Here is a 72089-nt window from a genome sequence, read left to right as displayed (position 1 = left end):
CGGCTCCTGCATTGGCAGGCAAATTTTTTACTGCTGGTGCCACCTGTGAAGCATCGAGTAGCATCTTTCAAACAAAGGTAATTTGAAAAAGATCATAATTCTTCATTTCAGTCCACTTCAATAGCTCACAAAACTGTAACACTTACAAAAGTGGCAAAGGCTTCTACCTAGTCAAGTGTATTTAAATTCAAATAGTATATTGAAGAAGGGGCTTCCCAGGCGGCTCAGTGGCAAAGAATCCACCTGCCAATGTAGAAGAGAAGGGTTTGATCCCTAGACGAGCAAGGTCCCCTGGAGAAGGACATGGCAACCCACTTCAGTATTCTTGACTGGGAAACCACATGGACAGGGGAGCCTGGCAGGCTACAGTCCATGGGGTTGCAAAAGACTAAGACGTGACTTAGCAACTAAACAACAATACTGAAGAAATTGGGGAGTAATTATTCTAACCAAAGCTGTATAAAACTCTCATAGTGTTCAGGCTAAGAAATATAGCAAGTTAAAAACAAACAAGAAAGAAACATATGGATGTGCCTTATAGAAAATGATTAAAAGCCACGAGTTTGGTGCTAATTGCCTATCCATAGCACCTGCTACCTGACACTGTAAAGTCTGCACTAAGCGAGGTGGGTGGCCAGAAGAATCCGCAAGGCCATCAGGTTTGACCCCAATTATCTTTTATTGTAAATAGGCCATATGTCAAATTCCAAGATAAATTGGAAACATTTGATCTCTGTCTGTCCCTAGATTAATTTTAAAGATTCAGTTTGTATTCTTACAGATCCTTTATTTGGGCTGCTTTGCTCTTAAGTTTTAAAGAAAAGACATCTTATATTTGCCTTTATCTATGCAAGAAGATTCTCTCTTTAAGAATAATTTGGGAGGGAGAGAATTTAACAGCAGAACATATTTTGGAGAAAAATGGCACACAACAAGCATATCCAGAATTTAAAGTAATGACCAATAACATCCACTGAGTTTCTTTACAGGAATCCATGTTTACTCAAGTGAAAAGATAACAAAGAAAATATTTAGTACCGTGCTTAACAGAGATGGATGCTTTAACAAATTTCCTCATTTCCCCATGCAAATCACTGCAATATCCATGCAAACCAACACAAATAAACATATCACATATGAAAAAAAATAGTCTTAGGAGCATTTGAGGCCTATTTGGAACAAAGGTTCTTTAAGAATGACTATTAAACCTCTGAAAAGATCCTGATTTATTCAAAAACTAAAATAACATTAATGTAAACCAACATGGCCTACAACCAAATAGATTCTGCATGAGTGAGTCAGGGTAATGGGATTTTCATAAAACAATTTGGCACTAAAACTAAATAGCATAGCAGAATAGAAGCCATACAGCCCAATTCCCACCCGAACACTCATGATCCTGTACAACTTATATACTTCAGAATTTTTGCACACAAATAATCTTGGAGAAAGAAGTTCTGTAGAAATCAAGTTTTTCTTCTTAAATGAATAAGAATGGATAAAGACTTTTTAAAGATCTAATTTTGAAGGGGTTTGTCTATTTAGTAAAACACCCCTGAAGTTATAAAATGTGTTTGTTTGGGTCTTTTTTTCTTCTTCTGGAAAGACTATTCCATGAGTGTTAGCCTGCCAGATTAACTGCCCTTGAATCTATGGGTAGAGCCACTTTTGTGCTCATTCATATATGAGCAGGTCTCTAATTCTAACATCAGAGTTATTGTTTGCATTCCACAGATAAGACAAACTAGAGCTTCAAGCAGCGGAAAGATGAAGCAGAGCTGAAAAGGGCAAGAGTGAGAAAAGCAACAAAGGGCTGAATGAAGGAAAGAAGATCTTACTAGAATGGAAAGAATATAGCACCCCACTCTAGTCCTGTCTGACTTTGGTTGCTACTTAATTTTGAATTTTGTGTAATGATACTGAAGAAGCAAAGAGAGGTAAGTGGCGAGATAATGAGGTACTGACCTCAAAGGCCCTTCAGGTCACACTCAGGTCTCTCACACGTATCCACTGATCTCTTCTCCCTGTCCCCATGCCACTTTCCCTCACAGGACCTCAGGTTCCCTCCTTACCATTCATTCCCTCCAACAGCATCCTTTATTCTTTTCAATCCGGAAGAGCCTCATTTTATGCTGAGAAAACAACTAATTAAAATATATAGAAACATTTAGCTTAACCTAATATATATATATGCTATATATACACATATGCTATGCATATGGTCTAATGAACTTTCCACCTTTCCACAATAAAGGATTAATAAGAATGAAGCAAGATCTTCACAGTATCAGTGATCATTAATGATGTATTCATTACCAATAAGTGTTGGTGTCACATCGATGATGTATCTACATGTACACCTAATTATAATATTAAATAGCCGGCATGCATGATTAATTTATTTTCCTAAGCAAGCACACATTAAGAACTTGTTTCTAGAAAGTTTTTAATGAGTCTCTTGTTACAGTGATATATAGGCTCTGGTCACATGAAAAGTTCATCTACTCCTAAGACTGACCCTTAATTAAAAAAAATTAAAATATTTATTGTTTGTAAGATCACTGAGAAGAACTGACCACACCTAGGAGACAGAAAAAGACAATGGCTCTCTAGACTTTATTTATTCAAACAAGCTTCAGTTTTCAAATGTCATCTGAAATATATAACGCATGAAAGACGATTCCCTGAAACTTCAGGGAAAGAACAAGTTCTGACGGCAGTTGTTACCATCGCCTCCATCATTATCTCACTGTCCCAGAGAAGAAAGTAAAAATGTGGCAATCAGGGAAATCTGAAGTGGGCAGCATAGTTATATACATCATGGCCTTTGATGAGCTTTCTCCACATTCTGGACTCAGGACCTGATGGTCCAGGGAAATGGCCACCCCAACTCTGAGCTAGAAATCACTACTCACCCAAATGATACCCCAGTAATGTCACCAGGTAACTATGGAATATTAGACAAATCACCCTACTTTCTGGGTCGCTCTTTATTTTTTTGGGGGGAGGGCTGTACATGCAGCATGTGGAATCTTAGTTCCCTGACCAGGGATCAAACCTGTGCCCCCTGAAGTGAAAGTTTGGAGTCTTAACCAGTGGGCCACGAAGGAAGTCCATGGGTCACTCTTTCTGTAGCCATGAAATGAAGGTCCCTAACATTCCTGGATTCTAAACAAATGTTGCTTGATGTAAATTAGAAAAATTAGTCAAAACATTTTTTACATAGTCTAATATTTATAATCAACTCCATCAATAGCTGAATATCTAACTTGTAGAATACTGATGGACTTCATTGCTGGTATTGTTCGTTTTCTTTTATAATTATAAATTTCCCTGACATTAAGAGGGAAGGGGTTAAAATATGAACCATCTCATTGCACTATTTATAACAGAATTCCTAAAATGGTTAGTATGGAGGAAAGTAGAAGCTAAATATCCTACAGTGAGGTTTGAGGATTTAGCATTCCATGTATCTGTATTTTTACTTTGTATATCTGAGGACATTTTCCATTTTAATTGTACATACCACATTTCTGAAGTGAGCAAAGCACATACTGGACCTAATCTAATTCAGTGGTCTCCCACCTTTTTGGCACCAAGGACCAGTTTTGTGGAAACAATTTTTCCATGGACTGGATGGGAAGGGATGGTTTCAGGATGATTCAAGCCCATTCTATTTATTGTGCACTTTATTTTTATTATTATTACATCAGCTCCACCTCAGATCATCAGGTGTTAGATCCTAGAGGTTGGGGACCCCTGATCTAATTAATAATTTTAGCTTTCTCAGAAAAGAAGAGGAATAGATTCTTATATATTATAGTTAAGAAAAAGAAGATGAAGGAGGAGGAGGAGGAAGAGGAGGGAGGAGGGGGAGGGAAGGGGGCCGGAAAGGGGGAAGGAGGGAGAAAGGGGAGAGGGAGGAAAGAGAAGAAAAGAGAAAAGAAAATTAAGATTGCAAGGACATGGATTTCCCTGGCACTCTGGTGGTTAAGATGTTGCACTTCCAATGCAGAGGGTGTGGGTTTGATCCCTGACTAGGGAGCTAAGATCCTACGTGCCCTGCAGCCAAAAAACAGAACACAGGAGCAAAATACTATAACAAGTTAGATAAATACTTGGTTGACATCAAAAATAATCTTATGAAAAAATACACTAACAATAGGCTCCAGAATGATGCATTCCTTCAGCTGCCCATGTTGCCCTACAAACAATGTTCCCAAATCTACAAAACTGTTTATAAACCAAACATCTAGAACCCGAGGGTTCTACTCTATTTCAAAGCTTTCTTTCACTCTGATGAGGTACATGTGTCCTAATATTTTCTTTCAACCATACTTTTAAGTGTTAATGAATCTATGAAAGGGAATAAACTTTATACCTTTTTCATTGCTGTTCTGCTCCACCCCCTAAAAAACTGAAAGTATCTATCCACTCTGACACAGCTAATTTTACCTCAGTTCTAAATACAAAGGCACTTGTTGAGTACACCTCCTGGCCTCTGATCAGCATTCCAGCAACCACATAGGTTATAGAATTCAATGATTCAATACAGGAAGAAAACAGCAAGCAGATTATGTTGGATGGAGCCTCAGGTGCAAGACATTGCATTCTGGAAGAAACCAGGGGAACATAAGCTAGAAACAAGGCATGAAAGAACACACTTTCTTTGAAAATAAACTGGACATTTTATTGAGCAAAGGAGAATTATCAAAGCTGTGTGTGTGTGTCTATGTGTGTCTGCGTGGTTTTGTTGTCTTCTTTTGGTTGTTTAGTTGTGTTGTGATTGCTTGTCTAGAGGAAACATGATTAGATGACCTGAGCTTTGGGAGACTGGATTGGGCATCCATGTGTAGGATGGAAAGAAAGCAGGAAAGACTAACTATAGAGAGAACAGCTGAGTCACAATGAAGGCACAAACTAAGGCAAGAGTGGCATCAATAGGGAAGAAGGGAAACAAAGCTTAGCAACTGATAGAAATATAATCTTCTAAACTTGACAGTGGTTTGGGTGTCGGATGGGGATAGTATTGAAACAATGCTTTTGAGTCTTGAGAATTAGGTAGATATCCTAACAGATTTAGGGGTCTTTGATAGGGACATGGAACTCCAATTAAATATGTTGAACTTGAAGTCCCTCAGAACACTCTGGTGTAGATGTGTGGCAGGAATCTGGAATGCAAGCCAGAGCTCAGGAGAGAGCTTGAAACTAGAAATGTAAATCTGAAAGTCTTTCAACTGAAGTCCTATAATTGACTGAAATGAGTCACTGGTGCGCTATTAGGAGAAATGAGGGAGAGATGGGGGTTGAGAAATTAAAGATAGTCTAGATTTCCAGTCAGTCACAGACATTGAACCCAACCTATCTCAAAGCTCACTAGTTCTTTCTTCTTCCTCACATCCATTTATTTATCATTTTTCACCCCCAATGTATCCTTCCTTCTGACATCACCACTTCTTATACTGACTTCAATATTTCTATTCTCAGCCAAGAAAGAACTCTTGTAAGTCATGCTTGGCTTTCCTTGGTCCTCAAATCCTATACATCCTTCCCCTTGAAAAAAATCTCTGCAATCTAGCATTCTTTGTGCCAACTTAGTCCCTGAATTTTAGGTCCTTCTTATGTTTGACCTAATCTATCAAGATTACCTAATCTATTCCTAATTGAACACCCAGTCTCTGGTCCCTCCCTGCTCTAGCTATTCTCCTGATTACCACTAAGAGATATCTTTCTAACAGATCAAACGGATCACATCCCCACAAGATGCTAAATCTCTGATGACCAACTTTGCACAGAGTGACACCAACATCTGAGCTTACAAAGCCCATCTACCTGGGAAAATGCAGGTGATCAAATATTACCATTTCTGTGAGGCCTTCCTGTTCGGTCTCTTTCTTAGCATGCTCTACCCAGCCCTGAGATTAACAGTTTTTGTGCTCTGTGCTCTAAATTTTGTGCTCCCAGCTGTAAAGGAGTAGTGGGAGAGGCTGAGGAATCTCAAAGACCAGTGCTTAAGAACAATCAAGAGAAGGGAGTTTAAGATCCTAGATTCATGGTGGAATGGACTTCCCCAGCGGTCCAGTGATTAAGACTCCACCTTCCAATGCAGGAGGAGGGTGGGTTTGATCTCTGGTCAGGGAAAAAAGATCTCACATGCTGCGGGGTGCAGTCAAAAAAGTAACAATAATAATGGGAGATGGTAGAGAGTAGAAAATGATAGTCCAGAAGAACTAAATCCTTCATGTGGTTCTTAAGGCCTGATGACCCAAGCCCTGCCCAGCTCTTCAGACTCTTCTCAAACCACCCCCTGGCTCTTTGCAGTCGCATCTCACAGGCCTTCTTGCCATACCACCAGTGCCCCACTGAATATGTGGCTCCCTCGAGTGAAATCACTCTCACACACCTCTGACCTGCTAACCTAGATCCATCTCCACCACAGTCTTATTCCTGCAGGGGCCAGGGCTGACTCTCAGACCATGTCTGGTACTCCACACATATTCTTCTTGAGCCCTGAGATCTTCCTTCATAGCCCTTAATATTGGCAGGTTGATACTCTCTACATACTTTCAGCAACACACACACACACAACTCTGGCAGATCTTAGTAGTTAATAAGTGTTAACATATTTAGCTTATTTCTATATGTTATTCAAAACATGATTAACAATCTCATTCTGAAATGTTAGCCTTCAAAAGCCCATAGATGGACAGAGTAACTTATTATCTATGACCTAATACAGTTTGGGGGGCTTCCCCCATGGCTCAGTGGTAAAGAATCCACCTGCAATGCAGGAGATGCAGGTTCAATCGTTGGCTCAGGAAGATCCCCTGGAGAAGGAAATGGCAACCCACTCTAGTATTCTTGCTTGGGAAATCCCATGGACAGAGGAGCCTGGCAGGTTACAGTCCATGGGGTTGCAAAACAGTCAGAAATGACTTAATGACTAAACAACAATGATACAGCTTTCAGAAGGTAAAAGCAGATTCTCAAATGTGTGCCCCTGTTACAGACTCAAAAATCCATTCAATTGTTTTTAGGCTTGTTATTTTTTTTTCTTTTAGCTGTGTTGCTCAAGGCTTACAGGACCTTAATTCCTCAACCAGGGATCAAACCCACACCCCCTGCAGTGGAGGTATTGGAAGCGTGGAGTCTTAACCACTGGACCACCAAGGAAGGTCCATGCAATTCTTATTAACGGTCAAGATCTGTCAACATTTATAAATTAAATCCTTTTTTATGATCATGGAATACTTACATGTGCATAGGTTGGGTGAACATGTGAAAATTAGGACCAGCTGAATCCAAGAGAAACACAGAGATAGATGAGTAGACATTCCAGTCTGCCAATCTACACTCAGAGCAGGGAGCATAACAACCATCTCTACTCTGGTCTTATCATGGCAGACCCATAATAAATATTTATTAACTGGAGGATGATGCTGCTGAAATCTTGAGAAATGAGCACTGAATTTTGGGTAGCAGAACAGGATGGAAAAAGTGTGGGATAATTGTACAGTGCAGACTTCCCAGGATGATGATGAGCAATTGTGGTTAAACAATAGTTTGGAAACAGGAGTGGTGAGAAAGAGCATTTCCACAGTAGGGAGCAGCACTGTTGAGCCAGTTAAAAACAAACAAAAAAAGAGCTCTAATTATGTTTAAATGGGAAACCGAGGTAGAAATTGGAGTGTGGGGTTAAGATTCTTTTTTTTTTTTTTTTTTTTCTGAAAGCCCAGATGCAGACACAGGCTCCAGGCTTTCCAAGAGTGTGGTGAATATGCTATACACATGGCCCTGGCACTGGGGATGTTGGTGCAACCCTCAAGATCCTCTTTATGCAGGATTTAGCCCATTCCCCCACTCCTCCCACCCCACCCAGAGAATAGCTAATGAAAATAAGAATTGCCAAGATTTCTTGGCAGACCTATCACCACCAAAATCCTACTTCAGATTGAGATGATTAAGAGCATGGCTTGTTTTATGAAAGGTACCATTGAGTTGGTGTCTAGCAGGAGCTCAGTATCTATTAGGTCTTGGGAGATGCTTGAGTGAAAGGTGTTATATACTAAAATTATTGGGTTTCACCATATGCTCCCAGTTGGTCACAGAGGTGAGAAACAGCTGATTCATCTTTGGAAGGCAAATCCTCAAGTTCCTTGAACCAACAGGTTTTAGGAACCGTATTTGTCAGTTGTAAATTCACTTCTGATTTTTATTCATAGAAGCCATCTAGTCTAAGCTATTTATTTATCCACACATACCTATCTCATTCTCTAATTGCATTTAAAATCTTTTAGGGGAAAGCTGTTATAAAACACATCCTTGTTACATAAGGGAGCCATATCCGTACAGGTTGATGGCATACTAATTTATCAATATCTAGAATTATTATGAAGAAGCTGTTTGAAAGTACCAGAACAGGACCAAAGTTTCATTCATTCATGAAATGATTGATTGCATAGACTAGGCAGAAATGGGTTCATATTTCTGAATACATGTTACTTTATATCCCTCAAAGAGAAAAATACATTTGCACTCAATGTGCATTTACAGGATAATATGACACAGGTGTGGTGATGTTAGAAAAGAGAAAGCCAGCTATAAAGAAGAAAAATAAAAGCTTTTCTAGGGAAGAAACTCAGATTTCAGAATGGAGCTGTGGATTTGGAAACAGGAAAATAGCCAAGCCAGAGGATGTTTTTCATATTACAGAGAAGCTCTGTCTACCAAAAATCTCACAAGCAGAGGTCTTAGTAGGGCATGTTATAAGACAACATCAAGTTTATGACAATGAAGATCTTGATTTCAACAGCTGAGACCCTTAAGACACGCTGAATAGAAGGCAGCTACTCAGCTTGGAGCCAACATGAAAAAGACATGGGGAGGAGACAACAGAAAATATTGAAACACTCACCCCCTGCAGAGTTTCATGTTGCTGCTGTATTAAATGACACCCTCCTGTTTTGAAGAAGCATTCAGCACTGATATAAAAATTTAGATGTGTTGATCTTTCTGGTGGACACAAGTCTTTATATACTGTCACATTTACGCACATTCTTATTCTCAACACAGCTTCATGTTAATTTTTAAAACTGAATTTAGATTCTTAATCATTGCAATGGACATGAGTTTGAGCAAACTCTGGGAGATGGTGAAGGACAGGGAAGCCTGGTGTTCTGCAGTTCATGGGGTTGCAAAGAGTTGGACACAGCTTAGTGACTTAAAAACAACAATTATCTCTAGTTACTCCTAATACATTTTAGGACTTTGCAAGATGGAAAAATAAATTGTACTAGACATTTAATTTTTTTAAATTGACTACAATCGCTTTTTGCTGACACAATTTAGATACTAAACATATCAAAGTACCTGTTAATATTAAACACTAGGTTGGAAATGCCAGAAAGAAATTCTTGAATTAGAAACAACTGCATACTTTGCAATGGATGTTATGATGATAAAGTAAAAGACAGCTGGGAATCTATTTATTTTAAATGCATCTTGGCAGCCAAGTGAAAAGTCAAATAATGATAAAGGGCATGCTAATAATAATAATAATTCATCTTCTAGCATTTATTGAACATGAATGTGCCAAGTATTGTGGCTTTAAATAAGATCATCTAATTTGATGAGCCAATTTCATTTATATGGATTTTAAAAAATCATCATTACAAACCTAACAGGCAGATACCCCAGGGTATATGTTCTGAGAGTTTAGTATAGTGGTTAAACAGTTAGAAGCATGGATGCTACAGTGAGATAGGGTTGGAATTGGTTATACTCTAAGTGCATGACCTCAAGCAAGTTACTTAATCTCTATACATTTTTGTATTTTTCATCAACAAAATAGGAATATTAGTGAAAATTAATTGCTATAATATATGTAAAAGGTTTGAAACAGTGCTCAAAATATGATAGCTGTTATGATTATCCCTATTTTGTTGCTGTTATTCAGCCACTAAGTCATGTCTGACTCTTTGTGACCCTATGGACTGCAGCATGCTGTGAGTAAATTGAGGCTGAGACTTTCAGAGACTTGCAAAGCCCACACAGCCAATAAGCAGCAGATCTAGGATATGAATTTCAGCAGAATCACCCCAGTTCACTTCTGTTCAGTCATTCATTTGTGTCCAACTCTTTGCAACCCCATGGACTGCAGCATGCCCGGCTTCCCTGTCCATCACCAACTCCCAGAGCTGGCTCAAATTCATGTCTATCGAGTTGGTAATGCCACCCAACTATCTCATCCTCTGTCTCCGCTTCTCCTCATGCCTTCAATCTTTCCCAGAATTAGGGTCACCCCAGAGACCAAGATTTTAGTTATATGTCATCCTGGACACAAAGTCTTGAACATATTTTTATAAAGAATTTGACATTTAGAATTTATACAAGGTACATTTATGATTATTTTAAAATTCCTATTAAAATTTATATCTGGATAAGTAATTATGGTCCATATTTAGGGTGGAATCACTGACATGATTCAATTAGTCATAGGCCCTACTTTGAATTTTAACCCACTCTTAGTTCATCCTATGACCTTGCATCATCCTATATTCTAATTCTTTTAACTTGAAAAACCATTGCTTTTCTAAGACAAAATTGAGAAGGAAAAATATTGTATAATCTGACATGAATTTTGTAAATCATATAAAGAAATAGATTCTTGGAGTATTTTTAAGTTGAAACTTTAAAATCACAAATCTAATTAAAATTTGTATCTTTCTAAAATTTGAAACATCCACTGGATCATCAAAAAAGCAAGAGAGTTCCAGAAAAACATCGTTATTGACTATGCCAAAGCCTTTGACTGTGTGGATCACAACAAATTGTGGAAAATTCTTAAAGAGACAGGAATACAAGACTACCTGATCTGCCTCTTGAGAAATCTGTATGCAGGTCAGGAAACAACAGAACTGGACGTGGAACAACAGACTGGTTCCAAATAGGAAAAGGAGTACATCAAGGCTGTATATTGTCACCCTGCTTTTTTAACTTCTATGCAGAGTACATCATGAGAAATGCTGGACTGGAAGAAGCACAAGCTGGAATCAAGATTGCCAGGAGAAATATCAATAATTACCTCAGATATGCAGGTGACACCACACTTAATGGCAGAAAGTGAAGAGGAACTAAAAAGCCTCTTGATGAAAGTGAAAGAGGAGAGTGAAAAAGTTGGCTTAAAGCTCAACATTCAGAAAACTGAGATCATGGCATCCAGTCCCATCACTTCATGGCAAAAAGATGGGGAAACAGTGGAAACAGTGGCTGACTTTATTTTGGGGGGCTCTGAAATCACTGCAGATGGTGATTGCAGCCATGAAATTAAAAGATGCTTGCTCCTTGGAAGGAAAGTTATGATCAACCTAGACAGCATATTAAAAAGCAGAAATATTACTTTGCTAACAAAGGTCTCTCTAGTCAAGGCTATGGTTTTTCGAGTAGTCATGTATGGATGTGAGAGTTGGACTATAAAGAAAGCTGAGCACCAAAGAATTGATGCTTTTGAACTGTGGTGTTGGAGAAGACTCTTGAGAGCCCCTTGGACTGCAAGGAGATCCAACCAGTCCATCCTAAAGGAGATCAGTCCTGAGTGTTCATGGGAAGGACCGATGCTGAAGCTGAAACTCCAATACTTTGGCCACCTGATACGAAGAGCTGACTCATTTGAAAAGACCCTGATGCTGGGAAAGATTGAAGGCAGGAGGAGAAGGGGACGGCAGAGGATGAGATGATTGGATGGCATCACTGACTCAATGGACATGAGTTTGGATAAACTCCGGGAGTTGATGATTGACAGGGAAGCCTGGCGTGCTGCAGTCCATGGGGTCGCAAAGAGGCAGACACGACTGAGCGACTGAACTGAACTGAAAATTTCAAATCATACCAGACACTTAACATTTCATGAAAATGAGTACTGAGAATAGTGAAAGAATTTTGTGAGGATAAAATGAACTCCCAAGCATTTTCTTTGGGTGGGTTTTTTTTTTTTTTTTTTTGGTCTACTTTTTAATCACCAGCTGTTGGAGTCCCAAAATGAACTCAAAATTACTACAATCTTTTTGGTACCCTTCTAACATACCTTAAGACCACTAACCTATAGATACTTGGATGCCTTTCAATATACTAGAGGCTCTGGGTTTTGCTACTAACACTCTTGCCTCCTGTTATAGCACACTGGCCCACTGCCAGAACTACTTGGGAGGACAGCTTTCTCACTAGACTGAGTTCTCTGAGCAAAACACCATTTTTCATTCATTATTGTATCTGAAGCAGCTTGCACAGGGCCTGGTGGACAGTAGATACAGATAATGATGATGATGGTGGTGGTGGTGGTGATGTTGATATAATATAAATAAAAGAGCCAAAGCTTAAGTTTTGACATGAGACCCTACTTCAAAAGTCAGCTCTTCTTCCCTATTACAAGCAAATGACCTAATCTCTGAGCCTGGCTTTCTTTTCCTATAAAATGGCTCCATGGTTACTGTGAGAACTGTCACACAATGCTGCTGCTGCTAAGTCGCTTCAGTCGTGTCCAACTCTGTGCGACCCCATAGACAGCAGCCCACCAGGCTCCTCTGTCCCTGGGATTCTCTGGGAAAGAATACTGAAGTGGGATGCCATTTCCTTCTCCAATGCATGCTAAGTTGCTTCAGTCATGTCCGACTCTGTGCAACCCCATGGACAGCAGGCCACCAGGCTCCTCTGTCCACGGAATTCTCTAGGCAAGAGTACTGGAGTGAGCTACCATTTCCTTCACACAATGAAATCACTCTAACTCAATATTAAGCTCCATGAGGTCAATCAATGTGACTTTCATCCCCCTCTGCCTGCTTGTGGAATAAACACCTAAGCCACCATCCAGCCTGACTCCTGGACTCACCCCTACCCTCACCCCATCTAAAGAGTAACCTTGTCCCATACCCAGGTCAAAGAGTGAGAAAGAAAGCAAGGGAATCTGTTGCTTATTCTCACTCCCCTTGCTGCAGTCAAGAACCCTGGTGAACAACAGTCACAGGATCACATTTTTGCCCAGATCCATCCCCACAGATCAAGAATATGAGCAGCTGAGATTGCTTGCCGGGGGAGGTTCCTGACTGAGACAGCAACCACATATCTGCTTTGACTCCCTTCAAACTCAGCCTGATTTAAAATGAAAATCTTATGCAGTGTTTAATTGAAGGGCCAAAGTCAGATGGAAAAATTTTCTACTGTAAAATTCTAGCCCAGTCAGAAGAACTCAAAGCTCTAAGGAGAAATATAAAGGCTAGTCCAGGCCCACAATAAAACTTGGGTAGAACAGGATGTGGTTCCTATTTTAATTTGTACATCTGTCCGTGTTTCTGCAACCAATGATTTGAGGAAGAAAAAGTAGATCTTTTTTGAAAAAAAAAGAAAAATCAAGTTTTTTGAAAGCCAGTCAAGAACTTATCAATATGTCGTAAAACCAACTTGGCCTTATTTTAGGGTGGAAAGTGTTATGATCTAAATACAGGCTGGTGGATTTGTGAGTCACTGAGACTAATAAAATCTCTAGAAAAATGTCCATTTACCCTCTAGAGTGATCCACTAGTCTTCAGAAATCTGTGTACTTGGATATATTTGAAAAGTGAAAGTGAAAGTCACTCAGTCGTATCTGACTCTTTGTGACCCCATGGACTGTAGCCTGCCAGGCTCCTTTGTCCATGGAATTCTCCAGGACAGAGTAGTAGAGTGGGTACCCGTTTTCTTCTCCAGGGTATCTTCTCAACCCAGGGATTGAACCCAGGTCTCCCACTTTGCAGGCAGATTCTTTACCATCTGAGCCACTAGGGAAGCCCTGGTAGATATATTTAGGCTTATATATTTAGGGTTCAGTGAATAAGCTGTAACCTTTTGTATTAAAAATCCCATGTTGCCTTCTGAAAGAGTCTTTGTGATGTATCTTAGGGAGACACATCACCGTTTCCTTTTCTATTCTTACATGTTAAAATGATTGAGGGTCTTATTAGTCCAAAATTATTTTTGCAATCACAGAGCATGGCTTTATTTAACACCTACTTACCTCTTACCTGTTTGACTGCTACCCAATATGTGATCTTCTAACCACAAAGCCAGAGTCTTTCTCTCTGAATATGTCCCAGGTTCCCATCCCTGGATACCACATTGCCTTCCTTGGCATCTCCGTGGCACTTGGCTGGTATATCTCATCCAGTACCTTGTATAGCAGTTATTTGTACACTTGGGGTACGCCCCTCAGTGCCCTCCTGCAAGAGCTGGGTACAGACGTGGGGAGACTTTACTCACCTCTGTGTCCCCTGAAGCACTGGCCCCTTTAGTGAATCAATACTGAGGTGATACAATTAAAGAAACCAAGGTCAGAACAGTCAATGTGCAATGAGTTCACCATCAAGTATCGTTTTAAGGCAAATAGATGTGCCCTTTGTTCTGGAACCAAGGCCATCTTGTACATGGAGTGACGTCTCCGGGCTATACATGCAACATGCTGATAGGTGGGTACTCACTGCCAGTCAAACCTCAGGAACTTTTCTGCCTGCTTTTCCACAAACAAAATAGAAGGTCCTGAACAGCAACAACAACAACAGTCTAGAGCGCCAGTTCCTATAGCCAAAACGTGTTCAAAAATGAGATCCTCTAAAACTCTGCTTCATCTAGTGCCAAGGCATCTGAACAGCCTGCACCATTATTTAAAAGAGTCTTTTCATTTTCAAACCTCAGTCACAATTCGGAGACTTACATTTCACAAGTAGAACCACAGCCTTGGAGGGATTTTCTACTGCTAAGGCAACCAATTGCAGCCCTGCTTGGGAGGTTCCAAGGTGCCATAGGAGGTTTCTGTATGTTGAGCTTATTTTTTTTTAAATCAGGTGTTTACAATAATTTTTTTAGTTTTCTAATTGGAGCATAGTTGCTTTACACTGTTAATTTCTGCTGTACAGCAAAATGAATCAGCCATACATATACATATATCCCCTCTTTTTTGGATTTCCTTCCCATTTGTCACCACACGGCACCAAAGAGAGTTTCCTGTGCTATACATTAGGTTGTCATTAGTTATCCATTTTATGCATAGTATCAATCGTGGATATATGTCAATCCCAATTTCCCAGTTCATCCCACCCCTCCTTGGTATACACACATTTATTCTCTATGGCTGTGTCTCTATTTCTGCTATGCAAATTAGATCATCTTTACCATTTTTCTACATTCTACATATATACGATATTTGTTTTTACAATAATGTTTTTTTTTTTTAAAGGCACATGTCACAGAAATTAAAAAGGCTGCTTCTAGAACACATTTTGCCCAGGCTCACCCAGAGAATCATGGACACAAGGGAGAGGTGTCCTTTGCCACACCCATAGCTCAGTTTAGACAGCTGAACGCTAATCATAACTGCAGAGGATTATACCAAAGCCCTGATGGCAGATTCAAGGAAATGAATAACAATATAATAATTTATCCAGTGCCTGCTCTGGGCCGGATATTTCGTCAGGTCCCTTATGTACATTACCGCTAATCCTCACTAGATCCCTACAAGGTGAGCTTTTTCCTCACAGTCCAAGAGATGAGGAAACTTAACCTCAGAGGGTTTCTGTAACTTCCCCTTAAAGTCATGCCACTACCAAGTGCCCATGCTAGGATTTGAAGTCAAATCCTGTTTTGCAGTACACTTGACTCCAAAGCCACACACTTTCCATTTTATCAAATTCCCTTTATGAAATACAGATTCTAAAACAGGAAGAGTCCTCTTGAGAAAATATGACACTCATTCATTAAAACAAAGTCAGGAAGCTTTAAGCATTCACATTACCTGACATCAAGGGATCATCACTATTCATCAGCAGAGAAGCCCCCAAATACCAACCAGCTTTTCATGCAGGGAGTAGGAATTTGAATTCTCAGTCAGGCTCAGCTCAAATCACAGCACCATTTATTAAGGCTCTGTGAGCAACTGAAATCACCTGGAGCAACCTCCCATATTTCTCCATCCCCAAAATCCTAAACTCCATCCAACTCCCCAGTGGAGGAGCTCAGGTCTCCCCTCCTCCCTTCTTGCCAGAAGTGGCTCTCTTTATACTTCCACAGTAGTGCCATGGAGGCCCCCTGTTAAATCAGTCAAGGGCTATCAACTATCAATTTAGCCAGACAACTGTTTGGACTCTTGTATGAGGACTGATTTAGGTTGCTCTGCCTCATTCCCTGAAAAAATCACCATAAATTTCATTTCACCATGAGGCTTCAACACAGGCCAACTTGGCATTGGCCAAGTGGCAGAACTGCCACCAAACTGTCTAGAGTGGCAAAACTGCTGTCAGGACAGCCTACTGAAGACTGAGACTGGGGAATTTAAAGAGACACAATAACTAAATGCAATGCTAGATCCTGACTCTGTAAAAGTAGCAAAACCTGAAGCGATTCTGAGGAGACAGTAGCAATGTCAATACTAATTTCATCATTTTGATGACTGTATTGTGGTTATGTGGGGAAAAGTTGTTTATAGAAAGTGCTAGTGGTAAAGAACGTCCCTACAGTACAGGGAGATGTAAGAGATGCAGGTTCAATCACTGGCTCAAGAAAATCTCCTGGAGGAGGGCATGGCAACCCATTCCAGTATCCTTTCCTGGAGAATCCTATGGACAGAGGAGACTGGTGGGCTATGGTTCGTGGGGTCCTTCCTTCCTGAAGGACACAACTGAAGCAACTTAGCTCACACATGCTTGCACACTTTGAGGTATTTAAGTCTGATGGGTTATAAGTCATCAACCACCTTTAAGAAACTTTCAAATGGATTTTTATTAGTTTCCCAAATCTCAAAGATTTTAGTAAATTTCAATTAGAGGTAAATTTTTTATTAATATGGAGATTTTACCAGTTGAAAGGCTAATAATCTAATATTCCTAGTTTCAATGATGCTTAATCATTCATCTCCTTGAGTTTTACACTAAATGTAATAAAAATGTTGTCTGAAACTCTCCCCCCACCACCCCTAAAAAAAGGGAAAAGACTGAGGTGTCTGCAGCCCACTTACCCTTCCCCACCCACCTTTCCCTGGTGCAAAAAGTACATTTCTGTTTTAGGAAATTCATACAATAACGGATGGGATTCAAATGACGATGCAAAGAAGTGTTTTTAGTTGATTTATTTACTTTTAGTTGTTTTATAATAGTCAAAAGTTCTGATTCTCCAAAGGTAAAGTCCTTTCCTATGAGCGTTATCAGCTATAGGCAAAGAGACGATACAGTGTGAGAGAGATGAGGAAAAAGAGTAAGAGGTCAGGAAGGGTGGCCACACATGAGAGGCAACAATTGTCCTGAAAGTTAAGAAGTGAATGTGGACCAATGAAATAATTTTCAGAGAGATGTCATTCAGTTCTGAATTGTTTGATAATATTAGATACAAAAATTTTAGGAAAGATGTAAAATTAAGTCATGCTTTCTGGTCACTAATATTGAAGCTGACGTATTGTTCTACTCACCCCCTTGCAACTAGCCATGCATATTCCACCTTGTCCTAAGTCCAAAGGAGTATTACAGTAAACTACCTTGATATTGGTAACTAATCTACATTGAGACTTATATTCCACAAATTCCCCAAATTAATGAAATATTGAGGGTGGAAACTTTACTACTTGCTCTTTATCACCTCCCAGCATCCCACACAGGCTCCCTGGAACAGTTGTTGTGCTCAGTCACTCAGTCTTGTCCAACTCTTTGCAACCCCATGGACATAGCAAGTCCGGCTCCTCTGCCCATGGGATTCTCCAGGCAAGAGTACTGGCGTGAGCCGCCATTTCCTCCTCTGTGGAATCTTCCTGACCCAGGGATGGAACCCTTGCCTCCTGTGTCTTCTGCATTGGCAGGTGGGTTCTTTACCACAAGCACCACCTGGGAAGCCCGTGGGACAGATGAGGTTTTTAATAATATTTGTTGAGTTGACCTGGATAATCGCTGAGTAACTTCAGGAATTCAAAGGCAGCAGGAGACCACTCTCCAGAATATTGAATAAGTATCCCCAGATTTTGATGGGCATAAACCATGGCTTCTGAACACCTCAAATTATGATGCCAAAAGGTATCATAAACATTCTAATTTTTATATATTCTCAAATTGGAGTACTGCTGAGTTTTTGAAATCTATATGGAATTAGCTCAGAGAAGTTTCACTTGGCAGCTCTAAAACCACTTCTGACCCCTTGCTCTTAGAATGATTGGTACCAATAATAAGATATTGGAAGCTTCTTCCCTGAGGATAAGAGATCCTTCTCAATTATGTCACCGGGTCAACAGCACATACTTTTTATGGAGTAGTTTAATGGGTATTAATAACTACTTATTTGCATAGTAGGAGCAAAGACAAAAAAAAAAGAGAGAAAGAGAGCATCCAGGTTACATGTGCAGACTCATTAAATCACAAATTAATTTATTTCACAGGATCCCCAATAACAGATGTCCCTAAATACAGTCATGAGGTGATATCCAAAAAACCACCATGTAAGGATGTTCAAGCTGTTCACAAGCCATCCAGCCATGGATCATCTGCTTGTAAAGCATGCTGGTCAGAGAAACCAGATCATCATTCCAGACAGTAATTATCATGCTTCCCTGAGCACATTCAGGAGGTTGTCCTGAACACTGGCGGGAATCCAAGTCTGGGGCCTAAAATTAGCTCTCATATTGGAAAGATCCCAGGGAACTTAGCACATGTCTGGATATTGGACTAAAGCAGGCGAAGACATCTACCTGCATTTGAGAATGAACCATGTAGCTGTGGTAAGAAGCCTATACATTATACAGCTACTTTAGAAGACAAGGCCTCCCCTGATAGCTCAGTTGGTGAAGAATCTGCCTGCAATGCAGGAGACCCAGTTCAATTCCTGGGTCAGGAAGATCCTCTGGAGAAGGGATAGGTTACCCACTCCAGTATTCTTGGGCTTCCCTAGTGGCTCAGCTGGTAAAGAATCTGCCTGAAATGTGGGAGACCTAGGTTCGATCCTCGGGTTGGGAAGATCCCTTGGAGAAGGGAAAGGCTACTCACTCCAGTATTCTGGCCTGGAGAATTTCATGGACTGTATAGTCCATGGGGTTGCAAAGATTCAGACACGACTGAGCAACTTTCACTTTCTTTTCACTTAGAAGACAAACTCATCAGTCCTGGGAAGCTCTTCTTCAGAATAACTTAAAATACCCTGAAATAGATTATCATATTGACCAAAAAGATTTATTATTTTGTTTCTTTTTGGTTTTGAATGCTGTGAAAGAATGCTGCTCCAAGTCTAATCTTCCAGTTAGACTGCTTATTTCCACTAAAGCTTGTGTTGATACATTCTTCTTTGTAGGACTTGTGATAGAATTATAGTTGGCAGTGAACTTGATAATTAGAGTGTAAACCCTATCAGGCAAGGACCAGGTCCATCTTGTTCAGCATCATATCTTGTTCACTAAATAAGTAAGTGTTGGTTGTTCAGTCGTGTCTAGCTCTTTGAACCCCATGGACAGTAGCCCATCAGGCTCCTCTGTCCATAGAATTCTCCAGACAAGAATGCTGGAGTGGGTAGCCATTCACTTCTCCGGGGGATTTTCCCAACCCAGGGATTGAACATGGGTCTCTTATATTTCCTGCATTGGAGGAGGATTCTTTACTGTCTGAGACACGAGGGAAGCCCTATCTTTTTCACTATCATATCCCAAATGCCTGCCCAGAGTCACACTCTCAATAGAAGTTTGTTGAAGGCATGTATGCATGTATGAATGTTCAGTAAACATGTATTGACTATGTGCATGCACTCAGAACCATGCTAGGAGCAGATCAAGCTAAAGGAATCAGAAGTCAGCAGACCAGACTGGTTGAATCAATTAATAACACTGACAAACTCGATTAAAGAGACGTAAAACTCCAAGACAAACAAAAACTAAATCTGGATGCCTCCTCTCCCTCTTCCCTTTCCCAAGCCACGATTTCATATCATAATTACAGTGCTGTCTCTGAGAGTTTTGCCAATTCCTCTCAGGTCATGGGGCCAGGTGGTACGAAGGGCAGAGAGTGGTTGGTCAGACATGTGAGACTGCCATGCCAATGAGTTTCGGCAGAGTTGAAACTCAAGGCTACTAAGTGATCACCCAGCCAATAAAATACTTTCTAAACTGCCATTAGGCGTTGGCTTTTTAGCTGCACCTCCCCAAAACTCATCACAGCCTAAAGGCAGACGGGGACAGTAACAATAGAACTAATACACAGGGCCTGCTTGTCACTCATTAGTATAAAAGACATCTTCACAGAGGCTTAGCCTGGCTGGATGAAAGCTGGCTAATCAGTCAGTCCTAAGGAAATCAACCCTAAATATTCACTGGAAGGACTGATGCTGAAGCTCCAATACTTTGGCCACTTGATGTGAAGAGCTGACTCATTGGAAAAGACCCTGATGCTGGGAAAGATTGAAGGCAGAAGAAAAGAGGGTGGCAGAGGATGGGATGGTTGGATAGCATCACTGATTCAATGGACATGAACTTGGGCAAACTCCAGGAGATAATGAGGGACAGGGAAGCCTGGTGTGCTGCAGTCCACGGGGTCGCAAAGAGTCAGACATGCCTTCGTGACTGCAAAACAACAACAAATCTCCTATAACTGTCTGTTTTGGGGGCTGCCTGCATCACCTATTGTGTGACCTATAGCAAATGTTCAGGATCCATCCAGGTCTATAGAATGAGACTCTATTGAGAAGACCCCATGCATCTTTATTTTTCACAATGCTCTGATTTTTACACACGCTCTAGTTAGAGTATCATGATCTCTATTGATTTTGTATGGGACTAGCCTAGAGTAGTTTCTCTAGCAATGCGGCATGGTGATAACAAGCTTATCCCTTGTGTTACTTTGGGCTAAGGAATAAGATTCTATGAGAGCCTGGAAGGACATAAAATCTGGGGGATGGAAGTGAAGGCAGGGAGGAGGGTATTTTCACCCAGCAATTAAAACAGGGAAAAGGACAGGCCAACAGAAGGAAGACAGTCAATCATGCTATAAAAATACAGATAGCACTTCATGAATGAGGCTTCTGGAAATTGCCCAGCACTTTTAAGTTTAAAACCTGTAATAATGCTTTGCCAGTACAGGAAGTCCCTTACATACAAATGAGTTCCATTCCAAGAACACATTTGTAAGTCCAACAAAGTTAGTCTAGGTACCCAACTAACCATCTCATCCAGCCAGAAGATGAGATGGCTGGATGGCATCACTGATGCAATAGACAAAAACTTGGACAAACTTCAGGAGATGGTGAGGGACAGAGAGGCCTGGTGTGCTGCAGTCCACGGGGTCACAGAGTCCAACACAATTGGGCAACTGAACAACAGTGACGGAGCTAACCTGATAAGCTATATAGTATTGTACTGTAATAGGTGTATAATGCTTTTTACACAAATAAGACATAAAAACAAGCAAACACAAAAAATAAAGAAAGTGTTTTTAATTTTATAGTATGGTACCTTGAAAAGTACAGTAGTACCTGCTACATCACCACTGCTTTTATGCTTGCTTCTGGACAACCTGGGCTTGAAATAAGGATACTGTACTACTATACTCTCTAAGTACTGTAAAGTACACAAAAGTACAACCACTTGTAGAGGATGCTCACATGTGATGATGTTTTTGTACAACCACTTGTAGAGGATGCTCGCATGTGATGATGTATGCTAGACACATGCAGTAACTTACAGGATTGGACATGCGAAATCATCTTTGAAAGTTTGCAACTTGAAGGTTCATATGTAGGGCACTTACTTTATAATAGATACTCTTACCTTTCATAGTGGTCCCCAAATTAAAACACTTAAAATATCCAGCTCTGATCAGGTCTGGTAGAATTGGACCCTCCTATAAACCTTTTGCGGGGGTGGGGTGGGGGGAGGAGGACGGGGTGGGGGGGCGCGGCGGCAGGGAGAAACATTTTGCTCCAAATTGGAGCAGCCTTTTTGAAGAGACATTTGCTAATACCTGTCCCCTCCCCCCAAAAAATGTAGTTTCCTTTGGATTCAGTCTTTTCACCACTAAAAATCAACCCTGAAGACACACTATACCTGCCAATCTAGCCAGTATTTTATGTTCTGTTAAACTAATCTCTACTAAGAAATGGTTTGCTGCTTCCATCTATCATGCTTGCTTTTAGTTCTTTACAAATCTAGTGTGCTACACTAAATAATAAGATAATCTTGCTAACAAAATAACATCACTAACATGGAGAAGGCATTTAACACTTGCTGAGTCCCTAATGTGTGTCAAGCACTGAGCTAGAGGCTTTGGCATAACCTCTTCAACAAGCCCGCAATTTGATATGATTTTCTCCATCTTTTTCAGACAAAAAAACTGAAACTCAAAAAGGGAATGGTCCAGGTCATAGCTGACAAGTGTAGAATCAAATCCCAAGACTCAAAACCAATTCTCTTTTAAATTCTATCACCAAAGGAAGGAGTATCCAAGAATATGAATGCTTCTAGAAACACCAGCACTGTCAAGTTTCTGAGTAAACTTACCCTGCTTCAGTGTACCACTTTGTAAAAATCAAAGAAGAGAAACCATTGTGTTGACCATTAGGTTATGGTAGGAGGAACCATTTCAAAGAAAAATCACTCCCAATATTTTAAGCCAATTTTAATGACTTATAGGAGTGGAAAAATACTCATGGTGATTTTTCTAGCCCTTTACAGCTGCTTTCCTCTTGGCTCACAAAACTTCCATCACTGTCTTGCAGCTGTGGAAGAATTATTTTCATCCTACAAAAGACCCGAAGATTTCTTTCTAATAGCTCTGTTCAGTTCTTGAGTAAATAGAAATAATTTGACTCCCTCTTTAGAACTTAGCCCCTTCTATGTACTCTGAAGGATTCAGAGGGATGTGTGGAAATTATGGCCCAGCTCAGATTCACAGACTGAGGTTAAAAGGCTCCTCGCCAAGTTTTCACCTATATGGAATCACTCACCAGCCTCGACCATGCTGCCTCAACTTGAAGGAAAATACCAGCATGATTTAACTTCAGCTAAGAATTCCAGTAGGTACTTGCTAAATGTGGCATAATCTTTCCCATGCATAGAGAAAAGGAAATCGTTCTGCAAATCTATGCCTCACTTCAAACCATCATGTTTGATGGAGCTCCATTCTCCATCAAAGCTGAGGCAAGTTAATGAACTTTAAATATACTTGATATAAAAGAGATAATTATGGGAACTAAAACAAAGTCATGGATGCAAGAGTTTTAAAAAAGGTTTACATGACTCAAATGCACAAATACATGGAAAATGGTCAAGGGTTTTCTTTGGAAAATCATGTTCACACTTGGCTCATCATTTCTCTTTTACTTCATCACAGAAGATAATTACAGTAACGCGGGGAAAGGGATGGAGAGCTAGTGATGTAGGGAGAAGGAAGAAATGCAGAATGCAAATTAGTAAGGGAGCAGACTTGCTCGACAAGAGGGTGACAGGAAAGTGGAGAGGTCTGGAGGAGAGCGTGTTTCTGGCCAGACAATGGGTCTGCAGGCAGGGTGGTTATACCCCTGTTTAGAGTTTCTCTGTGATCTCTTGCCAAAGGTAGATAACTTAGCAAAAGATAAGAATAGAGGAATGATTTACCTTATAGCTAGTGTGGCAAGAAAACCACTTTAAGGTACTTTTCTTTTTTCCCCCAAGCAATTCGATCATAAAGACAACAGTCTAGGGTTTACAATGACAGAGTGGAACCATTTACATGGAAAACTAGTTCTGAGGATTTCTAAGAAGCTCAGCCTGCCAGGCTCCTCTGTCCATAGGATTCTCCAGGCAAGAATACTGGAGTGGGTTGCCATGACCTCTTCCAGGGGATCTTCCTGATTCATGGGTCAAACCCACGTCTCTTGCATCTCCAGCACTGGCAGGTGAGATCTTTACCTCTAGTACCACCTGAGAAGTCCTTAAAATGGAAGTTGTTTCCTGGGAGCACTGGGAAAGTGGTGGCCTTTTTAGGGTTCTCTGTCTCTAAGTTGTGTCCGACTCTTTTGAGACCCCATGGATTGCAGCCCACCAGACTCCTCTATCAATGGGCCTAAGGAGCTAAGAGTACATATTTGAAATGAAGAAAATCAAGGCCAAAAAAACAGGTCGATGTCAAAATGTATTAACTCAAAAATTCACAGGCAAATATTCCAGTTAAAAAGACAATTTTAGCAGTTACGGCCTCTATCATTACAGCTAAGCACGTTTGTGACTTCAGAATGAGTGCTGCGGTGGTTAAGAGGCTGATACTGTGCTTCTACCTAAAGGTCAAGGTGGGATTACAGATGAGGTAGGGGTAGATGGATTTGAGGGAACAGGTGGCTGTGATCAATTTGACTGCTTCTTTGGGAGGATACTGTAAACTGTGTTGTAAGCTGAAGAGTAAACCATATGAGTAATTTTAAAAAGGTGTTTAATGCTCAAGGTTGTTAGGTGGGATGTTTTACCAGTAGAAATAGGTTTAAATATAAATGTCCCTAGTAAGAATAATGCTCCAGAATTAGCTAGGGAAATACAAAACTGGAGTTTTCTGCAAGAGATCCCAACCCCATAAAACCATGTTCTACAATGAGGAGAGACAGAAGACAAATAGCAAAATCCTTATTGAGATTCAGGAGTTGATTCTGTTCTATAACTGTGTTCAGTCTCGTCCGACTCTTTGTGACCCCACGGACTATAGCCTGCCATGCTCCTCTGTTCATGGAATTCTCCAGGCGGGAACACTGGAATGGGTTCCCTTTTCCAGGGATCAAACCTGGGTCTCCTCCATCTCAGGCAGATTCTTTACCATCTGAGCCACCAGGGAAGCCTATATATTACTGTCACTGTTATAATTACATAATTGAAGGCGGCAGGAGAGTTTTGAGAGGCCTAACGGTTCATTTACGGGGGAGGAGAAAAGCCATTCCTGCTTTAGAAACACAAAAATGTATAACTCTGTGGTGCCAGGGTTCCCTGTCCCAAAACTAACAAAAGTAATCTCTGGAGCTGAGGTGAGGAGGGGCCTTGGAGACAAGCTGCTGAGGCTGAGACGAACCATCCCCTACCTCAGAAGAGCAGCCAAGGTGGGCTAAGCGAGAGGACACCCCCAGACCTCAGCAGGGAAAAGCTAGTCTTGAGAGACCAGTGATTCTGATGTAAGAATTCAGATCAAAATGTGGGGGTGGCTGGTATTGTCTCCTCCACCCCTCTTCATGTCCAGGCAGGCTGCTGTGAAAGTTAGGGAAGCAACTGGTGGTTATACAATGTATCTTTTGAATCATTTCCTGATTTCTTTACCAGAAAAGTTCATTTTTTCATGATTTTTTTTTTGTATTTACGTTCAAATTTTCCATCAGGTTCCATCCTAGTAACCACAGATGAGACCTACATTTTGGGGCTTGGAGTTGCTCATGTGGGCAAAACCAGACATTTTATAAGCAAAAGTATCTAGAACATGTTTTGGTCATGTTAAGTGTGGAAAACTCCAGCCCATACCACCAGCAATCACACGGCTGTGGACACGCTGGCACTGAGGAGCCATAGCATGTGGCCTCAGATCCCAGACCAAGAGCAGGTGCCACCTTCTTCAAGAGCCTGTGGTGGTCTCTGTAGACAGAACTGTGCATCTTACTAATGATCTCAGGCAACACAGGTATTTCCCAAATGACATGGCTCCAAACTGGGCTCCAGTCTCAGGGGACTGCCCTGCTCCCACCACACACTTGCCACTAATAATTCCCCAAATGAGAGCAAACTGTTAACAGAAAAAGAATTCTCTAACTCTCCCCCAACCTTCCCACGTGGTGCTAGTGGTAGAGAATCTGCCTGCCAATGCAGAAGACTTAAGAGACATGGGTTTGATCACTAAGTTGGGAAGATGCCCAGAGGAGGAAATAGCAACCCATTCCAATATTCTTGCCTGGAGAACCCCATGGACAGAGAAGCCTGGCAGGCTGCAGTCCATGGAGTCTCAAGGAGTCGGACACAACTGCAGTGACTTGGCAAACACACACACAACTCTCCTCCATTTTTTTTTCCTCAAAAGAGAAATATCCCTGTCCAAGAGACCCCAGTAGCTCTGATGGCCTGATGCCATCTTTCTGTATCTCTGTGCAAAGTTACTTTTTTGTCAATTAAACTCTGGAGTCCTTGTAACATCTGTAGACAATCTGTGAAACACTTGTGATTCATGAAACTCAAATATCAATTTTAAAAAGCTACTCCCTACAGTTTTCCTTGCTCCCTGGGACCACAGGATTTGTTTCCACAAAAATCCTTGATTTGTTTCCAGAGCTTATCTCATGATTCCTGTTGTCTCTGGAAAGAGGTATCTCATCATTCTGATGAAGTCTCTGTAGCTGTTAGATCAGAAAATTGGGTCCAATCCCAAGCCGGGAAACAGCCCTTAGCAACGTTCAGCCTGTTGGCATCTTTTGAAATGTATATCTTAAAGGTAAAGATAAATAAATATTTCTGGACTTAAAGAAGACTTTAGATATGTCAAGGAAACTCTTTTTCCCACATGTGAACATTTTTCTAGAAGTAGAAGAACCCAAGCTCACCACAAGCGTATCTTTAGAAAGATGCATTCACTGTAATTATACGTGGCTTGTAGAACACATTAGGCAACTGTGTGTGTGAGTAAACAGATGGATTCTCAGCTGGCTGACTCATAGAACTGCATGGGACAGATTACAAAGTTCCAAATAGGTAATAAGCACTTTGTAGAGAATAAAATAAAGAAATAAAATTCTGTTTTCCTATTAGTTGGGGGAATCTTAGATCTGTGTGAGAAATGAGGGCTCTTGGAAACCAATGGTGACCCTTCTGTTCCAGTTAAAGTCCTCTTATACTAACGTACCTCATATCCTTTCTGAAATGAGAGCTTTCTGAAAGGTTTTTCCTTTACTCATTCATCATTAGAAATGATGATGCTCTAAAACTTCAGAATTCCCAAGTAGGAAAAGCGGGTTTATGAAACTCTCTTTGTTAATAAAGCCTTTACACATATGCATGCTTCCCTGGTGGCTCAGTGGTAAAGAATCTTCCTGCCAATGCAGGAAACATAAAAGACACGAGTTCGATCCCTGGGTTGGAAAGATGCCCTGGAGAAGGAAATGGCAACCCACTCTAGTATTTTGCCTGGGAAATTCCATGGACAGAGGAGCCTGGAAGGCTAGTCCATGGGGTTGCAAAGAGTCGGACATGACTTAGTGACTAAAGAACAATGGATATATACATACATGCATGCGTATATACCCATATGCATATACCCAGGTGTGTATATGTAAGGACACACATATATGTGTATACATACTTATATACCTGTACATAATTTTCCACTCTGGGCAAAGATCTCCCTTTTGTAACACGATGATCCTCTTTGACACTAAAAGTTGTCAGAATGATAATCAAAGCTGTGTTCTTTTCTCATATACATCCACTTTTAAGTGAAAAGAGAGCATTTATTGTTGTTAAGAAAATGGTTCTACTTAAAAAATTCTGTTCTTTTTGATGTACTGTTGAATACTTTTCACAGGAACTTTTCCTTTCATCATGGAGCCTGTAATTTTGTCATCTTTGAAAGCAGTAGTTCTCACCTGGGGATCATTTTGTCCCCTAAGCTGAAAAACTCCGTTTACACCCAAAGCCCCAATCTTAACATTACCACTGCCTTTCCGTCTTTCAAAACTGAGCCAACTCTGATTACCAGGAATATTCCTCCCAATATTCAACCAAAAGTATATTGGTGTGGTGATAAATATTTACCCTTCAATGCCAGAACCATCTATAGCTTACTTCCAGAAATATTCCCATCTTCTGTAAAATATCAAATCATTTAAATCTATTTTTTGTATTTATCTATTGAAAAGTTGTATATAATGAAAGTACAGGGGGAAAAGAGTATGTGTATTCATTTCCTAGAGTTGCCATATCTAATTGCCATGAGCCAAGAGGCTTAAAGGAAAGCTATGACAAACCTAGACAGCATATTAAAAAGCAGAGATCACTTTGCCAACAAAGGTGCATTTAGTCAAAGCTGTGGTTTTTCCAGTAGTTATGTATAGATGTGAGAGTTGGACCATAAATGCTTTTGAATTGTGGTGCTGGAGAAGACTTGACAGTCCCTTGGACAGCAAGGAGATCACAACAGTCAATCCTAAAGGAAATCAACCTTGAATATTCATTGGAAGGACTGATGCTGAAGCTCTAATACTTTATAGATTCCACATCTAAGAGATGTCATACAATATTTCTCCTTCTCTGACTTCCTTCACTCAGCATGACACTCTCTAGGTCCATCCATGTTGCTGCAAATGGCATTATTTCATTCTTTTCAGTGGCTCAGTAATATTCTATTGTATATAAAATCAACATAAATAAATTATCTCATAGTTCTGGAAGTCCAGAATCTGAAATCCAAGTGTTAGGAGGGCCCTGCTCCCTCAGAAGGCATCAGGGGAGTTCCCTTCCTTGACTCTTCCAGCTTCCGCTGGCTCTAGGCACTCCGTGGCTTATGGCCCCATCAGTCCAATCTCTGCCTATGTCTTCATGTGGACTTCTGCTCTCATTACATCTGCAAATTGTTATCATTGTTCAGTTGCTCAGTCATGTCTGACACTTTGTGACCTCATAGACTGCAGCATGCCAAGCTTCCCTGTCCTATCTCCCAGAGCTTGTTCAAACTCATGTCCATGCCATCCAACCATCTCATCCTGTGTCATCCCCTTTTCCTCTGGCCTTCAATCCCCCCAGCATCAGGGTCTTTTCCAATGAGTCGGCTCTTCGCATCAGATGGCTGAAGTATTGGGGCTTCAGCTTTAGAACCAGTCCTTCCAATGACTATTCAGGGTTGATTTCCTTTAGGATTAACTGATTTGATCTCCTTGCTGTCCCGGGGAAAATCAAGAGTGTTCTGCAGCACCACAATTTGAAAGCATTGATTCTTTGGCGCTCAGCCCTCTTTATGGTCCAACTCTTACACCTGTATATGACAACTGGAAAAAATAGCTTTGACTATATGGGCCTCTGTTGCAAAGCGATGTCTTTGCTTTTTAATACACTGTCTAGGTTTGTCATAATTTTTCTTTCAAGGATCAAATGTCTTTTAATTTCATGCAAGTACCATGGTCCTAAGTAAGATCATATTCACAGGTTCCAGGTGATGTATCTTTAGAGGCCACAATTTAACCCACTTTGTGTATGGGCATGTGTGTATTTAAAATCACTATGACAAGGCCAGGCTCAAAATAAGCAAAACACTTTTTCAAGGTATAAAGTTTAACATACTTTTACTTGAATTAATAGTCTCACTATATAGCTCTCTATATATACACCAGAAAACCTGGTGGCTGGAGAGAACTCCAGACAGAAGCCAGCAGGCTCACTTCCAGGTAAATAGCATACATTACTCAAAACAGGTGAGGCTCAGCATCACGGTACATACCTTCATAATCCTTCTAGATAACTCTCAAATGTTTCACTGTTGCATCAGGTGAAGGGAAAAAAGATCCTGATGCTCAAATGAACCTCAAGGACAAAGTAAGACCTTGAAAAATATTTTGTTAAAATGTCTTTCTTTTAGAAATTAGGAAACTAAGATCCCAAAGACTTTCATCTTTTGTAACTTGCCCAAGATTACTCAGACAAGAGACAACTAAGGCAAGATTAGAAATTTAATACAATCCTTCTAGACCAAGCTTCCTCCTATATATGCTACAGTGTGGCTGTGCTCAGTCACTCAGTCATGTCTGACTCTTTGTGACCCATGGACTGTAGCCTGCCAGGCTCCTCTGTCTGTGGGATTTTACTGGCAAGAATACTGGAGTGGGTTGCCATTTCCTCCTCCAGGAGATATTCCCAACCCAGGGGTGGAACCCACATCTCCTGCATTGGCAGGAGGGTTCTTTACCACTGAGGCAACAGGGAAGCCCCCTTACAACCGTATTTAACCTTAATTACCCCCTAAAAACCTTATCTCGAAATAGTCATGTTGGGGGCTAAGGGATTCAACACATGAACTTGGCAGGACATAGTTCAGTCTGTAGCACAATCCCTATCAACTTGGGTGAATAGAGTAGTATGTTTTTCCAAAAAACTTTGTACCATTTAATCTGCATAACTCTGTGGTTTGTTCCATCTAACGAGTTAGGAAACTGAGGCTCAGAGAGGTCAACTGTCTGGCCTAAGGTCACACAGTGACTAAGATGTAAGCTGGAACTCAACACACGCTTTTTATTGGAATTCTAGAGCTCTTCCCCAGTGTCCAAGATGACCTTTTGTATCAGTCACATTTAAAGAGCTGTCCTTATAAAGCATTCACAGACACTGTGAAAACACATGATTCCTAACAAGGTCCTTAGAGAGAGCTTTGAAAATCTAATGTTGTAATTCTTATACTTGACCACCCAATACATTAGTGAGTTAAATCCCATAGAATGGAAACAGTTCAATGTATCTTCTGTTCTCATGTACACCAGGAGTATGACTTGAGAGATGATTCAGCTGTTCTCATTGTAAGCCATCAAGTCCCACAAAAAAAAAAAAAAAATAAAGGAATAAATGATTATTCATGGTGCCAAAAACACATGTATTGTGAACAATAAAACATTATGCTAAAGAATGTGAGAAAAAAAGATGCAGATTTATTCAATAAGCTTCTCAATAAAATCTCTAAGATGGAACACAAGGAATGTGTTCATTCCATAATGTGGTATCAAGGTTTTTTCCAAATGTAAAAAAAAAAAAAAAACTACTTTCTGTTGACAGTGATATAAATTTTGAGAAGATTCTGGGTACAAACTAAAAAACATAACATGCAAAATATTTTCATTGTTACATAAAGTTTAAAAAACTTTACACTTATGTTTACTGGGAAAAGTTATTCATTTTTATAGGCATGATGACACTAGTGTTATTATAGAAGAATTCTTTCAGAGATGAACGTGGAAATAAATATTTAGGAACAGAATGTTAAAAGTCTATGATTAACTTTTCTTCCTAAAATGAATCAAATATGTATTAAATTTCAGTGATAGGTATGTGGCAATTCATCACACTATTCTCTGTACTCTTATCTAGAAAGATTTTGTCTAAAACTATGTCTAAAAATTCATTTTAAAAAATAATGTGTTACTAAGTCACCAAATCTTTGAGGCAAAATATTAATATTCAACAGAATATGACTGGTCAATAGTATATGAATGGCTCATACAAGAACACAAGAGGAAAAAAAACACTCATATATGTGGGTTCAATCTCTGGGTCAGGAAGATCTCCTGGAGAAGGGCATGGCAACCCACTCCAGTATGCTCAGCTGGAGAATCCCATCGACAGAGGAGCCTGGTAGGCTACAGTCCGCTGAGTAAGAGGGCCAGTTTGATTTTTTTTTTTTTTACTACAAAAAGCTGTGAATAATAAATGTATGCAATCTGATGATTTGAAAAGTAAGTATATACCACATTGTATACATGCCATAAACCGATCTACCACCTCCAAAACTTTCCTCCCACTATTACTTATTTATAATTTTGTGATAAGAACTCAAACCAAGATTTGACCTCTAAGCAAACTTCTAAATAAACAGTATAATGTTAACACTAGGCACTATCCTGTACAGCAGAGTTTGGTGTTGGGGGCTAGCATTAATCATCCAATGATCCACGGTAAATGCAAAAACTTTCAGGAGAATTTACTCCTTGTGCAACTAACATTTAAAGCAGAGTTTTGTGGAAAGCACAGCAGAGCATGAATACATTTTCTTCAAGCTTCTATTTTAAAGAATTTGTGAAAGGTTAGAAACCTTTCCCCCAGAGGGTATTCAAAAGCCAGAAGTCGTTTTTTGTCACTTGCTCTGAATTTCTTTTCCCCCAAGATGAAATACAGGAAGCCAATTCAGAGTAGCTAGTAAATTTAGTCACTTTAGGGGCCCCGTGCTTCTCCTCTCATCCCCCCATAGTGCACAATTCCTAATTCCTACCCAGAAGTATAGCAGTCAGATAGAGGACAAAAATGACCCTAGATTTAAGTGGAGTCATTAGCCTACCTGAGGAGCTTTTATTCAATGAAAGCTTCCCAGTTTTACCTCTCATGTGAATGGTGTGTGTGTGTGTGTGTGCACACAGGAAATAAATATGCCAGAAAAAAAAGTCTGGCCTCACACTCAGATATTCCTCAGCCTCACCCCTGTCTCTGGAGAGGACCACTTTGCCTCCGGAAGCTATCAGTCACCATCATCTCCCAGTTTGCAGGTATCACAAGACAATCATGACTTTATTTGACAAATAACTCCACAGTTGACCTCCCAAGATTGGAGAATTTGGAAATAACTTGGGTTAGAAAAGATGCTAAACCCAATTACAGGAAAGAAGAAGTTACAGGACAGATGACTGAACCTCATCTTATAAAAGAAGACAAATGAGGTGTGCATACGTGCAAAAGCGCAGCTGTGAGCTCTCAGCATCATTATCCCCGTGGTTGAGAGGAGGAAATGCATTTTCTCCAGCACCAAGGGGCTTCTTTGGGGACAAAAGAAGTATTATGGTCAGTAGACTATCTCACAACTCTAGGAAAAGTCCAAACTGTATGTGTAATATTTTTCTATTAAGAGAAAAATAATTCTTTCTAAAAAAAAAATCACCCCTGATCCCATCCCTGGAAATGGCACACCATTAGCACAGAGACCCCTAGAAGCTCAGAAAGATTTGCCTGTCAAATCCAACTAAAAACATGACCCAAACCATAACCTCTCTGTGGAAACTCTGGGTTTTTTGGTTTTGATTTTTTTTTTTTTTTTTAGACAAATTCCCGTGAAGGCTGGTAGCACCCTAGCTGCAAATAGAGTACTACTGACTGCAGAATTGTGTGGTTTTCACATGTATGCATGCTAAGTCACTTCAGTTGTGTTAGACTCTTTGCAACCCACTGGACTGTAGCCCACCAGGCTCTTTTGTCCATGGGATTCTCTAGGGAACTATACTAAAGTGGGTTGCCATGCCCTCCTGCAAGGGATCTTCCTAATCTAGGCATCAAACACAAGACTCTTACATCTGCCTGCATTGGCTGACCGGTTCTTTACCACTAGCGCCATCTGGGAAGCTCTGCTGCTGCTAAGTCGCTTCAATAGTGTCCAACTCTGTGCGACCCCATAGACAGCAGCCCACTAGGCTCCTCTGTCTCTGGAATTCTCCAGGCAAGAATACTGGAGTGGGTTGTCATTTCCTTCTCCAATTCATGAAAGTGAAAAGTGAAAGTGAAAAGCAAAAGTGAAGTCGCTCAGTCATGCCCGACGCTTAGCAACCCCATGGACTACAGCCTACCAGGCTCCTCTGTCCATGCGATTTTCCAGGCAAGAGTACTGGAGTGGAATGCCATTGCCTGTTCCACTGGGAAGTTCTACAGTGTACTTAATTGCACAGAAATTTTCTTGAGCTTGATGGGTGATCTGGCATTAATCTAACACATTCTATGACCAACTTATTAACAGGAGTCTTTGAGTTAAAGAGCAAATGATCAAACAGCTTTTAAGTACTAGATTTGTTTTGTTTCTTAATTTTTATTGGAATATAGCTACTTTACCCTGTTTCGTTAGTTTCTTCTGTGCAGCAAAATGAATCAGCTATACATATACATACATCCCACTTTTTTGGATTTCCTTTGGATTTAGGTCACCACAGAGCACTGAGTAGAGTTCCCTGTGCTATACACTAGGTTCTCATTAGTTATCTGTTTATACATAGCAGTGTATATATATGTCAGTCCCAATCTTTCAATTTCTCCCACCCCCTCTTCCCCTCTTTGGATGACAAAGGTCAGAAACCCCAAATCAGACTGGTTTATGCAGAAAGGGATCTGAATGCAGAGGCTCTCCATCTCTCAGATCTGCAGCTCTTCATACTTTTTTTTTTAGGTGTCCCATAACGAAAAGAGTGCCACCAACAGCAACAGGCTATAGCCTTCCAGATTTAAATCCCTGAGGAAATAAACTCTCTTTCCCACCAATTGCATTTGCAAAAGAACACAAGGACCTCAGGAAGGCTAAAGGCCTGGGAGATGGAGAATGAGGAAGGACAACTTTTTCACCTGTAAGAGCAAGTTATTAAGCAGTGTTGTTTATGCTACAGAGCTGGAAGTAGAGGAGTTCTTTATATCCATACTCACAAGCCCCTTGGGCTTCCCAGGTAGCACTAGTGGTTAAAAAAAAAACAAAAACCTACCTGCCAATGCAGGAGAGTTAAGAGATGGGGGTTTGATCCCTGGGTTGAGAAGATCCCCTGGAGGAGGGCATAGCAACCCAGTCTAGTATTTTTGCCTGGAGAATCCCATGGGCAGAGGAGCCTGGCAGGCTACAGTTGATGGGGTCACAAAGAGTCAGACACAACTGAGTGAGCACTCACAGCCCCTTAAATACACTCTCATCCTCAGAATTGTCATCCCATCTTCCAAACTAATGGCCAAGCTGTGTGTGTGCATGTGTAAGTTGCTTCAGTCATGTCCACCTCTTCGTGACACTATGGACTATAGACCTCCAGGCTCCTCTGTGCATGGGTTTCTCCAGACAAGGATACTGGACTGGGTTGCCATGCCCTCCTCTGGGGGATCTTCTCAACCCAGGGATTGAACCCACATCTCTTACATCTCTTGCATTGCAGGTAAGTTCTTTACCACTAGCACCACCTGGCAAGCTGAAGCTTTGTTACTAAGGGGCATCTGGCCTGGTTCCTTCCACTCTTGGGCCAGTGGTTCTCCTGGATAGTTTGGGATATAGTCACCTGGCATCTTTATCCCAGCTGACTTGCATGTTAGAAGTTTCCACATTTCTCTGTCTCTTTCTCTCTGCCCCCCTCTCTCTCTTCTACATTTAAAACAAACTCTTTCTCCTTAGCATCACCCTTGTGGTGTCAATTTGGGAGACCTTTTGAAAGATAGCATATGGTTAGCTTTCCAATCATTGTTTTAGATATGCAGTGGGGACAAGAAACTAAAGGGAGATCAATTTGGCCCCACTTAAAATAGATATGATGACATTAAAGAGCACAGAGATGATGAGCCAAATGGTCCTGGGTCCACTCTGTCATCTTGCTGCCTCCTATGGGTGCCAGCCTCTGTCCTTGGCAGGCACAATAAATTATGAGTGGACCAGTTTGTAGAGCAACATCTGAAGGTGTGCATGTCATCATGGCCACTGGGGTAGCAGGGCCATCTCTGTCTCTATGTAGATAATGAGTCATCAAGGAAGGCAGGGATATGAGGAGAGCACAGATGCTAGAGTCGGTGAGCTTGGTTTTGAACCCACAACTCTGCAACTTACTAGCTATGTAACCATGACTATGCCCTGGAATGATATAACCTTTGCCTCTTTGTGCCTCATTCTCTTTGTATATAAAAAGGGAATATTTTAAGTCTACCTATCTCATGGGACGATCCTGAGGATTAAGTTGGATAACACACATGAAGGGCTTATTACACGCCTGGCGCATTGCTGTGGTTTGTTGTTTAGTCACTCAGTCATGTCCGACTCTCTGTGATCCCAGGGACTATAGCCCGTCAGATTCCTCTATCCATGGGATTTTTCCAGGCAAGAATACTCGAGTGGCTTACCATTTCCTTCTCCAGGGGATCTTCCTGATCCTGGGATCAAAACCTCTCCTGCAACTCTCCTGCATTGCAGAGAGATTCTTTACCTCTGAGCCACTGGGGAAGCCCTCCTGGTACATAAACCATCACTGCCATGGCAAGAATCACTCGCACCACCACCACTAAAATTACAGGTGATTTACAAACATAGAGTTTAGGGTCAGAGTACAAAAGTTCAATTTCAATTGTATCTCTTACTGAGGAATCTTGCCAAGTTACTTAAGCTCCCCAAGACTTAGTTTGCTTAGTCATAAAATAGGAATAGTAATGGTACATGCCTCACAGAGGCAGGAATGAAGTTCAAAAATCATATTGCTGAGCTCTCAAATGTGCCTAACACTTTCTTTTCGTGGCATGACTTCTGAAGGGTTGTGATAAGCCCCCATCTCTCCAGGATCTCCACAAAATTTTTTTAAAAAGTTTCCACAGTTGCCACTTCTGTCCCAAACACCTGGAATTTGGGGGTTAGAAGAGTGCTCCTTCAGATTAAAGGCACTGAAGACTGTTAAAGGTAATGCCCTGAAGTGGTCAGGAGGAGTGCTACTCCAGCATCAGTTCTACAGTTTGGTTGCTTTAGCAAATACTTTCCAAGGTGACAATTTTATTTTTTTTAAGATTTTTTTTTAACATGGACTATTTTTAATGTCTTTATTGAATTTGGGCTTCCCTGGTGGTTCACAGGTAAAGAATCTTCCTCCCAATGCAGGAGATACAGGTTCGATCCCTGGGTCAGGAAGAACCCCTGGAGAAGAAAATGGAAACTCACTCCAGTATTCTTGCCAGGAGAATTCCATGGACAGAGAGGAGCCTGGCAGATTACTGTCCATGGGGTCGCAAAAAGTTGAATATGACTTGGAAACTAAACAACAACATATTGAATTTGTTATAATAGTGGTTCTGGAGTTTTTTGTTTGCTTTTTTAATGTTCTTTTGGCCTCAAGGCATGTGTGGTCTTAGTTCTCCAACTAGGGGTCAAACCCCGATCTGCTGGACTGGAAAGTGAAGTCTTAACTGCTGGACTGGCCAGGGAAGTCTCCAGGGTGACAATTTTAGGGAAGATGAGTGAAGGTAAGAGCACTAGACAGAATGGCTGTGGAGAGATGTGAAGGACACCTGGAGAGCCTGGAAGGGGGAGGAAGGCCTTGGATGTGCTGGTCAGCACTTCCTACAACCATAGTGACCTTTTCAATTCACTAAAGGACTCAGGTCAGGCGGCCCACCAGACCCAGGACCCAGGATAGACCTTAGGATGCAGGTCATCCTCTCGGACTTGAGCTCAACATCTCTACCACACAGCAAGGCCAACCTCAAGATTCACCAGCACTTTCTTCTGATTTGGGAAATACTCAGGTTTTCTGCGGAGAAGGCAATGGCAGCCCACTCCAGTACTCTTGCCTGGAAAATCCCATGGATGGAGGAGCCCGGTAGGCTGCAGTCCATGGGGTCGCTAAGAGTTGGACATGACTGAGCGACTTCTCTTTCACTTTTCACTTTCATGCATTGGAGAAGGAAATGGCAACCCACTCCAGTGTTCTTGCCTGGAGAATCCCAGGGACAGGGGAGCCTGGTGGGCTGCCGTCTCTGGGTTCGCACAGAGTCAGACACAACTGAAGTGACTTAGCAGCAGCAGCAGGTTTTCTGAAGCAATGTTGAGGCCACATGAAGCTCATCATGGAGTAGATGGTTTCAACACTCACCATGGCCCCGCCCTCTCATCTTTTCCAAATACTATTTTAATGATGAGACAATTCCCCTTCTTCAGATGTGGAGAAACTGGAGAACTCAAGAATTCCCTGAGACCACAAAGCACAGAAAGAGGCAACAATTGTCTTGAAATAATGGGATGAGCTTAAACCAAAAGAAATCTTCAACTTATTAGCCGAACTAGTATTCGTTTAAGGAGAGAACACCCCAAGGAAATTTGGGCCACTCTCTTTCTGAAGTATGTTTTAAAATTCAACCAGACTAAACAATGGAGACCACAGGGAACAACTCTCCCCTTGCCAGGTAGAAGGGGCTGAGGGCTGGAATGGTATTTTCCAGCTCTCATTTCTGTGATAAGTGATCCTACTTACCTGGGCTTGCTGGGCTAGGAGCAGGGCAGACAGGGCTGGTTGTTCACACCAACTTTCGATTTTAATATGAGCCAATTTAATCAGTTCCTCAGTACAGCCCTCGTTTCAAGTCTCTGGAAACATCTCAAGGAAGAAAATGACGCTAAGAAACACAGAAATATTTTCTCTTCTCAGCACGCGTTTGTCATAGTGCCAGTTCCTAAGTGCACAAACGTTTGGCTGACCAAGTCATTTTGATATACTTTTCTCAGGGTTCAAAAAGAAAAGATTAACAAAGAACTTGTGACTTCGGGGGGAGCAAAGGTAGCCAGGAGTTTACGAGGTTGCCCATCTTCTTTGCATTTCTGGCAAAGAGGAAGGGAATGTCAGTGCAGAGAAATCACCTTGTTAGTGGCTGGCAGGTTTGGGACCTGGGGGAGTTTCTGGGCGGGTTCATGGGGGGTTTGCTGCCACTTTCTACAGGTAAATCAGAGCAGCTTCTGTCAGCCACAGCTGTGTTGGGTTGGCTCACCCACCTTTTGTTTAATTATTTTATTTAATTTTTACTGGATATAGTTGTTTTACAATGTTGTGTTCATTTCTACTGTACAGCAGAGTGAATCAGCTATGTGTGTACATACATCCCCTCCCTTTTGGATCTCCTTTCCATTTGGGTCACAGAGCATCCAGGAGAGTTCCCTGTGCTATACAGCAGGTCCTCATTACTATCTATTTTATACCTAGTGTCAATAGTGTATATATGTCAGTCCCAATCTACCAATTCCTCTCACCCTCCTTTTCCCCCCTTGAAAGTGAAAGTGTTAGTCTCTCAGTTAAGCGCAACTGTTTGCGGCCCCATGGACTGTAGCCCACCAGGCTCCTCTGTCCATGAAATTCTTCAGGCTAGAGTACTGGGGTGGATAGCCATTCCCTTCTCCAGGGGATTTCCAGGGATCAAACCCAGGTCTCCTGCATTTCAGGAAGGTCCTTTACCATCTGAGCCACCAGGGAAGCTCTTGGTACCCATACATTTGTTCTCTATGTCTGTGTTTCTATTTCTTCTTTGCAAATAGGATCATCTATACCATTTTTCTAGATTCCACATATGTGCTTGAATATACAATGTTTGTTTTTCTCTTTCTTATTTACTTCACTGTTTTTCGTGACCATGCCACGTGGCTTATAGGATCTTGTTTCCCCAACCAGAGATGGAACCCCAGCCCCCTGGAAGCAGGAAGTCTTTACCACTAGATTGCCAGGCAATTCCCTGGTTGGCCCTTTTTATAAAAGCAAGGACAAGTACTCCTCATTTCAAGCTGATTCTTAAAAGGTATATGGATTTTCTCTAATAATATTCCTTCAGGGGAATTAAACAGGCAAGATTAAAATAGTCAATATTTTCTTTAGACTTTATGGGAACAAATAGGATACATGTAATTAAAACTTTTTATTATCTAGGCCCTAACAACTTTGAGAGTGATTTATTTCTTCTAGGATAAGAATGCTTAGAATCACATTAAGATCCAAAATGTTAAGGAAACAATGGCATGTTGACGAGGAAATGTTTCAATATTAGCCATATTTTTGTGATATGCTTTCATCCTTCTGTAGCTCTCAGACACATTTCCTGAGCCATCAGTCTTATATCACTCTGCTAAATAAGACAGACTTTAAACAAACACAGTGCCTACCTTCTGATACTGTTTTTCTCTGGATAATTGCCAAGAATTTGAGATGTAAGAAATAAAAACTCATCTTCAGTTTTTCATAGAATTGGATTGGGGCCAAGAAAACCTACCACAAATCAAAAGTCTTCTCTGATGATGTGCCGATGATGTCATAATTGGAGGTGAGATTAAGAAACCTCATAGGATCTCAGCAGCTATACTCACTAATTCCTTAGTCAATCGAATTACTTCCTTCCCACTCTCTGCAAGTTTATGAAAAATCAGAACACTGCCAGCCTGGCCTCGGGGGAGTGTGGTAATGTATGTCATTATTGATGGAGGGTGGAAGAAAGGGAGGCTGGATTGCCCTAAGATTCCAGTCTCTCACTGCAAGTGAGCAAGGTCAATGAGCATACTGACTGCCCCTGACACACTGCATGATAGTGTCTTGGAAAAGTGCCCTGTAGCCCTTGTTTTTTCCTACTCCACAATGTACAGTGCTTGGGTTTTTCTGTTTCTACTGACTGAGGGTGACTGGCTCTCAGATATTGACATGAGCCAAATACCTATGAGACTGATTCAAAACATCAATAAATTAATTCACAGTGACAAGTATAACTCCCAAAGTCTCCAAGAGGCTCTTGAGTGTGACCAGACCATTCTTTCCTCTAGAGGAAAAGTCACATGGGAATCTACATTTAAAAGGAAGTTGGGTGATGGTCACAAGAAGTACCACCAAGGGATGATAAACTGTGCTTCCCAACTCCACTTCCAGGAATAGTTCTCAAAGAGAACAGAAGGATGGTCCTCAAGCCAGTGCTGACACTGCTAAATGAGCCTCCCTATCTTTTCTCGTATATAGGTCCATCCCGTATATAGATATATAGGTCCATCTCATATATAGGTATATACCTATATACCGATAGGTATATAGGTCCATCCTGTATATAGGTCCATCTCGTATATAGGTCCACCACCATCCCAAATGATACGGTGATTATCTATTTAAATATGTGATCTACATGTATTAAATAGATTTCAACATTTTTTCCTGGGAAAAAATATAACAAAACACCCTGATAACTTTGAAAGTACCAGGCAAAATGTCCAGAGCCCTTGATTGAATTTGGGAAACATCCTACATCTCCAGTATGACAATTTGGAAACTAAATAGGTTTGTGGGCAACACACAAATTAGACTCCAGCCAAAGGGCTTGCTTCTGCAAGTTGATCAGATGACCAACCAATCCATAAAGTTTTCTCTTCTTGCATTCACCTCCAGGAATGACATTTTCTGACCTCGGTTCTGTATTTCGGACAGCATTCTGCTGCGCCTGCCTGCTGTGTGCCATGGGCTACAGAGTGTCTCGTCCCTGTTGCTTGGCTAGTAATATGGGAGCATAATTTTGGTTCAGTAATAAAATGAAGGGAATGCTGGAGATTTTCCATATCCAGCAAGGTAAGAGAAGTGTTATAGCCCAGCATCTACTTAAGGAATTGTATTACAGGGGTGGTTCATTACGGTGGTTCAGTGGTGAAGAATCCACCTGCCAATGTAGGAGACACAGTTTCAGTCTCTGGGTGGGGAAGATCCTCTGGAGAAGGAAATGGCAACCCACTCTAGTATTCTTGCCTGGGAAATCCCATGGACAGAGAAGCTTGGCGGGCTACAGTCCATGGGGTCGCAAAAGAGTCAGAAACAATTTAGCAATTAAACAATGACAACAACAACATTAAAGAAGTTAAAACCATTAGCCAACATATTAAGCATTATAAGATTCTCATTTAAGGAATAATTCCTGAAAGTCATGTGAATGATTGTGGAAATTCTCTCAACTCCCCACTCTCTTTTCCAGTATCTGAAAGATACTAGAAAATTCTAACAAATAAATTCTTTTTCTTGAGTGAATAAATGTATTTCATGGGCAATTTTTCTCTTTTCAATAATGATTGCAACAACTAATATTTATTAAGCATTTTGTGTCTTACCCTAGATATCATACCAAGAACTAAAATAAATCTTCACAACTATTTCATAAGTCTGATTAATAACTCTAGCAGGCATTAAGGTGAGAAAATTGGGCAAGTTGCTTAATGTCTGTATGCCTCAAGTTCAAATAGTTTGTAAGTGTCAGAGCTATTGCTTAAGCCCAGGGAAACTGACCATAAAACCTGTCTTCTTAACTACTAAGCAATATGCCTCCTCAAAATTTCAAACTATAAATACTTGTGTAGTTTGGCCTAACCCATTATATCCATTAGTATTGAGACTATAAACTTGATTACTATGCTGAAGCTGCTTCTTGTTCCCTTTTCCTTCATGAAAAATAGGCAAATATAAAATTAGAACAACCTCCTGTTCTATTTCTCAGTGAATGACTTTATTATCATCTCAGCCAATTTGAAATTCCCATTTCAAAAAATATCTCCACCACCCACATTACCTTCATTGTTAATATTTATAACATGTGGTGAAAGGGTTTAGAACTCAACTTCATTGTTCCAACAAAAATTTAAAATCTTCCAAATTGGCTGAGGGGTCTGACTTCTAAAAGGTTTACTCCTCAAGTGTAGGCCTCTTGCCAACGCATCTGACAAAATGAGTCTCAAAATTCGAAAGTTATCAGAGCATCTTTTGGCAGGTTAAAGAGAGTTCCAAGTGTCCCATGGACTGCTAGAACTGTGTCTCCAAAAAATATAATTTCTTCACATTTGTATATAAGAATTTAACCAGATGTTCGTTAGGAGGAAAAACAGCCAACTAAGCAGGAACCTATTCATATTCTACTATGAAAACTACCAAGTCTAACATAATTAAAAGGAACTCAGTTTACTTTTCAAAATATTTAACAACAATTCCCCAACATTAGTATCTAACTTTCTGAAGATGGAGCCCCCCAAACCTTATTTTTTGGTTAAAATGTTATGAAAAGAGTCCATCTTCCCAGTTCTTTCTGATGTTTCCATTTTTCTAAGATGCTTCATGACACCGGAAATGCATCAGTGTCAAAGGGGATTAATCATTGTCCAATCACCATATCACTGTTAGAGTAAGTAGCCTAAGCAGTTAGTGGAATCCTTTTCTGATCTTATTTCTCCTAAAATCTCAAAGGAGAACATCAAAGAGGGTTCTGTTTCAGGCATAAAGGTCCCCCCTTCATTTTCTCATTAATCTCTTGATGCCTAGATACCCAGGAAGCATGGACTTTCTCCTTCCCTCCAATTTTCCAAACCCACATATATGAGAACTGAGCTGTTCATAACATATTCTCAGAAGGCCATTCCCTCTTACATCGTCTTGCTCTATATTTATTTATTTCCTCTTGTTTTCCCATTTCCTCATCTCATGTTTGTATATGGCCTCATATTCTCATCAATGATCCTATACTTCAGATACCTTCCATCTGTTTTTACTTTAGTCCTTTAGAACAGATAAAAAGATAATATAAATATTTCCCAGAAATAATCCCAAAATATTAGTGTAGAAAATGTGATACTGAACATGTATTGAATTAGCACATTAGAGATTAAAATCTATTTTCAGCTGGATTTTCAATCTTTGTTTCTTAAATATCTATTTGTTAGACTGGGATGTTGTTAAAGTTGTCACTGACATCTAAAGAGAAAAAGCTTTCATCATCTACTCATTTAGAGGATTGAAAAGCTAGTCAAATCCTTTAGTTCAAGGGTCCTCAACCTCTGGGATCTAATGTTTGATGATCTGAGGTAGAACTGGGGTAATAATACAAATAAAGTACACAATAAATATAATGCATTGAATCATCTCAAAACCACGGTCTGTGGAAAAATTGTCTTCTGCAAAACCAGTCCCTGGTGCCAAAAAGGTTAGGGACTGCTACATTAGCTCACATAAATAAAGCATGAGTTTCTGTTGAGAAAAACCTGATTAGATGGCTCAGTCGGTAAAGAATTCCCCTGCAATGCAGGAGATGTGGGTTCGCTCCCTGGGTAGGGTAGATCCCCTGGAGAAGGAAATGGCTACCCACTCCAGTATTCCTGCCTGGAGAATCCCATGGACAGAGGAGCCTGGTGGGCTACAGTCCATGGGGTCTCAAGAGTTGGACATGAGTTAGTGACTAAACAACCCCCAACAACAACTGGACCCCATGTAATCAATTTGTCAGTCTCTTTGTAGTCTAAATGTTTCAACTTTATCAACATTGATTCAGGGCTAAGTTAGAATATCTCAGCCCTCCCCATTAAAAAATAATAAAGAATCTAAGCAGCATGACTTATCTCTTTAGTTCAATTGAACAAACACTTTTAAAGTATAAAGACATAGGGACTTACATCATTAGTTAAATAACGAAGTATTTCCTCAAGTTTCAGAGGCACCAGTAGTGCAATAGTAACAGAGATGGCAGCTTGATTCAGATCCCCAGGCCTTCACCTTTGGGTCCAGGGTCACCTTCACAACCATCATGGTTTTTAGAGACTCCGGAGAAGGCCAGGCTGCTACTTTTTATGTCAGGAGGGAAAAGAAACATTATCTCAGAGCAGAGATGTCATCAGAGTGAGAATTTAAACTGCAGCCAATTTTGGTCACAGAAACCAGTCCTTTTGGTCACATGGTGGCCAAAAGGACTGGTTCAAAGGTTAGATGTTTTAGATATCCCTTAGACAAATCACGGAAGAGCATGACACGAATGGAGTTACCACGAAGCAGATAAAGGTACAGCCAAAAATACTACATTGAAGTTTGTAATTTTGATCCAATTTTTTACCTTCACACTAATACTGTCTCAGTTATCTGTTGCTATGTAACAAACCATCCCAATACTTAATGGCATGAAACCCCCACTGGTTTGTTCATTCTTGTGATTCTGTGAGTTGACTGGGCTTGGATGGGCTGTACTTCTGCTCCATGGGAGGTTGACTGAGGCTCGATGGGGCTGGAACACCCAAGACAGTTCACTCTCCAAGCTGACAGTTGATGTTGGTTCTTGGCCACAAGCTTAGCTAAGAATGCTGAACAAAATGCTCGAGTGCAGACTCACGTGATTTGGGCCACCTGTCAGTATGGCAGGTGGGTCTCTAAAGGAAGTGATCTCAGAGCTAATGTGGTAAGAAAGAAGCAAAGACAGAGGAGAGAGAGAATGACAGGACATCACTCCTGACTACCTTGTTGATTACAGCAGTCATAGGCTCAGCCCAAGTTCAAGGGGATGGAGAAATAGGCACCCTTTCTGAATTTGTGGCCATCTTCCCTGTGTATAATCTCTGCCTTTTGATTTCAAGAAAGGGGAAAGCAGCCAGCTGAGAACTGAGGTGGGACCAGGATGGTGGTGGAACAAGGGACTCCTCAGACACATCCTAGCTTTGGTTGCTCCCCAGGTTTCCTTTACAAGTTTTAAAGTCCATTCCATTCGAACTGCTGTACTTCTCATATCGTCTCCATTTCTTTATATTACACTGTGGAGAAGGCAATGGCACCCCACTCCAGTACTCTTGCCTGGAAAATCCCATGGACGGAGGAGCCTGGTGGGCTGTAGTCTGCAGAGTCGCCAAGAGTTGGACACGACTGAGTGACTTCACTTTCACGCATTGGAGAAGAAAATGGCAACCAACTCCAGCGTTCTTGCCTGGAGAATCCCAGGGACGGGGGAGCCTGGTGGGCTGCCGTCTCTGGGGTTGCACAAAGTTGGACACGACTGAAGCGACTTAACAGCAGCAGCTGAAGGGGAAACACCTTTGTCTGGCCAGGAAACCACAAATCTCTTTTATCTGTTTCACTTTGCACTTGATGTTTTGTACTCCCTAGCAGCAGGGTTAGAGGCACCAGGGTGTGTGCAGCCCTCTAAGGCATCATGTATTTCACATCATATTCACCATGGAAAGGGGTATTAAAATCTCAGGCTGTACTCCAGATCTAGTATACCAGACTCTGAGAACACACTCACACATATACACATACACACACAGGGAATCCCTCCAAGTGACTCAGATATGTACCCTTTTGTTGAGTGCTTTGTTTAAAAGTTTTTAACTTTAAATTCTTTAGGGGAATGTCTTCAGTAGAAAACTAACACATATGTAATTTTCCTTATATCAGCTTGAGTCACACAATTGCTTTGGTCCTACCTATGCCCTTGTGAATAAAATTAAGCATAACTCATTATAAAGGCTTTATCTTTGCCTGAATCTCCTTTAGGTACCATTGGACTCATTGTGATGAAAAAGCAAGGGACAGAAGAAGGTAGTGGTGTGCAGCTGAGATGGAGCTGCTGACTCCAGTGTGCAGTAGACTGGATGCTTTGCAGAGTCCCAGGCTGTTCAGAATATTGTCCTGAACAATTGTTGTTTGTTCAGCCACCAAATTGTGTCTGATTCTCTGTAACCCCATGGACTGCAGCACACCAGGCTTCCCTGTTCCTTACTATCTCCCTGGGTTTGTTTAAACCCATATCCATGGAGTCAGTGATACCATCCAACCATGTCACCCTCTGTTGTCCCCTTCTCCTCTTGCCTTCAATCTTTCCTAGCATCAGGGTCTTTTCCAATGAGTCAGCTCTTCAGATCAGGTGGCCCAAGTATTGGAGTTTCAGCATCAGTCCTTCCAGTGAATATTCAGAGTTGATTTCCTTTAGGATTAACTGCTTTGATCTCCTTGATGTCCAAGGGACTCTCAAGAGTCTTCTCCAGCACCACAGTTTGAAAGCATCAATTCTTCAGTGCTCAGCCTTCTTTATGATCCAGTTCTCACATCCATACATGACTACTGGAAAAACCATAGCTTTGACTAGATGGACCTTTAGAGCCATTACCCAGGACGCAATCACCATGCAATGGGGTTCAAGCATGAAGAGTATGGTAACAGCATCCCAGTGTGTAACTGTGGAATCACCACTCTCACGGCTGTGAGACGAGCATGCAGTGCCTTTGGAGTGGAGAAGTAGCCTGGATGTGGGCACCCGGCCAACACACCATCCTCCTTCTGTGCACACCATCAGAAGGAGGCAAAGGCCCAAGAGAGAAAGACAAATCCTCCTTCCTTTAAATCATGTCTTGCATGCCCGGTTGAACACTGACTCTCTGGAGTAAAGAAGGTTGTGTTGTATCCAGAACCATGCCTCCTAAGGGTTAATGTGGCCAATAAGCTTTCTGAGCCTCAGTTTTCTCTAGAGCAAATATGAGTTCTTGATTCTTCCTGGAGATGTTGTAAGGATTGGTGAGACAATCACTATAAGATGCTGTGAAGTGAGTTGCTCAGAGAGCCAGATGAATACAAGGTATATTGTTAAGATCCACACAGAGCAGTTTAGCTGATGAACTGGAAAGCCTTACTCCCACTCATTTCTGAAGGGACACACCCAAGACAGCCTCTAACTCCTCAGGTCCCAATCTCAATAGCAGGCTCACTCTAGATGCTGGCAAATTGGTTAGAAGAAAAAAAAAAAAGTCATTTCTGATCATCAGAACTGCATTTACTAGACAGCCTCTGTTTTTTTTTTTTTTTTTCTTTGATAGAAAGGCGGTCAGCAGCAAGGTTTCCTCCCCCGGCTGACAGCCGTTTCCATAAAGCCATGTGTTTTTTTAGAGCAGCCTATGGTGACATAGCCGCCCAGACATATGGTGTCATTATTCAGCCGACACAAATTTGACACTTAAGTGAATTTATTATATTTTGCTTTGCTCCTGGTGCCTGAAAGGCTTTGCCACTGTCTCTTCATAGAGCTTGTCACAGATGTTGATGTATTTTCCTCCTCCATGGCCAGGTTTTACTGTGGAAACTGATACAACTTCACGATAGAATTTCTAGATGAATTATTCACGCATTGCATGCTTTCTGCACACAGGGGCTTGGAAGAAATCCATACTATTCAATAAATAGTCTTTCTAATCCTCTGTAACAGAGCATTCTCTCCTGGTTTAAACTATGTCTCTTATCATCTTTGTAATCATACTGTTTTGGATAAAGTATTTCATAGTTGATAGCTTAGTTAAAATATTCACAATAGTTTACATTAATGTGCAACAAAATCACCCAGGCCCTGAAACAGATCCATTGCAGCAGCAATAAAGCATACAGGCCAAATTCTCATCAGTTCAAAATTTTATTCACTCAGAACAAAACACACAAGTCAGTTCTACTTGAGTCAATTCTACTTCCAATGATTTATAGAGCAATTCCTGAAATATCTCAATATTTGTTATTATAGACAGAATAGACCCCTCTTGATGCTAATACCATCTGTAGAGATGAGTTTTTAATTGAAAAGAATTTTCAACTTGATGGAAAAGAGTCAGATGAACTCATCACTGGCCTCTGAGAAAAGATTAATGAAACAAAAACATATCAAGCTTCTTTAATACCTGGAGAAGCCATAAGGATACCTCAGTGACATTATGGGCTATGGTAATGGGAGTGAATAACCTTAACATGACACAGTAAGCCCGTGGAAGAATAAAGAGCTATAATTACAGTTTTTGAAGGATACTGACCTATTGACCTATAAGATTTAAGACTTTGCCTCAGGGTCATTTCTTAACGTAGTTTTTGTTTTATTGTGGTTCATTGTCTGTGGGGGTTTTTTCCATCCCCAACTGAAATAAGTTTTCAACTGTATTCAGTAAAATTCTAAGGGATTAAAAAGGCTTTGCCTTCTCTTATTTTTAATTGAATTAAATGCTCAAAGCACATGTTTTTAAATCAGAAATCTCTTCTTTTAGAATTTGCTTCCCATTCAAAGAGCACCGACATTTACAATTGTTCTCAGAACAGATGGCCAAAGAATTGCACAAAAGCACAAAGATGAAATTCTAGCTAATGATTATTACTATTTGAACACATTCAGGCAAAGTGCTGTAGATTTCGTGGCTGAAGCTTTGAGGTCCATCCATGCATAACTTCCCTCATTTGTTGTCCATGGCACCACTCTCTTCCCAGCCTCTCACACCCTCGACACCAGTCCTCCCTGGCTACAACTTCTCACAACCTCCCCACCAAGTACTAACAATTCTTTCTTTCTTTGAAATATGATTTCTATTCCAGCAGTACCCAAACTTTGCGGCACCAGTGACTGCATGTCTTCATAATTTTTCCACAGACCATGGCGGAGTGGTTTCGGGATAATTCAAGCACATTATATTTACTGTGCAGTTTATTTCTATTACTATTAATTATATCAGCTCCACCTCAGATCATCAGGCATTAGATCCCAGAGGTTGGGGACTCCTCTTTTATTCAAATTTCTTTGTTTCTTCCAGCCTACTCCAAGCCCCCGCTGTCTTCATCCAGACATCCATGTTATCTGTATTCTCTTGTCTTGTCTTCCAGTCTCCAGTATGCCCCTCACTCCAGTCTGCCCTGTCTATCACCACCAGGATAAATGTCCTCATGCACTATTTTATCACCTCCCGCTTAAGAACCCATAATATGTTTCTATTACCTAGTGTCTATCATTTTATTGATGTATATAAATGTGCTGGGCTTGTTCTAAGTCCTTAAAAATATCAGCTCATTTAATCCTCACAACAATCCTGCGAGGTAAGAACTGTGACTTTCCCCTTCTTATAGGTGTGGATGCTAAGGCACAGAGATGATGAATAACTTGCCCAAGATCACACAGCCATCAAGTGATGGAGCCATGATTCAAATTCAGTCTGTGTTTAACCAATATATTGTGCTGTCTCCTCTTGGAGCCACTTGCACCTATATCATGTTTTATATTTTGTTTGGTTATTTATCTATTTGGCTACACCAGGTCTTAGTTGTGACATGCAGGATCTTGGTTGCAACATGTGAACTCTTAGTTGCAGCATGTGAGATCTAGTTCCCTGACCAGGGATCAAACCCAGGGCCCCTGCATTGGGAGCACAGAGTCTCAGCCACTGGACCACCCGGGAAGTCCCCCATATTTTGTATCTTGTAAACACCTCTCATTTCTCATTTGACCCAAGCCTTTAGCCTATTCACCCATAAATCCGTTTGAGTTCTTTTTAGTAAAAGGTCCTCAATTTCAATGAACCACCCTCCCTATGTACCAATTTCTACCTCCTGCACCTTTGCCTGTGGGGATGTTCTTGCCTGGCCTCTCTTTCCATTCATCTCTCTTTGTCATACATAGATCATATAAATTATGAACCAATACAATACTGTAAAGTAATTAGCCTCCAACTAAAATAAATAAATTTAAATTTTAAAAAAATTATGAATATTTGTCATTGTAATATATGAACTTCTTGCAAGATGTAACTCAGTTCTCAAAGGAGGCTCTGAGCTCACAGAAGCTTCTTTTCTTCTTTGCCCTCTCTCAGTGTGTGCACACAAAGCCCATTGTGGTTACACTTTCTTCCAAGAACATCCTCTCACTCACCTTCTGCTCTGATACCTCCTTCATAGGCAGAACTTAGAGCTATGACAACCACTTTCTCACAACAAGAAGGGAGTTGGCTCAACCCTTGATGATCACCCCACCCGCTGGTTCAACTCACCCCACCAGATTATGAGCTCCTCAAAGGCAGGTACTTCAAAATCTCATAGCATTGTGGAGAGTCAGTGTGAATTTGTGATACATTAGCATGCAGTTCCACTTTGCTTTCTACTTGTTATATATATACAGACACACACAGATGCATACACAGATTTACAAATATATTCGGGCTTCCCTGATGGTTCACTGGTAAAGAATCTACTTGCCAATGCAGGAGACACAGGTTTAATCCCTGGGTCAGGAAGGTTCCCTGAAGAAGGAAACAGCAACCCACTCCAGTATTCTTGCCTAGGAAATCCCATGGACAGAGGAGCCTGGTGGGCTACAGTCCATGGGGTTGCAAAGAGTCGGACATAACTTAGCCACTATACAACAATACATATATACACATCTACATACAGGCTTCCACGTTGGTGCTAGTGGCAAAGAACCCTCCTGCCAATGCAGGAGACATAAGAGACACGAGTTTGATCCCCAGGTCAGGAAGATTCCCTGAGGAGGGAATGGCAACCCACTCCAGTATTCTTGCCTGGAGAATCCCATAGACTGGCGAGCTATGGTCCATAGGGTCACAAAGAGCTGGACACAACCGAAGTAACTTAGCACACATGTAGTACACACATATATACACACCTATACACATATAGGCGTGTACATACACACACATGCTTGTATCAGCCGTAATTTCTAACAATATTGTGAATCCAATGAAGACAGATCCGGCCTCCACTTTCCTTGCATTTCTCATCAAATCAAGTACACAGCTACCCCATCAATCCTCACTAAATACTTGCCATATGAATGGGTGAGTTATTAAAATTACCCCAGGAAATGAAGATCTTTGACTTGCCTTGCCAAGTGTTAAAAATGGCACCACTCAAAAATATATAGTCAACCACACATTAAAAAGTACTAAGAATAACTAAATATTTCTTGCATGGAACAGTTGCATTTTCTTCTGAGAATCCATATGTTAAAGTCTCTCTCTGTATTTCCCACAAGAGCACTTAAATCCAGAACTCACAGTGTATCTGGCTTCAAACCAAGTACATTAGTTATTTTGGAATTGCAGAATTAATAGTCATTCTCCCACTTGCAGATCTACCTCAAATAAAATTGTATTTCATTTGGATTAGGAGTTGTAACTCATAAATTCAGCTACAGCAAGCTGCACCAACACAACTCTTTAGCACTTACCACATGGCCCAACTTCAGAAAAATACTACCAATTATTAGTTATTATAAATGGAGAAGAAAAACCTCTTGCCTCAATGCATAGAATATGGATATAGATATCTACATTTTACTTATACCAAAAGCCAGAATAGAATAGCAATATTGTAATTTATAGGCCGAATTCACAAACAAATTCAGGAAACCTTTTTGGGAATTCAAAGTAGCCTCCAGATGCTTGAGACTAAAGCCATGATAATGTAATTTTATCAAATGTCTCATAACTGTTCAAAACAGAAGCAAACAATGGACCCAATTGAAACTACTTTTAAAAATAAGTAAATGACCATATAGAAAATATTATCTATCTTAATATTTGTTATTAATAAATATATTTCTATTATTATAAAAACAAAAAAGAAGAGAAAAATTCACATTTCAAAGACTCAGGGAGGCTCAGCCTTAAGCAATGTTGCATCACAACCAATGGAAAATCACTGATACTGACAGCCCAGCCCATTGAACACAAGGGAGGAAGAGAGGAATTGCATTGTTCAAGTCATCTTATCACTCAAGTTAGGTTAAAAAGAAAAGCCAAACAGCCACAGTCCTTCTACATAGCAGCTGTAGATGAGAATCAAGCAAGTAATGTCATACTTACACACCATGGAGAGAACTGTTGATTTCTCAGTTTTGGCTTTTTTTTTTTTTTTGGTCATTCCATACACACAGAATGTGAGGTCTCCATCACCTCCCAGAATGGAATAAGCCTGCAGGGATAAGACCGTGCAATATTTCAGTAACATGCTGCTAAGTCGCTTCAGTCATGTCCAACTCTGTGTGACCCCAGAGATGGAAGCCCACCAGGCTCCCCCATCCCTGGAATTCTCCAGGCAAGAACTCTGGAGTGGGTTGCCATTTCCTTCTCCAATGCATGAAAATGAAAAGTGAAAGTGAAGTTGCTCAGTTGTGTCCAACTCTCAGCGACCCCGCAGACTGCAGCCTACCAGGCTCCTCCATCCATGGGATTTTCCAGGCAAGAGTACTGGAGTGGGATGCCATTGCCTTCTGGTCATACTGAAAACATGGATTTAATTTCTGTGGTTCCCACTACAAGAGTTGTCTCACATTTTATTTAAATCAAAACTAATGACTTTTACCTACTCCAGTATTCCTGCCTAGAGAATCCCATGGGCAGAGGAGCCTAAGCAATTCCAAATTAGGACAGAGCTAGTTTGGCCATTTCAAAAGAAATGTTGCCATATGCAAATGAGCATATCTTCACATACAAAGGAATTATCATTTTGCAAAGCACTGTGAGGACCAGTCATTCACACGCATGTGTCCTGAGCAACTATCACACTGTGGTAGGACTTGTGAGTGAAGAAATAAATATGACCCTTGCCCTGGAGGAGCTCTCAGGCCCCTGAGAAAGACAAAAAATAAAAATCAAATCAATTTTTTAAAGATGAGATTAATGCCTCAAATTCGGTATGTATAGAACGCAAAGGGAACGCATCCAACCCAAAGAAAGGAGCCTGGCAAGGCTTCCTGGAAGGCTGACAATTGGTCCATGCCTGGCAGGTTGAGAGAATAGCTTCACTTCCTACACATGGTCACTTTGAAGGTCAAATGAAATGCATGCAGAGGTGGTTTTAGAACTTATGCCTTAGCGGGAATTAAGATCCAAGTTAGTTGTAAGTTTGCATTTCAATACAAAAGCAATTTTATGTACTGAGTTAGGGTTCTTGCCTGGAGAATCCCAGGGATGGAGGAGCCTGGTGGGCTGCCTTCTATGGGGTTGCACAGAGTCGGACACAACTGAAGCAACTTAGCAGCAGCAGCAGCAGGGTACTGTATATGTGTTAGTTGCTTAGTTGTGTCCGACTGCAACCCCATGGACTGTAACCCACCAAGGTCCTCTGTTCACGGGCGTCTCCAGGCAAGAATACTGGAGTGGGTTGCCATTTCCTTCTCCAAGGATACTGTAGTATACTGTAGAGTATACAAACAAACAATAAGAGATGGCATTTATCATCAGGAGTCTATAATTAGATAGTAAATATCATATGCATGAGAGCTAAATAACCAGATAGGGCAGTATTTGGTTCTGTGCTAGACCTCGAGGTTTGCCAAGCCAACTCTGAGTCACTTTCTATTCTTACCCAATCTTCTTTCCCACAACTTCTGAAAATGACGTGTTTGCACAAGAGACAATACTCATGTATAATTCTTATAAAGTTTTTCCATTTGTTTGTATATAGATAAATACAACAACATCAAGAACAAAGCAATTATCCTAATAGACATACCAAAAAACCAAACTTGGGTTCATATTTCTCCATATTTGTGGCAAATCCCATGTAGACTTGCTTCATAAACAGACCTCAGTTAGAGGCTGTGTTCTTTCACAGGACCAAAAAGTCATCATTATAGTTTTTACGCAAAGTTAGATATAGAAGGAGTCAAGAGAATCAACGACGCAACTTGAAGAAATGCCAAAATGGGGAATTTGATTTATAATTTAGTTATGCGGTTGTTCCTCCATTGAATCATGTTTGCTACATCTGAGAAAACACCATTAGTCTGTTCTAACATTTCCTGAGGCAATTGCACTAAAAGGGAATCTCTAACGCCTAAGGTCCTTTACCCCTATTCCCAATGGGATCCAGCAATTTGCTTTAGAGAACACCTTATGGATCATCGGTTGTAGGAAGACACAGATCTGGGCTTGAATTAAGACTTTACCTCTACTGGCTGCCCTCTTTAGCAATTTGTTCGACTTCTGTGAGCCTCAATTTTGCTGTCTATCAGACGGACGTAATGATAGTTATTGAATTGTTTTGGAGGGTTACAGATTAGAGGGAAGGAATGACACACCCATTCACTCTGAGAGTTAGTTCAGTCTCTGATTTGAAAAGCCATTAAGTAGAAATGAGGTGGCCACATAGAGAGAGCAGACATGTATGCACAGAACAGACACAGCTGCCTGAAATACTATCCATACAAAGGAGGACCTCCCTGACTGCCTTGAGAATCTCAGGCTGTTCTACCACCTTTACAGACTTGGGCTCATAGCGGCCTTCGTGAAGAAACTACACAGTAGTCAATGCACTACCATTTAAGTGAATATTGATATTTTCTAACACTTCATGGCCATTCAATAAATAGTGACATATTCTTTATTACCAAATGATGAGTTTTTGGCTTGTACTTTCAGCAATATAAAATGAATATCAAAAATACAGAACATCTACTTTCCCAGGGCTCCATGAACTTGGAGGGGCCTGTGCTAGAGTACAAGTCACAGAATTTGCTGTTGCTCCTTTGGTTTTGCTCTCTCCCCCAGTTTGACCTCCCTTCTTCCCATCTGGGAGCCCCTGCTGGATCCCTGCAGTGGGTTTATAACACAGACACCACCCTCCCAGCTCCCACAGGCTACCTTTCCTACTTCCTATCCTACTACTGCTACTGGGAGAAGGAAGTGACACCTCCTACTGGGCTTGAGGCTGTTAACTCTCCCAAGCCAGCCCTGTCCCAAGGCGTGAACCACATCAAAGCCACCTCTTGCCAAAGTCAGAGCAGGCTCAAGTGGTCATGACATCACCCTTACCACGCAAGTCTTTCTACTAAAGAGAACAGCTCTCCCCAGGCCCTTGCTTGTGATTCTGCAGGTGATTAACCCACGTCCCCCTGAGTCGTGCTCTGCACAAAACCCACTCAGTTCCATACAAGGGCCCCACTTCCTCCATACTCTGCAACCTGGTCACAAGAGTGTCACTACCTCATGTTCACTAATAGCTTAAACATTTTCATCAGTTCAGTTCAGGCGTGTGTAACTTTTTGCCACCCCATGGACTGCAGCACGACATTTTCATAGAAAAGTGAAAAGCCTCTTTTACTGGTTTCCCCGTGACTCTTTCCACTGGTATCTGGCATACTCCCCAAGAAGAACAAGGGCATGTGAAAGACAAAGATGAGCAACACGCAGGCAGAACCGCCTCCCCCACACCATAGCTCATAGATTTTGTTTCCCAACCTTGTCTTAGACTTAATGATTCACTCATTCTCAGGAGGCTTCTTGGACTTTTTACAAACAGTCCCCAGAGAAGCACATGATAAGACGTCAGATATGCTGGAATCACGGAGTGTGTGTAGCTTGGGTTCAAGCTGAAGCCCTTGCTGTGGTCATAAGCTAAAGATTTATAACTTAGAGGTTCTTGATAAATTACTTTAATATGAAACACAGTGTTTGGAAATGGAAGAGTATTTTATATTCTTGAACTCTATTTGCTTCTCCTCCCCGCATCTAGAAAGTATACACACACAATTTTATACACCTATATTTAACCCTTTTTTATTCTCTTCACCTTCACCAGAGTTAAAATACATGACATTCATCTAAGTCTTTTGGGTCAGCAGTTCCATTATTCTATAAATGTGCTCAAGTTAAATATTTCCAGCCAGCAGAATTTTTGCTTGCATTTCCCCATGAAAAAAAGCTTTCTGTTGATCAGTGAGCAAAACAAACTGGAGGCACTTACTTGTGTGCATAATGTAATCCATCAAGAAAAGTCACCAATACACAGCAATTTAAATGATAAAATTAACCTCAAGAATAATTTTTGACAATACATTAAATTACTCTTTATATTACCATGGAAGTTTCATACTTGCAAAGGCCATTGGCAAGACTTAAGAAATTACATCAGAATCTTGCAATGGTGAAAAACTATGTTCCAATTTTTTTCAGTCTAATAAAAAAAAATTCATTTCTAAATTAGTAATTTAAAGCATAAGTAATGTTATAATGTATGTCCCTGATCACAAAGCAAAAAGAAAAGTATTCCTAAAGGTATTTAAGAGCACAATTTTAGCTGATTCTTAAGAGTGGTTTCATTAATCATACTTCACCCAGGTAATTTATTTTTCATGCTACTCCAGTAAATTCTCCAGTTGTCTTTAATCTTTCCCATCACTCTGTCAGTGGCTCCAACTAGTTTCTTTTTTATCTGCGAGGCTGTTTCGGTACTCCTCCTTTCAGACACACAGCAGCACACCAACTGAGTGATCCCAACAGCTGAGAGAACTACCTGGCATGCGTGAGGTAAAAGCAGAAATAACTTTCCGAAACAATGGAGAAATTCACTTTTGAGGAGCTTTAACATGCTTAAGTACTACACTTGGAGAAGATTTTTAAAAGTCTAGGTATATGGCTTGTGTATGAGAGAGAAATTCCAAATAAGTGACCACCTAGAGGCATAACACACATTCTGTTTGAGTTTTAACAACAGTTGCCCATTTGACTCACTCCCAGTGAGATTTGCCATGAATTTTAATGAATCTTTTCAACTCACATGCCACAGTTTTTATTTTCACACATAGCTAATAGCCCCTGAATAAGACAGTTAAATTTTTGACCTTAAGTCATTTTTTGAAGTAACTCTATCTTTCATGTTTGTTAGAGTCCATTTGACTGTCAAGACATAATTTAAGTAAAAACCAATATCATGTACAAATTTTAACTTTTTATAGATCAGTATATACTAAAGAAAAAAATCAAAGATACTTTGGATATCACATAACAAGATACTTTATTGTGAGATAGTGATATTGAGAAATAAGGAAAAATGATTCTCTGAGAGAGAGGAAAGCTATGAAAACAGCCTTCATAGTTGCTAAACAGAATTGTCAAAAGAAGCAAAAGGTCTTCAGTTTATTACAGGCTTGTACCAGTGACCTAAAGTCAACAGCAAATCTTTGTTGAAACTCTAGGTGTTTTGGTTTCAGAAATGAAATAACACACCTTTCCTTGATATCTGGTCTCTGGAATATGGAAAATGCCAAGGTTCCTTGGTCCATGTTTCAGGCACCACTTTGCTTAATCCACAAGGAATTTTGCAAGTCTCACCAAGACTTGCAGTCCTCTAGACCTCTGTAAAGACCTCGTAGACAGGTATGAATGTTCTACAGTATTGTTTCAAATATCTAATTACAAAGAAGGACCTGTCCTATCTCCAACATTTAACCCAGAAATGGACGAATTCAGGCACAGCTTCCAAAGCATGGGGGGTCTGGTGGTCCAGTGGCTAAGAGTCCACCTACCAACGCAGGGATCATGGGTTCAATCCCTGGTCTGGGAAGATTCCACATGCCATGGGCCAATTAAGCCTGGGCACCTAGAACCTGTGCTCTGCAACAAGAGAGGTCACTGCAATGAAAAGCCTGTGCACTGGAACAAAGAGTAGCTGCAACTAAAGAGAAAAGACCTTGTGCAGCAACAAGACCCAGCACAGCCAAAAACAAATAAATAAATTAATTTTTTAAAAAAAGGAATCCTTTGTCTTGTTCTGCACTATTTCCTCTGACCAGTGTCTGACCTGCCATTCAACTGCACCATGTCAGGGCACCTGGAGAACCATGAATTTTCCATGAATGACCCACTTTGACTTTCTCCCCTGGTCCTGAGCACCATGCTCCATACCACTTAGCCACCAGATCTTAGGAGCACTAACACATGGAGCCTCAACTGTGCTGCTCTCTGCAATAAGTGTCTGTTCTCAAGTTAACTGGAAAAGTTGTGTAGGCAGAGACACTTTATCAAAGTCATTCCCTAGTAAGACAAATGCTTCCTTTGAGTGGTGCACTCTCTCAAGAAAGGAAAAGACACTTAATCAGAATAGTAATCGAGGAAGGAAGCAGTGGCCTGACCACTGGGGCCTTGTATGGAGTTTATCAGAAAACCCATTCATCATCTTCACATCGCAAATGACCTTGGATTTAGACTTCTGACTTAATTCCCAAATGAAGACACCCTATAGTCACTGTACTGTGGGTTTAAAAGATGAATTTGTTAAATATATTCATTTAAATGTGCCAAAAGCTTTCTATAACCCTCTTTGGATGTTTATTTTAATATACGGAGAAGAAAAAAAATAACTGGTATTTACTACATGCCAAGGACCATTCTAGGCACTTTAGTTCAGTTCAGTTGCTCAGTGGTGTCCAGACTCTTTGCGACCCCATGAATTGCAGCACGCCAGGCCTCCCTGTCCATCACCAACTCCCGGAGTTTACCCAAACTTATGTGCATCGAGTTGGTGATGCCATCCAGCCATCTCATCCTCTGTCGTTCCCTTCTCCTCCTGCCCTCAATTCCTCCCAGCATCACAGTCTTTTCCAATGAGTCAGCTCTTTGCATCAGGTGGCCAAAGTATTGGAGTTTCAGTTTCAGCATCATTCCTTCCAAATAAATCCCAGGGCTGATCTCCTTCAGAATGGACTGGTTGGATGTCCTTGCAGTCTGAGGGACTCTCAAGGGTCTTCTCCAACACCACAGTTCAAAAGCATCAATTCCTTGGTGCTCAGCTTTCTTCCCAGTCCAACTCTCACATCCATACATGACCACTGGAAAAACCATTGCCAACAAAGGTCTGTCTAGTCAAGGCTAAGTAATATCTCTGCTTTTGAATATGCTATCTAGGTTGATCATAACTTTCCTTCCAAGGAGTAAGCGTCTTTTAATTTCATGGCTGCAGTCACCATCTGCAGTGATTCTGGAGCCCCCAAAAAATAAAGTCTGACACTGTTTCCACTGTTTCTCCATCTATTTCCCATGAAGTGATGGGACCAGATGTCATGATCTTAGTTTACTGAATGTTGAGCTTTAAGCCAACTTTTTCACTCTCCTCTTTCACTTTCATCAAGAGGCTTTTTAGTTCCTCTTCACTTTTTGCCATAAGGGTGGTATCATCTGCATATCTGAGGTTATTGATATTTCTCCCGGCAGTCTTGATTCCAGCTTGTGCTTCTTCCAGCCCAGCGTTTCTCATGATGTATTTCTAGGCACTTAGCATGTGTTAAATCACTTAATCTTCATAGCCATCCTGATGTAGGGACTATTATTAGCCCTGTCTCACAGATGAGTAAACTGAAGCATAGAGAGGTTAGGAATTCACCCAAAATCATGCATCTAGCAGGAAGTGGAACCCTGTTTCTAACCTAAGCTGTCTAGATCCCTGCTCCAAACCACTGTACTCTACTGCCTCCCATAGACGTGGCTCAAAAGACCCTGACAACTACCTGTCCTCTGATGCTTTGTCCTGGCCCCAAGGCAGAGTATTTTCATGGTCCAGACATTTTCTCTTGCTTGATATGGCTATAGCTCATGTGATGTTAATGATCCCACTTGAATCACACTGGGCCCTGGGTAAGCCAGTCTCTAAGCATCATCTGGACAAGCAAGACGGCCAACACACATAGCAGTCACACCTTGACCCTGTGGTTCCTCCTCTCCCTGAGTTCCCCACTGACCAAATTCATCACCTGTGGCACTTATTCTTCATTAGCTTGTTTTCTCCTCAGACCCATAGAAGTTATAGAGTCTCAGTAGCATTAGTCCAATTGCTTTATTTAGGAAGATTTGTTGTTTAGTCGCTCAGTTGTGTCCGACTCTTTGTAACCCCATGGACTACAGCCTGCTAGGCTTCTCTGTCAATGGGATTTCCCAGGCAAGAGTACTGCAGTGGGTTGCCATTTCCTTCTCCTGGGGATCTGCCTAACTCAGGAATCAAACCTGAGTCTCCTGCTTGGCAGGTGGATTTTCTACCACTGAGCCCACTGAGCCACCTGGGAAGCCCAAGTAGCACCTTAATTTTCCAGAATAACTAGGAATACTTTAAAGGGTACATGTACCTACATGGGTCAAGTATTTTGGACTTTTCTTGTCCTAGAAAATAAATATTCTGAGCATGAAAAGTTATCCATTTGTCAGTTGTTTAACACCTGAAGGTTTATTATATGTAACATATTTGAGACACTGGATTTAAAGTATACTGTCTGTAGGGCAAACATTTGAAAAATGGTTTCCTTAACTGAGAAGATACATTATAGTAAATATGCAGGAATTTTAAAATATGCTGATGGATGTTATTGACCAATACTAAAATACCTCTGGTTTATTATATATGTTAAGCAAAAATACACTAAACCTAAACATATTCTGCTTTTTACTTCTTCTTTCCCAGGGTGTGAAAACTATAACATATTCTTTAGAAAATTCCCCAAACATAGGCTGACACTTGGTCTCCTTTTCCCTCATTTCCTCAAGGCAAAAGTAATTACTAACAGAACTTTAAGAAATCTTGTGTGTGTTGGGAACTTAGCCTTTCTTTTCGAAAACAGCTTATTCAAAGGCCATTCCCTCTGAGAAAAGCTATTGGTTCTCTTGATAATGAGCAATTCCAAATCTCTTCTTTTATCTGGACTATGACATTGTCATTGAATACGGTTTGGGACCACCATGTAAGCAAGTCATTTTAAACAGTTTTTAACATATCCTCTGACTGATGAGGAGTCAAACTTCATATATCAAGCAGTAGTAAAACTACAGCTATTTCCAGTTGACATGTGTATCAAGAGATTTTTCTATGTTCATACCCTTTGACCAAGTAATTCCACTTTGGGGACTCTATCCTAGGGAAATAACCTGCAAACAGGGAAAAAAACTTTATGCACAAAGACAGTTACCAACTATCTAAATGTCCCCCAAATACAGGAGTGGCCAATAAACTATCCACTTAAAGGAATATTTTATAGCCCTTGAAATAGAGTTATGAAAATTTTATAACATGGAATATTTTTCTCATGTTAAATGGAAAGTTAAGATGAAAATTACATGTAGAAGTTAACCATTGTTATGTGGAAATCAAGAGCACTGCAGAGCAACAACAAAAACAACAACAAAAGGTGGGGGGAAGGAAACATAATGCACTAACTCCCAAAGTAAGTAATTTTGACCACTTAAGTAGTCTTAAAAGAAATAAGAGCATTCGAAGCCCCAGTCAAGGGACTCTAGAAAAAGCTTTGGTGTTTTACATTCTTTTATATAAAGTGGGACTCAATAAATACTTGCTAAATTAAGGAATAACAAAAGCATAGGTGTTCACTACTGCCTAACAAGTTGCAGCATATGAAATTGCTGATATCTAACCATTTTGACCAATCAAAACAGCAATTTCATATGGTTCAACCATGTAGAGTCAATGAGCCTTGATCACCACATGTTGCAAAAGATCAGGATGAAATAATCTGAACATCCCACCAGTCATTCTCTCCTTCCCTCCCTCTCTCACCTCCCTTCTACCCCACAGTGGTCAAATAACCATCTTGAAGAAAATCCAACTGGATATTTGACACAATATTGCAAAAGAAATAAAAATTTCAGAAAGACTTGTTGCGGACTTTTTCCCATGTTGCTGTCATCATGTGGATATACTATAGGGTTTAAGCAGAAGGAACACATAATGCTTAAACTTTCTTGGCCATCATGGGATAACAGACACTAGATAGCATCTTCTTTTCCTTCATCTGGACAACTAAAGAGAAAATTAGCAGATTTAAAATTTAGAGAGATTTTGTAATAGAAATAATCAGTGAGATCCCTCACTGTGGTCTTCTAATTTATTTCCTTTCATATACATCGAGTGGGAAATGTTGAATGGACACTCCCTATTTTGCAAAGAAAGCACTTTTATTTCTACTCCTTTCCCCCTTCACAATCCCCTTTGCCACTTCTAGGTAATCAACAAACAACATAGGTAACCTGACTGGGGCAAGGTGGTAGGGTGGGGGTGCTAAGGAGGCTTGGAACAGATTCAAAACAGTCAAGCAATATTTCCAATATTATAGACAGCTCTTATGCAGCATTCTGACTTCTATTTTAAGCAAATAGTCTAATTTTTCTTTTATGTTTTACCGTTTCTAGTTCCTTGACTGCAAAAAATAAACATATAACTGTGTCTAATAACATTTGTAAAATTCTCACTTCTACCTCAGCCCTTTTCAGAGTTATAGTTGTTAAAATTCTTATCAAAAAAAAAAAGAGGGAACTTGTAGGAAGGGAGCTAGGAAAATTATTCTTGAGAACTGCTGGAGAAAAACAATTGGTCTAAGTTACCCACAGTCTTATGATAAGTTTCTACCACCAAAAAACAGAATAACAAATATGTGAGATGATTAAAGAAAGCAGTTGATTTTAACCCATGGTGTGGTCTCAGCAATGTTAACAGTATATATTCTGTCCTGATTATTACTGAGTTGGCAAAGGTTGATTGGCAAGTTGTTCTGATCAGATAACATTTTGTTAGGAGAGCATAGAAAAAAAAAAACTTTGACAATTCACTTCCAGGGAAAGGAAGAAAAGTATAAATTCTGTAGATATAAATATGCACCTCCTCTCAGTGCCTGTGTAAGCAAGACAAAATCAAATCCTTCTTGTGACAATAAATGATTCTAACTTTTATCAGCAATTAATGTACATTTTTATGTTCCTCTCATCCAAAGACAAATGGGAACTTTAATACAGTTTAACCATATAAGGAGTCAAACTGAGCTTCAAATCTACCCAGGAACTTACTTCATTCTTTTGTTATTCCAATGACTTTGTTTGGACTTAAGACTCAAGACAAAATGAAAAGTATACAAAAGACACTAAGATTATAACAATCACCTGAAGATTTGTCACTATAAAGTCACCCCGTGTTCCAACTCAAAATAACTTTATAATTCCTTTTGTAGCAAACAAACTTTCTAAATCTTGCCCAATGTTTTCATAAGAACCTTATTCAAACCTAGTATGAAGCATTTCCTCAATTAGCAATTGGGGGTCTAAATTTTTATTATTAATTTGGTAATAGCAAATGTATGACTTGCAGCTGCCCTGGTGGCTCAGTGGTAAAGAATCCTCCTGGCAACGCAGGAGACATGGGTTCAATCCCTGATCTGGGAAGACTCCACAGGCTGCAGAGCAACTAAGCCCATGAGCCACAGCTATTGAAACTGTGCTCTAGAAACTGGGAGTTGCAACTACTGAACCCACAAGTCCTATTGCCTGTGCTCCACAACAAGAGAAGCCACCGCAATGAGAAGCCTGTGCACTGCAGCTAGAGGTAGCCTCCGCTCACTGCAACGAGAAAAGCCCACGCAGCAACGAAGACCAAGCACAGCCAAAAAGAAATAAAAATGTTTTTAATGTATGGCATAAAACCACAGGGAAGTTGTTAGGTAAAGCACTGGAATAGAAGACAGAATTCCTCAGAGTTAGTCTTTGATTTATAACAATAAACATATATCCTCCCTAAATGCATAAAATGAGAACATTTTGTTGGATGGTTACTCAGTTTGCTTCTGCTTTTTTGGACATGATCCATTTGGACTTCAGTTTCTTAATCAATACAATGACATGATAACAAAATCAAATAAATTCTGAGTTGACTTCCAGTAATATTAACCTGAAAGTGAAAGTGTTGCTCTCTCAGTTGTGTCCAACTCTTTGTGATCCCACAGACTGTAGCACACCAGGCTCCTCTCTCCATGGCATTTCCCAGGCAAGAATACTGGAGTGGGTAGCCATTCCCTTCTCCAGGGGATCCTCCCAACCCAGGGACAGAACCTGGGTCTCCTGCACTGTAGGCAGATTCTTTACTGTCTAAGCCACAAATGAATATTAACCTAACTACATTTTAACTCATGGCCTTTATGGATGCATGGAAAAACACAAGTTCTGAAAGATATGATACAATTTCAGAGCTAAAGAATAGAATCAGAAGTCATCTTCTATGTGGTATATATACAATGAATATTACTTAGCCATAGAAAAGAAAGAAATAATGCCATTTGCAGCAACATGGGTGGACCTACGGGTTATTAGGTCAAGTAAATAAGTGAAGTAAGTCAGACGGAGAAAAACAAGTATAATATCACTTTTTTGTGGAATCTAAAAATAATGATACAAATAAACTTATTTATAAACAGAAATAGACTCACATCAGACATAGAAAACAAACAAGGTTACCAAAGGGGAACAGGGGAATGGATAAAATAGGAGTTTGGGATTAATATGTACACACTACTATACGTAAAATAGATAACCAACAAAGACCTACTATACAGGGAACTATACTCAATATTTTGTAATGACCTAAATGGGAAAATAATTTCAAAAAGAATATACATATAACTGACCACTGGCTATACACTTGAAACTAACACAACATTATAAATCAGCTATACTTCAATTAAATAAAAGAAAAATCATCTTCTGCAATTAAAACTAAAATAAGATAAACAGGAATGACTTATCTAGTAACTCATGCTATGAGATGATTTTTATGTGGTGCTCACTTGGTTATCAGTAATACAAATAATGGAAGGAAAGATGTTATCTCTATCTTACAAATCAGCAGAAGCTTGAACTAGCTTGTGGTTTGAAAAATTCCAGAATTATTACTATCCAGGGAAAAGGATGCCCTAATTCTGAAAGTCAGTGACAGATATACAGAAAGGTATATTTGGATTCCAATAACATTTATGGAATACTGCTATGCCATCCATTGTGACTGGATCTTTCATGTGTTAACTCATTTAGCCTTCACAAAAACCAGTAAGATAATATCCCGATATTACAGATGAGCTGCCTAGAATTTAACCCTCTTGTTCTCTGACCTCAAATCCCAATGCATTCTATTATGTTTATTCTTCAGTGAATGGGGAGGGGGAAAGAAACATTTTCTCTAGTTACCCCATCATAAATAAACTAATGTTTATTTCTACTGGACTCTTAAATTTGACTACCACCACTATATTTTGTCAGAGTTGATCAAATGATGAATGGGATGTGTTGCATTCAGAAACAATTCGATATGTGACTCTGCTAACAGCATTTGCTAGAGAAACTATGCCTCAAAGTTCCTTTGACTTCATCATTGGAATCCCTGAGCAACACAAGATAAGTCTGGCCAAAAGAGAGAAAACTCATCATGCTTGTAACATCTTGCCTTTATTGCAGAACAAATAAGATAAATTAGACTTGCACAAATATTTGATACAACCTATAGACCTCTTTTTCACAACTTTCTCAGACTTCTAGACATCAAGTGAAGAACCACCAGGGCTAGCAAACCTTCTGTTTTAATATATTGGTGTTCTCTTCAAAAGCCATCATTCTGGTTTATAAGTCAGTCTTCTGCATTTAACTGTCACATGTTCTTTTAAAGTATATGCTGATGGTTTGACTTTAATAGGCTCTCTATGGATGATTCTAAATGGGCAATAATGGTGATTAAATGTTCTGGTATCTCCATATCAAGACTCAGCAGTTCCACTCTCAGGTATTCACTCCAAGTGATAAGTGGAATCACTGAGAATAATAGAAAACTATCTAGTTGTGCAACAATGAGGAATTATTTAAAATATGATACATTGTTCAACAAATAGACTATTATATGCTTCAACAAATAGACTATTATATGCTAGATGACAAATGTTAAGTAATGAATAAGACATATTATTACTATGCTCATGGAGTTGGAAAGATGTCATGTTCCAGGTACTATTGCTATATAAAAAAAATAATCCAAAATTTTGTAGCCAAAACCAGAAACTGCATTTTTAACGCTTACAGATTCCGTGAGTGAGGAATCTGGACAGGGCATGCAGGAATGGTTTATCTCTTCCCCACAGTGTCTGGGATCTCAGCTGGGAAAGCTGGAGGTGACTTGATAACAGGAGGGTGGAATCGCCCACAGTCTCCTTCACTGACACGTCTGGGCTAGGATGAATCAAAGGCTAGGCCTGTTGACCAGAGCACTTACATGTGGTTCCCTGTGTGACTTGGCTTCCTCCCAGCATGGGGGCCTCAGAGTAATCAGACTTCTTCCTTGTTACCTAGGACTCCAAGCTTGAGTATTCCAGCAAGTGCATCCCTTCTCATGACCAAGCCATTCAAGTCCCACTGTAATCTGTGTGTTGGAGCAGTCATGTGCATGTGCTGAGTTGCTCAGTCATGTCCAGCTGTTTGTGACCCCATGGACTGTAGCCCACCAGACCCCTCTGTCTATGGAGTTCTCCAAGCAAGAATACTGGAGTGGGTAGCCATGCCCTTCAGGGAATCTTCCCAACCCAGGGATGAAACCCAGGTCTTCTGCATTGCAGGCAGATCCTTTACCATCCAAGCCACCAGGGAAGCTCTGAAGCAGTCATAGACCCACCCAAACTCAAGGAAAGAGGAACTAGACTCTCCTCTGGATGTGGGGAGTAGCAAGATACATTGTGGAAGAATATGTGGGATGGAAGGTACTGTCATCTTTGGAAAATCCCATTTGCGGCAACGTAGTAGTGATAGTTGGAAATGGCAACCCACTCCAGGGTTCTTGCCTGGAGAATCCCAGGGATGGGAGAGCCTGGTGGGCTGCTGTCTTTGGAGTCACACAGAGTCAGACACGACTGAAGTGACTTAGCAGCAGTAGCAGTAGTGATAGTAGTGTTAAGAATGCTATTATTGACTGCTACATGTATTGACATTTAATCTTCTGAACAGCCCTAGAAGGTAATATTTTCATTGTTTTCTTCCAAATAAAGATATCACTAAGAAATTATATTTATTCACCTAAGTGACATTCATAGAAGAATCTGGATTTGTACCCGAACATCTGGTTCCAGGTCCCCACTTGGAATACTTGTTACCAGCCATAATAATTCTGAGAAATAATATTAAAGGCTATCCTACTTGCTGTTTCTCTTATTTCTAAAGTGATTTTAGGTCAAGGTGGTTTGTTGTGTTTTTTTTTTTTTTGCTGTAATAGATTAGTTTTTTTTATATATATATAATTTATTTTTTTTACTTTACAATTCTGTATTGGTTTTGGCATACATTGACATGAATCCACCACAGGTGTACATGCGTTCCCAAACATGAACCCCCCTCCCACCCCGCTCCCTACAACAAGGTTTTTTTAAGCTTTGTCTTAAACTTCCTAAGACCACACTGAGATTTCTATAAAGAAAGTACTAGTAAGGAAAGTGGCTTTGAAGACCACTTTCAATATTTTTCAAGCCAATTCTCTTGGGCATGGTTTCCTCTACTACAACTTGAGAGTACCACTTGCCCTCTTCAGCTCTCAGGGTAGCTATGAGGATTATGGAACACAACGAATATGAGACAATTTACACTGAACTGGAGAGGACTGTCTGGAGGTAACAGATATTGCCATGTTCTGGAAACAAAATTCTTCTCTCCCCTCTTTCCAAAAGTCTAGAAATCCAAGCTGGTTTACCCATTTTTTTCCATCAGTGTATCAAGAATGCATCACTATCCAAGATGCCATGCATGCAGTCTGTCCTGCCAACATTTTAAAGTCTGCAGAACAAATATAAATGGATACGTGGAGGGATATGTGGAGAGGATTGCTGGCCTTGGTCCTGTATAAATACGAACGCATTCTATTCATGATGATTTATATATAACCAAGACATCCCACACATTTCCTTATAAGAAGGGTTAATTGTGGGCTATTAAAGATACACAAATGATCAAGTAGCCTGCATTGCTCTACTATAAGGGTGCAGTGAGCTCCACAAAGTTACTTTTGGCAATGTTGATTTAACACCTCATAAAAAATCCAGCTCTTTAGAAAAGCACTCTGCTCTTCAGGCTGGGAACATAGTGAGAAGAGTTTAAAATAGGTCAATTAGCTAAGTTTAAAAAAAAAAAAAAATCTAAAATCTTGTCCAGAGCATGATAAAACAGACTTCAAATGTTCAAATAGAATTGTGAGTACTGTGTCAATGTACCAAGAAGACTAGTGACTTTTCTAAGCAAACTACATTTTAGTTCCATGTTCTTTAAAAGTTCTACAGAAAAATAGGGTGATGTTTTCAATTGCTGGGTTTCCTTAAATAAATATTTTTAAATATACCTACCCTGAAAGTAGAATAGTAATTTTAGGATTAATATCTTTGTTCTATTGGCAGTAATATATTTTCAAAATAGTCTTTCATTATTAATTATATAAGAAAACACTAAAATATCACGTATCTCCAGAGAGCCTCTGGAATATGAGGTTAAGAAGTTATACCTTCCACTTCGGATTACATATTTTGGCAAAAAAGAAAACTGAGTGTTTCATTATATTAATAACCAAATAAAACTTATGCTGAACACAATTGGTAGTTGAAAATTTTCCCAAAATTTCCTTGAGTACATTTCCAAGGACCATATGAACAGAATGATAGCTGAAATGTTTGTTCCATTTAATCTTTTATGTTTCTTTAGAAATATGAATGATAACAAATATATCAAAGTAACAGAATAGTTTACATTAGAAACCTGATTTTCTTTAAAGAATCGTATTTGTATTTCCCCAATTCTTAGAATTGATGATGAAGTCTCATCTCAGTTCCCATAGCCATAAGAACCTGCTCCTCCTGCCACAGAACATCTCTTCCGGTAACTTGGAGACCAAAGTAAAAGCAAAGATCTGGTGGGAGGGATGATGTCAGAAGGAGCCCTAGATAGTGTGGCCAGCAGAGTATGAACTCATGGAAACTGGAAGGTCATGGTTGCCCAGAGATGACTCTTTAATACTATCACAAATGCCCTCAGTTGCTTTCTCTCTCTCTCCCAACTCTTGCATATTTTCTTGCCCTCTGTGAACAGAAAGAGCTCTAGTCACAATTCTATGAGTCATTTACTCCATATGTTAGGGTGGTGGGTATGTTAGTGTAGGGTATGTTAATATCCCTGACTCTTAGATGCTTTGTTTTTAAAAATAGAAACCTAGTTCTTCCCACCACTGACTTCCATAGCCATGCTAGGGAGCTCCAAATCCAAGCACTACTTAAGTGAGAGCTTTTAAATGATGCTTTGTCAAAATGCCCCTACCCCAAAAATATACATTCATGTCATAGAGAGTAAAGTATTAAACATTAAAGACTCTTTATTGGAATAAAAAGAATCAAAGGAATAAAATTAGAATAAAGAATACTGATGGCCAAGCCATAAGGATGACCACTCCTTGGTTCCCCTAAAAACCATACGAACTAGTAACTTGTTTCCTTCTGTCCCCTCTCTGGAACTGGAGGGTCCCTGATAGGGGAATGAACTCTTATCTACCTTTGTACTCCTAGCCTAATGCCTAACATACAGTAGATGCTCAGTAATTTTGGATAAAAATTCTCAATTATTCCCATAGAATTGGAAAACAGACTGATTCCAAAAGGTTTTTGGAAATAGAATCAACAGGATTTGGCAAACCCTTGGATATGGGGAATGAGGGATAGGGAAAAGCTAATGATAAGTCAGATTTCCAACTTGGTAAGGCGTAAGTTCAAGAGTAGTCTGGAGGCAGGGACATAGTTTGGACAAATTGAATCTGAAATAATGGTAGGCCAGTCAGAAGAAAAATAAATAACAAGGAGATGGAAAAATGCCTTGGAAGAGAATTCAGGATGACATAGATTAGATTTTGGCATCTTGCAGACACAAGTCACTGTTTGGTACCTGGGTGAAAAGAAGATCAACCAGAGTAAGAACAGAGGATGGGGAGAAGAGAGGGCTCAGGACAAGAACGTAAAGCAATGCCTGTGTATGACCCAGTCTGAGGAAGTGAAACAGACAGGAGAGGTAAAAGAAACTTACCTCAATGTCACAGCATAATGAATATAAAAGCTGTGTTGAGAAGTGACAGCAAGTATTCTGGAGAGGGCAGGTGGAATAAAAGGACCTAGAGAAGATGGAGTAACCTTACAAAAGAGGAGTGATACTGTTCAAGGGACTTATTTCAGTAGAATAGAGCAGGAAACACATTGCAGTGGATTAAGGAGTAAGAGTGGCTGTCAGAACTCAAGCTTAAAAGCAAGGACATTTGGATATGAACAGACTGTTGGAAAACTAGGGCCAATGGGAGGGTTCTTTTTTCCATCAGGGAGATTGGACTTGTTTGTGAGGCTGACAGGAGGAAAGCAGCAGAGGGTCATGTCTTTGATTTTTGAATGTCTAGTTCTATTCCATGCAGTAATTCAAGTGATGTTTTATAGGATGGACAGTAGAGATATCTTTCAATTTGGAAAGCTTTTTCAAAAACACCCAAAGATATTTGCAAAGAAACATTCAAGTGCACATTTTCTTAATTTAACATGTCACAGGTGTGGAAAGAATGAAAATTTCATGGACTAATTTTAGCTAATTGGTGGACTTGGTAGTTCAGCAATAGAATCAAAGACCATTAGGTAGCTCCCACTCACCAGTGAACAAAGATTAGTCCTTGGATAGCTCTCATCTATCTGAGAGCTGACTAGCAAGCTAATGCATTCCCTGTCTAAGCAATGCTCAAGTGGAGTGCAGTGGTGGATATAAAAGCTCTGGAGCAAGCCTGTCATCTGCCCCTGGAGTAAATGGATGATGGTCTGTATGCCTCAGTTTCCCTATGGATAAAATAGGGCTACTGAGACTATTTCATACAGCTATTGTGAAGAATATATAGGTTAATACAGGTGGAAAAGCTTAGAATACCAGATAGGCAGGAAATGCTCAACAAAAATTCACTATTCTTTTCCATACATTCTATGCTGTGTTGTGCTAAGTTGCTCCAGTCATGTCTAACTCTTGGTGACCCCATGGACTGTAGCCCAGCAGGCTCCTCTGTCCATGGGATTTTCCAGACAAGAATGCTGAAGTGGGCTGCCATTTCCTCCTCCAGGGGATTTTCCCAACCCAGGATCTTATGTCTCCTGCATTGGCAGGTGGGTTCTTTACCACTAGTGTCATCCGGGAAGCTCATATATTTCAATACTCACATGGAAATTTGATTTTTATGAAGGTAGTCTCAGGTTCCACTCTCTCATGTGTGGTCACCTTAACGAGGCTGTTCAGGGATAGAAATGATGCTACTGAATTGTCATCACAGTACATGGAGTTTCAATTATTTTTCCAGGAATGATAGAGGATTTTCCCTGACCACCACTCTCTCTACAGTAGTCTTCCTTCTGAACCATGGCAATTATTGGCAAATCAAGAAGCTAGGCAGTGTTAGAGATACAGCCTGTGGCTAGGGAATTGTTTTTCACCTTCAAAGCAACGTGGCCCAGATGGGAATGGAACCTTGGCCTCATTACTGCCATGTTTCCAACCAGCCCAGCTAACCAAGCCAGGCATGCAGTGTCTTGCAGATTTTGAGCTCTCTGAAAAATGTCAACTTGTCACATCACCAAGAAAAAGTGTTAAGAACTAAAGAACTTAACCATTACTTCCATTCGCCCAGGCTAAAATTAGACCAACCAGGTCCTGAGAAATCTAGTCTGGACCTAGGACTAGACTTCATCCAGGCTTTGTGCCAACACATGGTTGGCATTCAATACTTGCCATCTGGGTAGACCTATCACTGAGGCTAAATTCCTAAGCAGCCATAATAAAGAGAGTAACCTGCCTGAAGATCAAAATAACAGTAAGTAGAAGGTATGTCAGTATTTTATATGACTTTGCCTGGCCAGTTAAGAACCAGGTGTTCAAAGTTTTAACTATGACTATATATTCAGTTCAGCACAGATTTTTATATGCACTTCCCTGAAGGTAAAGTACTTAGCCTTCTAAGTCAACTTTACAGCCTCTTTCTGCTTTCACCTTAATGGATAACATCCGTCCACAAATTTGTAACATCAGTGGATGCTAGTAATGACTGGGGAGAATTCTATTCCTATTCAAAGGTTAAGACATTTTCAACTTCATTTCAGAGTGTGGCTTCATCTAAAAGTTAATCAACCTCAACCTCAGAGATTTAACAAAAACATAGAAGAATCGCTCTGAGACCAACCTGTGTTCCACCTAAGACTCTAAGGGAAAGTGAAGAGGTTGATCTCTTTATTGGATCCAGCATGCAGAGGCAGCTACTCAACCTACTCGCTGGCGTGAACCTCCACCAGCCACACGAGGGAGGAAAATCTCTCAGGCAGCCTCCCATATGGCTTGTGAAGGAATAAAGACTGTCACCCTGAATGTTTTGGTCTTCAAAATACCTGTAGCTCAATCCTTGCAGTAAATACCAAAATTAAGAGCTGGATTTTCTTAGCATTTCATTTCAGGCTCTTTGTCCTGCTTGTCTCCTGAATTAAGATGATGGAGAATCATTTCTAAGGATTTCACTAAAATTCTATAGACCCAGGGTTTTAATTCTTTAAATTATTGTTTAGTTTTTGATCACACCACGTGGCATTTGGCATCTTAGTTCCCCAACCAGAGATCGAACCCACATCCCCTACATTGGAAGAGGAT

The sequence above is a fragment of the Oryx dammah genome, unplaced genomic scaffold (genome assembly GCF_014754425.2).
Source record: "Oryx dammah isolate SB20612 unplaced genomic scaffold, SCBI_Odam_1.1 HiC_scaffold_19, whole genome shotgun sequence".
NCBI classification, from domain to species: domain Eukaryota; kingdom Metazoa; phylum Chordata; class Mammalia; order Artiodactyla; family Bovidae; genus Oryx; species Oryx dammah.
The sequence above is the reverse complement of the archived record's forward strand: the minus strand, read 5'-3'. Positions refer to the sequence as shown.